The following is a 72,089-nucleotide window of genomic DNA, read 5'->3' as shown; positions in this document are numbered from 1 at the left end:
AACGGGGCGGGGCACTTTGAGAGGGGCGAGAGACGTCCTAGGGAGTTTTGGTATAAAATTACATTGCATAAGCTCAAAATCTTCTTGAAATATCGCCCGGAAATGATAGTGTTACACAAAGACAGAATGTATAAATTTACGACCTTGAACTTTGACCTTTTGACCTCAAAATCAATAGGGGTCTTCTTTAGGCCACAGGGAGTTGTTATGTAAAATTTCATTGCAATAGCTCAAATGGTTCTAGAGATATCGTGTGGAAACGAAAGTGTTTTAACAGACAGAATTTGCTTATTTATGACCTTGACCTTTGACCTTTTGACCTCAAAATCAATAGGGGTCTTCTTTAGTCCATAGGGAGTTGCTATGCTAAATTTCATTGCAAAAGCTCAAAGGGTTCTCGAGACATCGTGTGGAAACGAAAGCGTTACAGACAGACAGAAAGACGGACGGACGGACGGACGGACGGACGGACGGACGGACAAACCCAAATTAATATCCCCCACTTTTCAAGCGGGGGACAATTAATAGAAGGGCCCTAAAAAATTGATTTATTGCAAGGGTATACCTACAATGTTTCTTGTCAAGTTTTTACACATAAACTAAAGAAGCATTAAGATTTCTGAAAAGTGCTGCAAACCTCATGAAATCTTGCAAATAAATTAATTATAGCTATATATTAATGTAGCTGACCAGCAAAATATATAACCTTCCGTCCAACAAATTAGATTTTAGCAATTAAAAATGGTCATCTGTTTAGGTTCGCAGCACTTTTCACAAACTACATATAGTGTTGAAATGATTTTAAATTAAACTAAGATTTGGTTATGCCCTTGCAATATTGGAATTATAGATGACCTCTAAACTGCACGTATAATTGCTAAAATCGTGTGACTTATGTCACGTGACAAGTCTAAATAAAAAAAAAATCTAAATGTCCTCAACATGAAGTTTTAAACCACATTACATTTTTTTAGGGATAGCAATCGATTGCAGCACAGGAGTTCGAGTACCTATCAATTATACCAAAATTTTCATTAAATAATAAGAGACCCATGGGCCACATCGCTCACCTGAGAAGCATTGAACATTCTGTTCTTTACTAGATTTCCCCCTTGTAATACATAATGCATCCCCACCCTACCCCACTGATCATAATTTAGACATTTTGAAATCTACACTACCCCATGATCCTTCCATGTGCACATAAGTTTCAGCTTGTAACACAATTGGACTATACCGTACATATAAATAAACTATATAATAACTTTTTAATATTTGTTGTGTTTTGTATATTTGGTTAATAAGGACATATGTGTATAAGGCATAATAATCCTTATATGTCCTTGAGAGCCATTTGGGTTCTTATGTAATCTATTTCTATTTACTGATAATGTGTTTAATGTAGTCAAAACTGGTGTAAATATTAATGTGAAATATTATGGGTCAGCTTTGATGAAATATCATAATTGAACGAAGTGGTCAGTATCCCTTATTGGTATCTAAATAATTCAATGTATTGGAAAATTACTTGATAACATTAATTGACCACATTCAGAATTGTTATTGAATACTTGATTAAATCTGCAAGAAAATCGATCGAAGCAATTTCATAAATGACTTAGAAGCTTTCCAATAATTAATTATTAAACCAGGATTTGACGATTGGAAATATGAAGATATATATATTCGGAGACTGGACGGGCGGAGGACAGGTCTAGAGAGAGAACAAGAACTTTATACAAACGTTTCACACGTACCACTATACGAACTTTGTGCCCCCCTGTACTAGTTATGTGTTTGGCTTCCAGTGGATATACCAAGTACTAACTCTGATATAAGAACTGTAACTGTGCTGACAACATTGTTCTAACTGTATATGCATGACGTCTATATTGTGCAACAGTGACATAATAAATATATTATATAACCAAATAAAAAGCATTGTGTTGTAGACGTTCATTTGGTGTCGTGACCAGGATTTAGATTCGAACGGGTGACTATTGGTTTGAAATCTGTAATTCAATTTAATGCTTGTGACCAGGAATAACGAAATCTCCATGTTTATGCCAATGACTAAAGCCATGTCAAGTATAACTAAAATGTCGAACGCGGAGGGAAAATGTGGCAAGGTAGGACGTAGCTTTCTGACCCAGAAGTATCTGTAGCCTGACCAAGTCTTGATGTAAAAAAAAATGCTTTTCAATAATAGGTTTGGCTTATTGTTTTGAGTTCTTTTAAAGGATAATTCTGACTTATAAAGCAAATGGTTTTAAAAATAAAGAAAACTTTGAAATTTTATTCAAAGAAATACTTTCATCACATAGTGTGCATTCCTTTCTACTAAAAATAAAATTATGTATTTGACTGTTTCAAAGGATTGAGATTAAAAAAAATTCATCATTATCTTGAAAATGAAATTCTAAACACAAGGAATGCATTTAATCCTATTGTACATATGTAGTGATCATAACTGATGATAGTTCGCTTCTTATCAATGTTGTTTTTTCTTAAAAAAAGAGAAAATATTAGGCAACATCTTGTAATGAACAGGCAAGAGAAAATGGTTATGAAGTTCACGTCAGATTTATTGTCACATTTTTTTTTAATCTTGAATTTGAATATTGACTAGATTTGTTTTGAAGTTATAATAAAAATTTTGACAAAAGTGCAACACTAAATCAAACATACATTGGGGTTTATTGTGGACTAAATTTGAGGCATATGACGTTGGTCTGATACCAAGGACGATGAATAACGTCTGACCCAGTGTTCATGGGCCGTCGTAAGTGTTTGTACTAATTCTGACTTCAATTCGCTGCGAGGATGCGATTGTAAAAGAGGATAGCACCGTGTTTATGTTTTAAAAGAATATTGACTGTAAATATCACAATTCGTGAAAATGAGGAACACGACAGGTGATAGCAGTCCTTTGAAGATACTTACAGATGAAAAAAATGTTGGACACTAATGATATTTACTGATTTGTGCTGTACTTTTGAACAAATTTACCGAAACTGAATACATGTAAGTCAATTTCAAATTCTGACGTTGGAGAACAAAAAGTCTATTAATTCGGACTTAACTTATGGACTCAAATTTAAACTCAAAGGTATGGGATCCGGATACACTGGTGACTTCTAATTTGAAGGGCGATGCTACCGCCTGGAGTGGTGATAATTGCACTCCGTCATCTATTAATCCTTAATCTCAAACTGGGAGTTGGCCAAATTGGGTTTATTCTATTTTAATAATCAGCATCGCTTTAATCCAGGGGTTTCTATTTATTATCTATTATAAATGTAAAAGGCGTTGGTCAAGTAGATTTTGGCAAAAGGTTAAGAAAGCAGGAAAGAAGGAACAACTGAAATTGGTGGCGATTAAATCCCCTAGTGAAGATAACACTAGCAGACACAGTATTGCATCTGCACCATCACCGACTACTGCTCTCATCGCTGGAGTTGACTCTGTCCGAAATTTTACCCGAAACTGAGGACGGATGTTCTTATAGTTAAAACTGACGACCCCGCTGCATTGTGAATGAACTCTTGTGTAAGTCGATCCCTCTTTCGAATAAGAGCCGAGGATCGTGAATATTGGACACTTTATTAATTTCGAGATTAATGTTTAATATATCCTGTATTACTGTGTTGTTCGTATCCAGGTGGAGGAAGACTTTATTGTCTCGTAAACTGTGTGCTGTAACTATTTAACCATTTCTTATATTACTTCTCGTTTAACATTATGTAACTTTAAAGACGAGGAAGAATTACATTATGCCGATACTTACAAACCAAGAAAAAAATCACAAGTTCAAATTCCAACGACTATGAATTAAACTAATTCATCTCTTGTGAGGGAGGAATGTAACACAATTGGACTATACCGTACATATAAATAAACTATATAATAACTTTTTAATATTTGTTGTGTTTTGTATATTTGATTAATAAGGACATATGTGTATAAGGCATAATAATCCTTATATGTCCTTGAGAGCCATTTGGGTTCTTATGTAATCTATTTCTATTTACTGATAATGTGTTTAATGTAGTCAATACTGGTGTAAATATTAATGTGAAATATTATGGGTCAGCTTTGATGAAATATCATAATTGAACGAAGTGGTCAGTATCACTTATTGGTATCTAAATAATTAAATTTATTATATGACTGAATAATATCCATCTCTCTGATTGGCTGAGATCCAACTATGTTAGAAAAATACTACGTTGTATTGACCTGCACGTGACGTTCCAGGTGAATACAAGGATTTATTTCCTCTACATTGATCTAAAAATAGATCGGGAAATTCCAAACTGACACAAATTGTTTTGGAAAGCTATTTAAACGGCTATGACTTTTTTAAAAAATATTTTCTGGTGAGTGTGGTAAGAGGGGATGCAGGAAACCCCCCTCCAACACTTTACTGAACAACAATTTTTACTTTTTGGCAGTCAGTTTTCCCAGATAATACTCCTTCCTTGCAAAATCTATCCTATATAAAAAAGACTGACATTATATATATTTTTTCATGACAACTGGTTTCTCTGTAAGATGTTTATTCCTTACTTAAGGCAATATTAACTGAGGGCAATGAAGTCTGCCAGTATTTAAAATACAAAACATATTTCTAATACTTCTGACTTTTGATTAATCAAATCATTTCAAATCAGTTAAAACATTAACTGAAAAAAAAACATATCCGTATTGTTGAGTTATAAAGCATTGTACCTCTGTTACAATGCACTTTGAAAAATTACGCACTATGAAAAAAATTTCAAAGTGCATTAAAATTTGGGACCAAGCTAACGCACTTTGAAAAAAATATTTTTTTTCAAAGTGCGTTAATATCGACCATATTAACGCACTTTGAAAAAAGTGTAAAGATTGATCAATGTTCCTTCAAATAATCGATATGATAAATGATCCTGGTTTGAAAACTTTTTTATGATAAAGTCACTGTAGGACCTGAGATATTGACGTTTTTAAATATTTAAGGCTTTGATAAAATAAAAGGGAAAATTAAAGGGTCTTGAAAAAAAGAATGACGATTGTTTATTAATTCGTTTTTTTTTTTGTTGTTTTTTTTTTATTCTAGTCTTTGATAAGTAGATGTAAAGGTGTAAAGCGGGCATTAACAGAGGACAGCTTCAAGCAACTTAGCATTTATCATAATAAAAAGGGGCCAATTTGATTTTTCAAAACTATAAAAATTCTTTCTCTCTCATGCGTTTTACTGTACTTAAAAATTTCTAGTTTTCATCTGTTTTAATTAACTCATTTATTATTGAATGTTTTCAACGTCATACCAGTTAGGTAAATATACATAATTATATAAATGCTTTGAGTATAGCATAGACATCGAGACTGGGCGAAGGGCCAGCGGAGGGGATGGGGGGCTAAGCCCCCCCACTTATTTTGGAAAGATATATACATCGTATAAGCATTGAAAATGCAGCGTACCCTTTTTAGGTTTATTGCTCCCCTCCCCCGTTTGTTACCGACACCTATGTATTGGAAAGATAAAAGATTTGGACTGAGGGATCTTATACCCGTCTTCTCCTCTTTTCGACGGGAGTAAATCAATTCATTTTTGAGGATAGGTTAGGCTTAGTTTTTTTGAAAGATAAATAACAAATAAAATCTTTCCATGACTAAAATATGATTTTTTTTTTCAAAGTGTGTTAAGTGTCTTCATGGTAAAATATATTGATGTAGACTCTTAACGACGTTCGATCCTGATATTTAAAGTCTTAAACTTTTTTTGCCAAGTATATTTCTAGTTTCTACATACATGGCTTAACTAAAATTCAAATCAAAAAATGGGGGTCAATATGCTTCTTTTAGCGCTACAGTACATTTAATATGACCTTTCTGCACTGAAATTTGTGTCTTAATTAAAAATTACATCTTCGACGTTTTCCCTCCAATAATTTTATCCAATTAAAGCATGAAACAAAATGAACTCTAAGTCTGTTTAAAAAAAGACACTCAAAAATTGTGACTGAGAAAAAGTTTCAAATTGCTTCGCATAATCAATTATTTGACCTTTCTGCACTAATAAAATGTTATTTTTCCGGCATTGAAAATATAATAAGCAAGAAAATTATTTTAAAGTCTTAAACTTTTTCTGATTTTAAGCAAATAGGTCAAAGTTATCTTGAATATTTAGAAAAAAACATCAAAAGTGGGGGTATATGATGTACATTTTCAGATATTACTAAAAAGTGAGAATTTTATGTTAAAATTGGCTCATTTTTTTCCCGGATTTTCAGAATATATTTACTATATTTGTCACACTTTGTTGATAGAATTCATAAGAAATAATTTAATAGATATTTCAGAACCAGCATAACATATTTCACTGCCAAAAACAGCTTTATGTGCAACCAGCATGGAAAAATATGCATCCTGAATTAACAGTATTGTTATAGTTCAAATGGAAAAAACTGATCATTTTCGTCTAATAAACCTTCCGCCACAAAATATAGTCCCTACCTTAATTCTACTTGAATGGAATTTAATCGCGGTTTTTTCATTGAATATAATTTAATTTGCATTGTAGAATTCTTTTTTATTTTTAGAACCTAAAAATGATGCTTAATTTTATGAATAAAAGACCTGCGCGAAATACGCTAAAATATCAGGATCGAACGTCCGTAACGCACTTTGAAAATTTTTTTCAAAGTGCATTGAGTTGGTCCCAAATTTAACGCACTTTGAAAAAAAAATTTCAAAGTGCGTCGATTTTGTCCTAATTTTAACGCACTTTGAAAATTTTTTTCAAAGAGCGTAATTTTTTCAAAGTGAGTTGCCACATACCTCTAACAAATGTAGTTTACCAAAAACAAAAAAAAACATAATCTCAAAAAATTGCTGATTATAGTCTCATTTTATTGAACATATGTTCAGAAAAAATTTAAAAGATAAACAACAATTCACATAATTTACCAAAAAAAATTATGTTCATAGATTAGATTTTTTTTATTTGTATTTGTACAAACTCAATTTAAAAAAATATTCCATTAATTGTACACTTTCTATGATTTATTGTACTATTTGCTTTAGTTTGAATACATCTGGGGTCCCTCAGGGCTCTGTCCTTGGTCCCATCCTTTTCCTCGCTTACATAAACGACTTGCTGGAGCATGTGAAGTCCCAGGTTAGACTTTTTGCAGATGATACTGTCATCTATATTACTATGGATGGACAGGGATGTCAGTCAATGCTCCAAGAGGACCTTAGGCAACTAGAGAACTGGGAGACCTTGTGGGACATGGAATTTAATCCAAGTAAGTGCCAGGTTATCCATGTAACGACATCCAGATACCCCATTTGTAATAACTATATACTTCATGGTCAGGTATTAGAGACTACATCATCAGCCCGGTATCTGGGTGTCGATATATCGGATAACTTGAACTGGAGCCAGCACATAAGTCGGGTCACAAACAAAGCCAACAGCTCCCTCGGCTTCCTACGCAGAAATATACCGACCAGGAACCAGCAGCTCCGGTCAGCAGCATACAAAGCAGTGGTACGTCCACAGCTTGAGTATGCTGCCAGCGTTTGGGACCCTCACTTGGTTACACTTATTAACCAAGTTGAGGCTGTTCAGCGCAGAGCTGCAAGGTGGGTGATGTCGGATTTTAGAAGAACATCAAGTGTCACAGATATGCTACAAACCCTATGTTGGCGAAGCTTGCAACAAAGGAGGGCAGATGCAAGGCTTGTACTTATGTACAAGATCGTGCATGGACTAGTAGCCATCCCCTCAGTTCAATTCATCCCCCCAAGTAGGACTACCCGATCATCTCATTCCCTCACCTTTCGTCAAATACAAACTACAAAAAATGTGTATAAATATTCCTTTTTCCCTCTTACTATAGTTCAGTGGAACAGACTGCCGGGCAGTGTTGTCTCGCTTCCAGATGTTGAACATTTCAAACTGGAAGTGAGCAAACTGAATCACCCCAGACCTTAATCATATTATAGTGTTTTTACATCTTTTAATTGTGAATACTGTTTTTCTTAACTTTTTATCTTCACTAAAAATTTAATACTGTTCCCTTTTCACCACTTTGAAATTTACTTTTCTATACTTTTTTTTTACATCTTTTAATTAGCTGCGCACCCTACTCAGAGTACTCAAAACTTGAGGGCGAGTAGTATCGAGAGATAGATATAGCAATACTGAAACATATACATAATACTTAAACAATATTTATGAAAAGATTATTCAACGATGAACTTTTCTTGAATTTTGAATAAATTTTTTACAATCATGAGTAGATCCTTTGTTTTGGTCAAAAATGATCTGCAGCATTAAAATTTACAAAGAATTCAGTTAGATTGATCTTTAATTGAATCAAAACCATGTTGAAACCGAATAAAGTCTGGGCGGGAAAAATAGCTTATAACCTTATGACAAAACTGTGCAAATGATCTTTATATATGAACATTGAAAATACAATGAGAACAATATGGAAATAATAACAGTATGATGATTATGACTTTTGAATTTGAAAAACCTACAATATACAATGAACATTATTGATATCAAAGGTTTCCACACATGCCACATAATACAAAATAAGTTTTTATCATTTGCTTACACAAAAACACAACAAAAAAATGCATTCAACAGACAAAGATATAAAGAAATATATCCATCAACACATACATGTACATATACCATAGCCATAGTTCAGGAATTATTCAAACACCCTTTGTCTGTAGGTCCCTGATTACATCCCTTTGCACCATGTACATGTATATCCTTGCTTATATCCCTGTGCATCTTGTCAATATTTTTCCTTTTGCACCTTTCATTAAATCAATTTATCCGTAGTTACTCCCCCTTCCACATTGTCCTTATAGATAAATTAATCCCTGGTTACTTCCCCTTGCGGCCTTTCTTTGTTTTAGTGCTGGCTTGCTGTTGTGCTGGTGCAGGCTGTGATGAGGCGGCCTGGATCCTCGTTTTCAGTTTGGGAATTTTTTCACATATAACTTCCATAATTGCTTTTCCTAAAAAAGGAAAAGCCAGCTTTTTGAATGACCCAGTGAAAATCTAAATTTTTGTTATATGTAAAGGTCTTACATTTTAATGTGGACGCTCTCTAGTTTCTAAGATCTAGTTATCAACAAAATTAATAATAAATGCAGGGAATTTACATTACAACTTCGGTCCAAAACAAATTTTAAAAGGTCATTATGAAGAACACATCTGAAAGCCAGAGTTCCAAACATTACTGATTAATATGAGATTAATGAGTCTTACTTGTTTTGTACTCTGGATTTAGATATCCTCCATTTTCATCTTTGAACTGGATTCTGATACGACCTCGGACTTTTGGGTCTCGGTGATCAAGCTCTCGGGAATAAACTTTATTCTGAAAAATTAAATAAGAGCATAAATTGTAACAATGGTAAAAAGAGATTCATTTTCATGTTTTTCTTTTATGAGGGGGTATAAAATCTTATGTTATTGCATGTACATTTTTTTTACGACCTACAAATTTCAGTCTTGGACACACAGATCTTCAAAACAATTGAAATAATAAATTAAATATTTCATACCTCAATTCCTATATTGAAGCCTGTTGCTAGAAGAACGTCTTTAATTTCATTATATGTTGGATTATCAACGCACTGCAAAAGAAAAACAAACAAATAACAAATGTTGACTGAATAAACACAAAAATCATAATATCCTTTCCTTTTCATTCACAGTTCTTCAATTTTGATTTTTTAGGGGAGAATAAGTTAAGTTTATGCAGGGTCTTTATATTTATCATAATCTATGAATATTATTGTCATGAATCAACTGTGTAATTACTAGTAAAGCATGTTGTAAACAGGTTTCTATGTCATGCAATAATTTTTTTTCATAATTCAAATTCATTACAAATATGATGATGTAGAAATAGAGTGTATCTCTTAACTGTAAACAGCAAAACTCATTTAGTATGAACACGGACATTGTGAATTCATGGAAATAGAGAAGTCATCTTGGATCCCCAGCTATATGAATTTAACTAATATCTTATACAGATATAACAAATTATGGATATAGTGAAGTAATTTCATAGGTCTCAGTGATTTCATTATAACCAAGTTTTACTGTACTAGCTTTATGCAGCTGTTACTTCTGATTAAAGTTTGTCTTTAAACACAGAAGACTCAATATTTTTTTTTTCTTAATTCAAAATCTGCCATTTTTATTTTTAAAATTCAGAACAATCTGTAATGTTCATCATGTTCATAGTAGATCATCTGCCAATGTTTATTTTAACTATCTCTTATTGTCAAGAGATACTGTAAGTTGATCAATATGCACACAGGTGCGCCTTGAAATTGATCTATAAATCTGATTTTAAAAAAGTATCAAGAAATTGATGACATCTTCTGATATATAAATTCAACAAATCCAATAAAATAGAGATTTAAAGAGGCTTGGTGGTCGTGGCCATTTTTAGACTAATTCGAACTCTTTTAGAAGAAGAGCTTCTTATGAAGATATACAAAAATGATCACATTTTAAAACTAAAATGTATGAAATTTTTCTTTGTCAAATGATAGTTGACGGGTAAAGATATCATATCTTTAGATTTAAGTTATATCTGGTGGTTAAATTCTTGTTAATTTGTTGACCCCCCAGCCTCCTTAAGCAGATTTTACACACAACAAAATATAAACAAAGCTCTCAGTCCACTCTTTGGTATACAGAAGAGAGTCACTCAGGTGAGAGTCAATTGCTCTGTTTGTATACATACTTTGTCTTTTGGGAGTCTTCTACCCTCCGTCACTGTTTTACGGCTGTTGATATATGCTGGGTAGATACACAGCCATCTGAAAGAAAAATTATATTATCATACATCATTATAATTATACTACACAAGCTTTATCAGATTGGTTCTTGATTTCACGTGATCTGGCCATAAAAGTCCATATTTCTCAGTCATCATTAAGCTTTACATCATATTCCACCTCTTTGGATACCTACATGTAGTGCATTTTCCTCCAATAGTTATCTATTTGTAAAAGAAAACTCTCAAGAGTAGCTGAAGTCACAATAGCATAGTTTATGACACAAAATTTCTGATTAGTGATGTGTCAAAAGGTTTCAGTAAATTGTTTAAAATGAAAAGGAATTTGAAAGCAGTGCCGATTTTGAATGTTTATGTTTATTTAAGTTTTTTCTGCTTGTTTTGGTATAATAAATAATTCTGTGAATGTTTGGGAAACATGAAGATTTATTAAGCCAAGCCCTCTGGGAATTTGATTTTTCTTGACTTAAGAAATCATCAATGTTTCCATCAAGACCATGCAATACCGTAAATGTATATTGTAAAGGCTTAACTATGTACCTTGATATGAAATAATACAAAAATTAAAACAAATCTCTTATGACTCTATCAAATAATTAAAGAAATGTACAATTCTTTCAATTCTTTTATCTATTAAAACTTATACTCATTTCCTCTTTTAGATGTCACAACCTTAAAAATGCAGAGTAAAAGGCACAGAACTTGTAGATAGAATTATAACAGAACTGACACTTTATAAAAAGCATTTCAACCCATTCAAGTAGGGCTGTCACGGGTACCCGAAATGACCCGAAACCGCGGAACAATTAATTTGGGTCGGGTCCGTTTCCGTTTTTCCGAAATTCAGTTCGGTTCCGATATGTATAATAGAGTAGATTTTACTATAAAAATTGCGTCAAAAACGAGACATTTATTAGTACGTTGTCATTATAAGGTAATTTTAAATAATTTGGTACAATTGTTGTCTAATCAGGAGGCTACTTTAAACTAGTTATAATGTTGCTATTTCTAAGATTAAATGAAAATATTCTTTTTATTGTTGAAAATAATACAATTCATGAGCTTTTCTTCCATTACCTACCCGACCCGAGAAACCCGAAACCGAACCTTAAAAAATCAGAACCAACCCGACCCGAAAAATTTTGGAACCATGACAGCCCTACATTCAAGACAGGTAGAACATGTAGAATGCCTTCTATATTCCTGCAGTGTGGAAAATTACATCAATACATTTAAAGACTTTTATTAGGATATATCTTTTGGTTTGGGATAGGATAAATATAGGATTAGGGCTGTCACGGGTACCCAAAATGACCCAGAACCTTGGAGCAATTAATTCACAAGTTCAGTTCTGTTTTTCCAGAATCCGGTTCGGTTCCAATTTGTACAATAGAGCAGGTTTTAACATAAAAATGGCACCTAAAATGATAAGTTCATTAGTATATTACCATTGAAGAGGGTAATGGTGTGAGTTTAATCATTTGGTTCAATTATTTTTCTAGTCAGGAAACTTCGTGAAACCAGTCATTTTGTTGCTGTATCCTAGATTTAAAAAAATATATATTTTTGTTGAACAGAATTCAAATCTTGAGTTTTTTTATTATAAATCCACACCGAAAAACCAGAAACCGAACCTTAAAAATTTAGAACCGACCCCACCCGAAATATTATGGAACCGTGACAGCTCTATATAGGATCTCCCATGATTTGTAGTTGCATGATTTTTATCCCATGAGTTGTGTGATTTTTATCCCTGAGCCTTGGCAAGGGGATAAAAACACACAACAAGTTGGATAAAAGTCATGTCCAAGTACAAATCATGGGAGATTCTTTTTATCCCATGTTTAATGTTTCACAACCGAAGTTATACACTTTTATATAACACTCCACTTTATTATACTTCATTCTGCTGATGCAAAAACCATTGAGACGTCCAATGAGTCATATTCACAGGATAAAGGGGTAAACATGGGATAAAAGCAAAGGCTTAAAAGTATTCCATTCTGAAGTCTCTGGTTTTATTCTTAATTTATAACCCCAACCGGAAATTTATAGCGAGCGCAGCGAGCGTAGCGAAGCGACACTTGTCACTGCGAGCTCTTAAAGCAATGCCTGTGTGAAGAGAAAATTCGAACTACTGCACATTCATTCGATAGAATTTTTTGACGCAGTAATTTGGACCCACAATGCATCACTTATTTTAGCAACGTTCTCCCCAGAATAACAGCAAATGTTCACCAAAAAGTTTACTTGCCTTGATTTAATGGATACATACTGAAGATAAATAGTAAACGAAACGTTCTTCATTAACTTTCAGCACTGTTCAGGTTTTTCTTACAAACTTTCATACGACGTCATGTGACGTCAGAGTCTAGACGCACCAAATGTCACGTGCGGTTTGACGAGCCCGATCTGAATTAAAACAATAGAAGAGTTTGCACTCGCTCTAACGGTCGCTCCGTCAACATATTATCCCAACAAAGGTTTAATATGTATCGAGGTAATTTTCAATGAATAAATGAGTAACAGGGTTGCAAATAACATTTTAACCTTAGGGGCCATGTGGGCCCCCTACTTCACAAATTTTACTAGCCCACATTGATTTTATGGGGCACACAATTTTTTTTTCACTTCGTAAAAAATCTTTTCATATGAAAACATAAGAGAAAAATACTTTATAGCCATAGTATTTCATTATTTCTTTTCAATTTTTTTCCTGCAGACTTTATTTACACTACTATATAAATGTATGAAATTCCATGTTATCATTCAATTCAATTTTGCTTCTTTTGATTTCAGTTTTTTCATAAATTTTGAATTTTTAAAAAATATTTGATTCTTGTAACATTCCCAAATAACCAAGGGTCGGTATGTTTTTTTTAAATATATAAATAAAGGAGCCAACAATTAACCAGGTGTTATATTTACAGTGGACACCCAACATGGCTGCCTATAGCGGCAGAAAATTGCAACTGCCTGATCCGACAAGCAGAGAGTGTGTACGCAAGTGGCGTTTGTAACCGTCAAGTTTTTATCTTGTTTTCATTTTGAAGATCCTTTTTGAAAACAAATGTTAAGTGTGTTTTTTCTTCTGGGTTGTGACTTTATATTAATAAACTAATCTTTAATTTGGGACTCCAAACGAGAAATTACAATATCAATCGAAGGAATGTGTATTACGCAGGTAGGGCTACACTACTTTCGCTTTTGCTTTCGCTATTTGCAAGACATATAAAACACACTTACCTAAACTGGCGGGCATTACCGTAAATAATTCCTATCTAACATCTTTAACTTTTAGACACAAAATTTTTACATCTTTAAGTTATTTTTCTGCTAATTTATCATGCATTCATTTAAATTGTATAGGTGTGTTCTTTTCAGCCAATCAAAAACTTTACCAGAATTTCTGTAAGCCTCGTTTTGGCGTTACAAACGATAATACGTATCTTTACCAGACCCTCTGGGTGGTCGGAGATTTACGTGAAGCCGAATGAAAAAGAATGGGGGAAATAACAATCTCTTTAAATTTAAGGTAAATGTTGACCGGTATCTCAAATAAAGCTACAATTAATATTTGAAAAATGGAATCAGCTGAATGATCAAACACAGCACTAAATAATTGGTAGTTGAACCAAACAATTAAGTGTCTGTGTGCTGTACCTGGCTATTAGTTTGAATGTTCTCTTGTTAAAATGATAATAGTATTATGAATCCGGTTTAAGGGTTTGTTCTGAAGCTCATAGGTTATGTTTACATTGTTTTATTGATAAAATGCCGACTCCTGTGGATTATTCCAACTACCTTTCAGCTGCCTATCATCGGACAAAACACAATTTTCTTTCCAGAGAGTAAAATGTACAGATGATCATTAAGATAAGGAAAGATAGCAAACAATACATCGAAATTAATCCGTGTAACATATTCCTATTATTATGTTTTGATGTAGAAATGCAAACAGCTGTTTCGTGTTTTCCAAAGTTACCATCTGGTTAAATGAGAGGCCTTCACAAGGGATTTATCCCGGTTAAACAAGCGTTATCGTCTCTGGAACGGACGCTGATTTATTTCTAGAGATATAAACATACCTTTCTCTGTCGGTGTACTTAAAATTAGGGTTCCAGGGACGAGCTTGTGTAGGTTGCTGCTGTGCCATGTCGTCAGAAAAAAATCTACTGTTGATATCAGTGTCAATTTATTTCTTGAACTCTCACCTGAATTTACTTGCAATAAAGCGCCTACATGACCATGTTAAAACACTCTCAAAACAAAATTTAAATAAATATTTTAAGTAATACCACAAATTAATTCCAACCATGTTACAACCACGCGTTATTTAAATCCCCAATTTAGGAAAGTTCAGGAAAGAAAGTTGTGTGTCGGTGACTTTCAATATTTTTTCACCTTCGCAACGAAGAGGAGAGTTCACTATGACGTCACAATAGGTTTGAGTGCGGGAGATTTTGTAAACAGACATTCACTCTCAGGTAGGTTATTTTCCTCTCTTTGTATTTCCTACACAAATTCATGTAAATGCATAAAAGTTCTTTCTATGCATATGCATGTTTTGGTTTATTTAGTTTATTCATTTTATAAGAAACTGCGGATTTTCTTTCTTTATATCATAATTAAGCATTGTAGAAATTTCAAGCAATGAATGCAAGCGACGAATAGGTATCTTTTAAACTCCCCTACATCGTTAAATTATTTCTTTGAACAGAAACTGAAGATAGTTTTTTGTAAATCTCTGTTGTCCTTCCTTGTTGGACTTCTTGCATTAATATTTTCAGAAATTTAGTGAATTTTAGTTTGATAATTTTTGTATGAAAGAATTTGGCTTTTCCATTAATATAACAATTTCATTTTTTTTTCTTAAAAACTTCATCCACTTTATATATTAACACCCTGGTCATGCTAGCCGCTTACATAATGATCAAACAAGAATTACATATTATATAGGATTTTGACTCTTCCATTAGTTTTACATAAGTAACATGTACATTCTTCACCCCCCTACTTTTATATATTTCATCCATTTTATATTAATATTCATTACATTAACAAGTCTTTCGTTGTTTGATAATATACAGACATAATACATGCACATTGTAACTTTTGCAGAAAAAGGATTAACATAAATGACTTAAAAAAAAAGAATGTTTGCTTGCCCTTTATATTCCGACTCAGGATAAAATTATTGAGTCGGTAGGAAGGAGGATTGGTAATTTTTTTTTTCTCCTGAAAATTTCAACTTATTTTTACGTGATCATTATGAAGAATAAAAAGAAAATTATCGTGTCCTAGAATGTAAATAAAAAGGGTTTGAATCGTCAGGGAAACCAAATATTTTTTTAAAGATGGCCCATATTACATGTATCCCGGCCGCAATTGCATCTTACATATGATTTTTATTTCATTGTAAAGGTATGTCGTCATCAAGTAGCAGCAGTAGTAGCTCGGGTTCGGACAGCTCAGAGGAAGTAGTGGTCCACCGGTATCTACAACACGACCTTAAGTCTGGCGTAGCCCAGGGGAGAGCACTCCTCCGTCGTCATGGCGGGATAAAGGCACAGCCTTGTCACTATCAGGTCTGTCAATTACTGACTATTATAACAACCTACTGAGGAAAATTTGAACCAAAGAATTTACTATTTTTCTTTAAGATGCTTTTAATCTGGCTTTTGATAATGTTTCAGATTTTCTTATACCAAAATCCAAAACTCAATTATCAAAATATATTTTCAATACATGTAAATTAAAAAATATGCTTAATTTTATGATCACCTATACATGTATTTATACCTGCTTTGCCTATATCTTTTGATATGTAACAAATATTTTTTTTAAAAAATCACAATTAAGTTCACATTTTATCTAAATTTTCTGCCATTTCTCATTTCAAACTTACATCATGTCATAAGCTTTTAATATTTTGTTACTAGCTGTTTTAAAAACCATGCAGTTTTAATGCAATATCCGGCATTTTCAGAATTAACAAAAATCCTAATGAGATCATATTTGAAATAACATTTTCATAAATCTGAGGGGGTAAAGCAACAACGTTTGTCGTGTGAAGTTTCTTTACTTAATTCAATTTTTTCAAAACTTTGTTAAATTTCACCCACAGTTACGGGATTGTCGCCACGCTGTTCTGGACCACAAGGGTCACGGTTACCAGGGTAAACATTGGGACACCCCAGTCCTTAGCAACAACCTGGAGAAGTCCACCCGCCGACTCACCATTAACGCCGTGGACAGGTAAGGGGAATAGCTCTTCGTCTCTACAGCGTAAAAAAAAATTAGTAAATGTTTTATTTATTTTCAAGATTATTCTTTAATAATTTAAACATTAATTATGTTAATTGAACGATGAAACCATGGTATCATTGGTAGATCACATTTTTCCTCAATAAAGTACATAAGTAAGTGAATATAATAATTAAATTGAAGGGTTAAAGATGTACCAATTGTCAGCCTCGGATTAAAAGGTTGCGGGGGGGGGGGGGGGTTAGATATAAAAATAAAAGATTGAAGGGAAATGTGTGTGTTTCTTTTTTTTATTTTAAATTCATTGAAAACACAAATCAAAGTTATTCATAACATGTTATAAAATGCATGTTGGTAGTACATCAAATGATTTTTTTTTTCTTCAAAAAAATGTACCTAGTAGTTGAGAGCGGTTATTTTAATGCTTACACATTTTTTGTTTTAAATTAGAGAGATGGATGAGGAACAGAAGAATCGCGCGTATCACGAGGCTGAAACGGCGAGGCTGGCTAAGGAGATCATCGCACCGCTACTGGCCGAGTATAGCGACACCATTACTATCAGCATGGTGAGTATGATACTCGTTATATATATATTTAATATTTAGATATAGGATTAAAAAAAACAAGAACCTTATTTCATTAAACATAATATTATAGGTAAAATCAAAGTGCTTGAATTATTAAAAAAAAAAAGTACCCATATATCTTGGAACTGAGGGCCAATATTGTATGAAGAAAAAACATTATAATACACTGCTAAAATCGTTAAAAAATCAAAGGAAAGGAAAAAGAAAGTGGGCGCACTAGATGGGCAGTCGGCAGGAATCATTGACACGAAACAATTCAGATTTAAATGTCCAAGCACCATATAGTTTTAATACATATCTTATACAATGAACCTAGAAACTTCACGAGAATGGATTTCTGCCTTATGTTTATTGATTTGTAGATAATTTGTTTTTCAATTAAAAGGTGTCATGAAAGATAAATTATCTATGCTGCAGACAAATCGTAGAATGTAATAGAAGTCTAACGCAAACTAATTTTTGTGCTCAGTTTTTAAATGCACTGAAAATATTGAATGTAACAGTACGATCGAAGTTTCTAGTTTTTTTTTAATATATTCAATATTTTTTCATCAGGTGTAACTTTGTAATTGCAAGTTCATGTATGTTTATCTCTATTTGGGAACGTTAGCACTATAAATGAACAAAATGTGAACGCATTGAAAAATAAAACAATTAATGTAAAATAATTTATGAAACATAATTAGTAACTATATTCAAAGAGTATTTCTTTCAGTACCAATTCAAAAATTATTAAGCAAAAAGATTTAAAAAAAAATATATAAAAATCACTGTATTCGAACCTAAAATGCTGCTTCGATATAGCTTGAATCCAGCGACAAACCAATGTAGCTACCGCGGGACACTATACCTAGCTAGCATTTAAATCTTTGATTTAAACCCAAAGCCTTATACAATTGGACTTTGTCAATTTTCTATCAGAAAATAAATGGAAAAAGTTTAGATTTTGGTATTTCTGGGTCGTCTCTCCATTTTTTAAACAACTGGAATAAATTTTACGGTTAAAAATACACCGATAACACATTTAAAATTCATGGAGAGAAGACCCAGAAACAACGAAATTAATGAAAAACGGCTATAAAAGAGTCGATTTTTGCATCATTTGACTCCTACGGCTATATTCAGGTGCATATTCAAATAAAATCAAACATATTTAACTGAATATTTGCCCATTTTACATTCACCTACAACACATTCATTGGCTATGTTTTGAAAAAAATGTATAAATCAGTGATATTTTTTTAATTCTTTTTATGAGCCACTTTTCCTGCCGAATTGCCATCTTAAGCGCCCACTTTCTTTACGCGATTGACTTTTAAAATGAAAGAAATTTCATTACATTATAGCATAATCATTGATGCATATATATATATATGATTAGATATTCAATTTATACATGTTATTTCAAATTTTAAAAATGTGTAAAAATCCTTTTTTTAAACTTTATAATTTCTTTCTTTGAATTTTTTTCTAATCATTTTTAATTTTCCCTCCATGTTCATTTTACTGAGTAATTTTTGCATTTATAAAATGAGAATTATATTTTTTAGGGGAGTGGGTGGGGAGATAAAATAACTTGCAGGGAAAGAAAATTAAAAAAAATCTATTTTAGAGAGAAATGGCTGCAGATAAGCGCGTTCAGACGCAGCATCAGGAGATGATAAAAGACACGGTGCAGGGTGAACTCCTCCACCAGGAAAACGCCAAGCAGGTCCAAAAAATGTCTGAGGAGGAACGCGAATACCAGATCAAACTTCTAATGGCCATGAAAGATGACGCCTTGGTGAGTTTCAAAAAGTTTAGTATTATTATATTGGGCCCGACGTAATATTGGGGAGAAGGGTCTTAAGTAAAAAAAAAATGCACTTCCTCTCCTTTTCCCATGATGTTATAATGAAAGGTTTTCTATAGTTACCGTCTTTTTTGGTTGGGGTTCAAGTTCTTAAATTTATTTTATATAATCTATTGTTTCTTGCCAGCCGAACATTGAAAAAAAATGTTACTCATTATATAATTTTGCCAACTGAATTTCAAACTTATGTCCTACGAATGTTTTTCTTGTATTTTTTTAAGATTTACAGGCAATTGATACACTTTTATATTATGATTTAAGCGATCTACTCTTTATTATGAAATCAACTTAGTAATTGTTTGTTTGCATGTGTTAAAAAAAGAAAACGGCCAGCATTGACTCCTTGGTGGACAAAATGGCAGAAACCAACTACAAGCGTTCACTGATCAACACGGACCTGGAGGAGGCCTCAGAGAGGTTACAGGTTAGTTAATATATTACTTAAACTAGTAATCTAGTATCACTTCCCCTCTAACTCCATAGAGATTACAGATCAACCTTTATAGAACCTCTTCGTTTAAAGAGAAAGATACCCTTCCCCCTACACCTCTTCTGTGAGAGAGGTTACAAGTTAGCCAATATAAACCCTTAATTTGAATTTAAAAAATAGCCCCCTACCCTTCTACCATCAAAGAGGTTTCAGGTCAGCAATTATAATCTCTTACTTAAAATAGAGAAAGCCCCCCCCCCCCTTCCCCTCTACTGTCAGAGATTTACAGATCAGCCATTATAACCTCTCAGGTTGAATAGAAAAATGACTTCCTCCCCTTATGACGTCAGAGAGGTTAAAGGTCAGCGATTAAAACCTTGATCTTAAGTTTAAATTAAAAAAAATAGCCCTCCCCCTCCCCCATCTGATTCAGTAAAGTAAAACTGTAATGATAAAAATTACTCTGATGGTGTACTTTTTCTGAAGAGGAACTTAAAATAAGCAAAGAAATTTCATTGACTTATATAGTGTGTTGAACTAATTACACTTCAATAAGAAGATTCTTTCGATGATTAAATTATTTTATTGATCTTGTTACTATTAGTAAATGACGTGCTTTGATTTTTTTAAAGTAATTTTGATAAATCTAGTTATCATTTTGAAGATTTGATTCGTATTCGTCATTAAGATTCTACAGTTTTCTTTTGATAAATAACCGAAAATTTTGTAAAGAAAAGGATCAGCAAAACAAATGGGTATTGATGGTATATCATCTAAATTACTCTATTTAGCAGAGCCTGTTATAGCAAAACCTATTACAAACATTATTAACTTGTCTTTATCATGTTCAATTTTCCCCGACAAGCTTAAAGAAGCTCAGGTTACACCGATTCATAAGAAAAATAGTGCTCTTATAAAAGACAATTGCAGACCTGTCAGTGTGCTCCCTGTTGTTTCAAAAATTTTTGAAAAAGCCATTGAAATACAATTGTCTGCTTATTTTGAAAAAAATTTTAACCCATTTTTGGCCGCTTTTAGACCAGGTTTTGGATGTCAATCAACCCTCTTACGGGTTATTGAGGACTGGAAACATGCCCTTGATAACAATGAATATTTAGCTGCGATCTTAATGGCAAATATTATAAAGAAATATTTTCTGCTTTAAAATATCTGGGAATAAACTTCAATGCACCTTAATTAGAATACATGAGCAACTTGATTTGAGGTTAATACCCCCGTAAAAAGGTACAGTGCAGACAAAAAACGTAAAGAAGTTGGAATAACAATTCAAAATGTCTTTAATTTAGATCGTATTATGATTTTAATATATTTAGAAACACTGTTTTGAATTGTTACATTCGTTTGTAATCAAATAAAAGGTTGGAATAACCCATCATAAAGCATTGTTTTAGGTCGTTTCATTAATTCAATATACATAAATTTATAAACATCGTTTTAATTTTTTACATTTGTTATCAATTTCTACAAAAATCAACATTATCTGTAGCAAGAAAATTAACAATCGCTCATCATAGAGCGATTTGATGCAAAAGGAAAACTATCTATCCTTCAGTGTTCGGTAATTTTGAAGTAAATAGAATAAGATAGCACGGACCAGTGAAACATAAAGCGATAACGAACAGTATTCAATTCAAAAGTCCATAAAACATAACAAAATAGGAGTAGAGTAGACACGGACCTCCAAGACATCAGAGGTGAGATCAGGTGCCATGAAGGACTAGGCATCCTGTTCCAAGCCGTCCTACCGATGTGTTTCTGGTCATGATCGGGAAATATGGATAAAACATGTCTTAAATCTATTGTATAAATAATGGACTAACAATTGGTAAAAAAAGTCAGTCATCATTTTAGTTGTATTTCCTGACGAGATCATATCATCGACAATGGAACTTAGGAGATGATTGCTTTAAACAAAACTCCTGATATTCTTGTTAGACCACATCAATACACTGACATCCTTATTTGTCTCTTCATGACTCATTTTCCTAACGCTCATCTTAAAAAAAAGATAATAACATTTGTACAAAGCTATCTTTTATAATAAAATTCATATTAAGTACCGATATTATGAGATATTTTCATTGTGTGAACTTGTTTAAAGATGGTGCCCATTATTTCACACTGAGATTTTTGAAATTGTGTAAATTTTAAACAGAAAATAAAACATTTCATTAAAAATTAAGGAACAAGTTTTAAAAAACATTGAAATATATTTATGATAGCAATACTTCCATTTGAAAATATGAAATCTACATTTTATAAGCGTTGCTGAATAATATCAAATACAAACTGTGGGTGTAAGGAGCCTCCTTAAATTCGATGTGCAGTTGAATCATGTATAGAAAATCAAGTGAAAAACATTAGTAATTAGCAGTAAATATAAATGTACTGAACTTTAGCTTCATTTTCTTTGATCTTTTGGAGCCAAAGTTTTTCTAGGAAATGCTACTCCCTTCATAGCTAATTGCAAAATACTAAGGTTCTCTTTACGCAGAATGATGCATTTTGTGTCCTCGTACATAGTTTTTAAATGGATTGAAACGTCAAAATGTTCATGATTGATTGGATCATCACATAGAACTGTAATTTGTATCCACCAATAATTCTTCTTCAAATTATGAACATTTTCAACGTAATATTTATTTTTCCTGCGCATAAGGAAACTCATTTCACAACAAGTAATTTAAAGTTAAATTATTTATTAACGTCAGTAATTTTATGGGAAAACAATCTGTCCATTTCATTTCGTAGAATTGGTTATTGAGATGATGAAATGCAATAAAAATGAAAAAAAAAATGATAAAATAGTTGATAACTATGATGGACAGCGATCTCAAAAATCTGAATAAAAAAAGAAACTTAAAACTAAACAGTGAGCCAAAACGTAAAAGGTACATATTCTTTACATCAATACCTTTTTTTTTTTTTTTTTGGTTTAATGTTTTGAGCAATTGAGTCAAATGCTGAATGACCTTTTTCATACTAATTCCTAGTCCATTATTTATGACGACGGATTTTTCTGTTATTTAAGGAATCACTGTCTAGTTTTGAGAGTATGCCAGGTCATCAACAATAGTGGGAAACATGGGATAATTTGCATAACGGGCGAAGCCCGTTATGCTAAAATTATCCCATGTTTCCCACTATTGTTGATGTCCCTGGCATACTCTCATAACTAGACAGTGTTTCCTTATATTTCCATTTCATTGTGAAATAAGATTGTTGATTTAGACTTTAAAAATGCAGACATAGATTTAAATTACACGAGGATTCCCATCCCAATTTTAGTAGGCCTCCCCAAACACAACGGCAGCCCGCACGAAATTTTCATGCATATTTGGCCTCCTTAGCGTCAGACTCAGAGACAGATGCACACGAGATTTGCATGCATACTAGGCCTCCATAGCCCCTGACCTATCGACCTGCCTAATTTACATTCCGGCAGAATTATCAGGAGATTAACTCCGCTTACTTTCAAAGGGTTATCATAGAGGAAAATTTTAGAAATGGAAATATTTTCCGAACATGGCATGGAGCTTACGTCAGGTGTGAAAGATTAACAAGGGATGCTTCATGATCCTAACTGTGATGCTTTTTTCTGAATGTAGGAGGATGAGAAAGAGACCAACATTGAGTACAATAAGGCGGTAGGAGAGCTCCTGGACCAGTCCTTAGTCACCGTGGTACACGAGAACCATAGAGACATGCTCAGAGAACAGGTACATGTAATACAGTACATTACTTGTTACCCAAATACTGTGTGATACAGTGGAACCTGTCTTTCCCGAATACTGTGTATTTCGAAATCCTCACAGTACGATGAAAACTTAATTCTTCTCTATCAATAAATTCAGATGTTTATAGCGCATGTTGTCTTGTCTTGAATAATCTGAAATCTCTATTAAACAAAAAGGTTATTTTTAATGTCTGTAAAAAAAAAATTAGTGTGTTTTTTCATATGCTTTTGGATGACTTTAAAATGTATTTCTTTTCTGACAATTAAGTTCCTGTTGATATTTGGAGGTACATTTGTACAGAATCCACAATTACCTTTCTTGTTTTATGATTATCTTATACGGCATTATTACCATTATTAAACACTAGTTTAATAAATTTCTCTCATTTTAGGCAGAGCAAGCCAGGCAAGAAAAAATTCAGATGCAGAAGGAGTTCGAGAATGATAAAACTGCCAAACATGTCCAACACAAGTACACACGTGCCCTGAAAAAACTCACTGCAATTTATCACGATCTCGAGGTAAATAAAGATAGTCTTAGTTTTAATTTGAACTTTAAAAAGTGCTATTTTTGTGTCAATAACTGTTTCCTGTGACTTTTGAACTCAACCATTATCATATGATGTCTAATTAATTAAGTATTTTATTACTAAGAAGACGTTTATTGTATTTGCACATGTTTTATTTTGATATAATATACAGTTATTTTTGCCCGGTGTTATTTTCACTATTTGAAACTTGTTAACAATTTTGCCCCGTTTTGAATTCGATCAATCACAGTTCAATTTAATAGATTATGCTGTGTTTTTTGCCCCCCCCCCCCTTTCCTTTAAAATTTGCCCACATAAGACAAGGATAAAAAGGGCAAAATAAAAACGGTGACGAAAATACGGAATACGGAAATACATTCTGTAGTATTTGGAAAACGTTCAACATGTGTATTGTCAGTACATTTGATTCATAAATTGATTGATTGATTGTATACTGTTTAACGTCCCTCTCCAGAATATTTCACTGATATGGAGACGTCACCAATGCCGGTGAAGGGCTTCAAATTTAGGCCTATGCTCGGCACTTATGGCCTTTGAGCAGGGAGGGATCTTTATCGTGCCACACCTGCTGTGACACGAGGCCTCGGTTTATACGGTCTCATCCAAAGGACCGCCCCATTTAGTCGCCTTTTACGACAAGCAAGGGGTTACTGAGGACCTATTCTAACCTGGACATTTGATTCATATAAATTACAAGAAAGAGCTAACAAGAAACAAAGTTCCGTGATTATTTCATTCTTTGAGTATTTTGATTAAGGCAAAAAAATTAAAACATAATGAAATCATGCAGAATGTAATGAAAAAGATGGTTTTCATTTCTTAATAAAATGATTTTTTTGTTTTTTATTCTGTACTGGATAGATTAAGGACAAGAAAGAAGAGGAGGCACTGAAGCAGTACCTGGAGGACGTCAAGTTTTCAGCTCAAGAGGATATCATCAGAATGTAAGTAAGGGGAGGATCACAAGTGTTCTGCTCAGGAGGATATCATCAGAATGTAAGTTAGGGGAGGATCACAAGTTTTCACTCAGGAGGATATCGTCAGAATGTAAGTAGGGGAAGGATCACAAGTTTTCTGCTCAAGTCCCGCTCAGGAGGACATCGTCAGAATGTAAGTAAGGGGAGGATCACAAGTTTTCTGCTCATGAGAATATCGTCAGAATGTAAGTCAGGGGGAGGATCACAAGTTTTCATCTCAGGTGGATATATCGTCAGAATGTAGGTAAAGGAGACATCAGAAGTTTAAGATTAAAAATTAAGACGAACCTACAGTAAATTTCTCATGACAGATGTGACTATTCAACAGGCTATATGCTTCCTCCTCTCGGTTACTCGATCCCACCTCTGGATTTTCCATCGGAGGGGGGTCTGTGTTCCATGCCCTGTTCACTATTTTTTAAATTTTATAGATTTATTTTTTTTAGTTTGATCTTTTTTTTTCATTACTACGAGTAATTTTTTAAACTTTAGAATATACAGAGTGGTCAACTGTATTTTTGAACCGAGTTGGATTAACAGTTTTATTTCTATTGTGCAATGTTAGCCCAAAATTAGTTAAAAGGTGTATTTCTTTGAGGCAGGGATGCTTGAAAATGTTTTTTTATGAGGTTGGTAAAAAAGAAAAACTGATAAACTTACAGCTCCAGTGTTTTTATCCACGAAATACTAGAGAAGAGAGCAATAAGAGCTTATTTTATTGAATAGTGTAACCAGCAAATAAACTATAAGACGTATTAACAGCAAGCAGGCCGGGCTACAGGGAAAGGGAATTATACAAATTTTTTATGATTCTCTTTTAATCAGGCTAAAAGATTAAAAATACTCAGTAGCAGATTTCTACTTAGCAGAGTTTTCAGGAACAGAACTAACAGAAATTTTTTATGTACATGTTTACCAAAAAGCGAATTGTTATCTTTTCTAAAGTATCTAAGTATAGTTGCAGTGAATGAACTAACAATTTTTGTTTTAGTTAAGCAGAGTTTCCAGACGTGTTTGTTTTAATTGAGCGTACAACTGTATGTTTTGATTGAAAAAATTACAAGAAACTGAACTACATGTAACAAATGTTTGTATTGATTGAGCAGGGATTTCTGAAACTGAACTTTCAACTGCTTGTTTTGAAGGAGAGCGGTTTTTATTACTTTAACTGTTTGTTTGTTTGACTGAGCAGGGTTACCCGGAAGTGGACGAGTAGGTTGTACTCGGAGGAGAAGACGAGGCGGATCCATGAAGAGGAGGAGTGTATAGACCAGGAGAACCCGGCCAGGAACGCCATGCTGAACCTGATGAACCGAGTCCAGAGACAGATGATGCTGCAGAAGTTCAAAGGAAAATGGGTAAATCATAATTTAATTATAACGGTAACATGATGAAACATATGAAGATAACGAACAGTATTCAAGATCAAAAGTCTGTGAAACAAGACAAAATTAGACATTTCAAAACATCGATGGGATTAGATGCCATAGAGAAATGAGTATCCCCAAATATGATCCAAAAAGCCGTATCAAAAAAGCAAAATTTAAAGTTCACAGGTGAGGATCACGAGAATAAATTAGACGCCTTCATTTTAGTTGGAAAAAATGGATAGTTCGTAGGTTAAAAAATAAATTGTTTCAACAAATCTCCGATTTTAAAAATTCATTTGAATTTAAATGCATGAAAATTATTACATAATAAGTATTTCATTGAAGACAGAAATAGTTTTAAGTCGGGCCATTTTAAGCCAGTTGGTCGAGAGAGTGCATCCAAACATTTGTTTCTGAGATGACCTAAACATCAAGAACAGCATGTGTTAACTTAAAGAAGTAGCTACGCTTATGTTATCATGCATTCTTCTTTTTCAGCGTTTATTTTCACAACATAATTATAAGAAAGTGGTATCAGAAATTGTGAAAACGAAATATTTTATCATAAACTGCTCCCATCGAACTTGACTACTTTCAACAAGAAGATGGATTTCAAATAAATTTTGTTAACAATGTTTTAGACCTTGGTCTTCAAAAATGATAGGATGTGTGAAAATTCAAACTGCAGATATTTGGAATTGCCATTCTGTATCCATACAATCACTATTTACTTATAAACAACCATTTGCTTAACAGATCACCGTCACTAACAAGAAGAAGTTAGAAAAGGCCGAGAAGCAGGAGGAAAACCTGACTGAGCAAGACCGAAAACTTCGGAAGCTCCGAACCAGAAGCCGGAAAGAAACCAAAGTTGTCACGTGAGTAATGTGTATGCATATTTGTTCCTTAAGTTTTGCTCTCTACTCAGCTCATGTATTCTGAAGTTTATTTCTTTAATAAGAATTTCTTAAAAGGAGTGTAAAAATTGTTCAGATGTTGAGTATGCGTTTGAGTATCGAATCATATGAGAAACATTTACCCATAATGTCGTATGATTACATTTAACAAACATATTTCCTTTATTTTTCATAAACTGAATATAATTGATATATCTGTTTTATTTCAGATGGCAGGATGAATATTAAAGATACAGCCGTTAAATTCTAATAAAAGTGTTTTTGTAAATATCATGCCGGAAATAAACGCAATTTGCCTATGAACTGAACGAGTTTTACTATATATAGTACATGTATCGATCTCTTCTGTCTATCTTGTCTAACATTCAAAAGAATTTTTATCTTTTGAATTAATCAAAACGGGTGCTAAGATTAATATTTTTGAAAAATACTCTTCCGCTTAAGGATCTTGTGTATAAGTATATTCTGAAGTGTTGCACCTCTGACAAAATGAAAACCTTACTTTTTCTGGATGTTATAGTCCTTTTGGAAGTTTGTGGCCAAGATCGATGTATGAAAACGGGTATATTTACAGAAAAGAAAATTATTAACACATAAATAAACTTTTAAAGTTATCAAAAATAATCTTAACCAATCTTTATACCACTATTATCATTTTTGAAGAAAGGATAGTTTAAGGCTAGATACTTTCCAAACACAAAATAATTCAAATGTAATTCGAATGAAATTTAATTTTATTTATTAAATCTAAAGTAAGTTTTGATTATAGTAATTGCTCTTTGAATAAACTCAGCACATTTCAGATGTTTACAGTGTTTTATTCATCTATATAAGATTAATTTACTCCATTTCTCCCTTAGAAAGAAAAAGAAATCACAAGCCTATCAAATTAAAAAAAAATCAAAATTATGTCGTTCAAAATTATCATTTCAAATCACATGTCACCTATATTAAGCAAAATGTGGTTTTTTCCCACTTTTCTTCTTAAACATTTGCGTTTAAAATTTTTAATTTTTCATTAAAGAAAATAGTCAAATAAGGCCATTTGAAAAAAAAACAACTTTTGGTTGCCTTCTCTCTACCGTCTCAAAACCTTTTTTTTACTTTCTAAGTAACGATATTAGTTATCCAGGTTCAATCAAGGGTGTACGAGGATTTACCCTGGGTTTTATTCCATACACCCTGAACCCGAAGGATAGATGGTTTTCAAATTGCCTCTCATTCTTTTAATACGTGACTTTCACATGGATCTGATACATTTAATCCATTCTGAAAAGGTGTCAACGTCTTCTTTTCATATCTGGCCCATCATCTGACGTAATTTTCAACAGAATCCATAATATTTATGAAATTCCGACGCCAGTTGAAGGATCGGGGTTCCCTATATTTAGGACCTTTTAAAATAAATGTCTAAGGTCCTCATTACGAACTATATTTACGTCACCTGTAATACCGTGTCCAGCAGGACTATAGTTAAAGGGCGAAGAAGAACATGAACACGAAGGATGATTATGTTTCAGATAGTCGGTATCCAGGCCATGTAAAGTGTTTTATAATAGATACGTTTGGAAGCAATTATGGCCGATGTATATTTGTAGGAAAAACAAGGTGTAGTCTTTAACTTGAAATATGGTGGAATACAAGACTGGACTCTTTTGTGATTAAGAATATTACTGATATTAACCGCGTCAATTCCTTTATTGGCATATTGAAAGTTAGGGAAAAGACGGATTGTTTTAGCTGCATTTTCTTCTGTGAAACGTGGGAGATTAAAAAGCCTATGATATGCAATATCGATAATCACAGATAAACAAACATTCGAGCCTATATTCAGGTAACGAGAAATCTTAAATTGGATATTCCTTGGCCTTAATTTTCAAGAAGACTGTTTAAAAATTTCAAAGGGACAGAGTACAGTTTTGTTCGAATATGATGTAGACCTAACTGTTGATTTACATAAGGTAGTAATGAATCAAAAGAGACGTCGTGTATTGCAAAGGTTAAATAATTAAAGAATATATGGTTTGGACTACCAAATTTCTTCGATATATCCATGATATTCAAGATATCAGAATTCGAGATATCAATGTTTTACTGTATATATTGCATTCTAGAAACTTTATACGAATCCTTACAATCAAAGATTCATAGTGGGTTCCAGTAAACGTTCAACCAAGCCTCTTTCTTTACTTCTCATTAAGATATTAACAGTATTAGCGAAGGAAGATTTCAAGAGTACCGTCCTCAATATATTCAAGACGTGGTGTAAATCAGATGTGGATACCTAAAAATTCCAAGGAACTTTTGGACAATTTAAAATCATGAGAATCAACAGCTTAAAAACTTACTGTTGCAAATCACGCGATCCTTACTTGTATTTCAACATATTGAACACGTTTTTCTGTTCACATAAAAGAGACTATATAGGGCCAGATGATAATTCCAAAAAGAGATAAATAATTTAACTATAACTGATATTGGCAGGTCCGATTTTTCTCTACATTTCTTAAATTTGTAGGAAATATTAGTTATTTTTATATGTTTCCTATATCTATTTTTTCTTATTCTCACATATAGTTAAGTTGTCACATAAAGATAGAAAATGATACAATGTTTACTTGATTGTATTATTATATAGATTTATTTTTGTTAACATTAACCTTGCCTACGAATATTTGATTTGAATTAAAAAAAAATATATGGATTTATGAAATGTAAAAGCGGTATTACTGATGATGCCACATCTGTGGATTCAGTTTTCAACACATTTCTTTCAGAAACTAAGGATCCTAATACCGATTGCAAAGGCATCTATGTATATGTATTACATGTAAGTCATTTCCTTCCACATGGTATGTTTATAGAGTTTACGAATAGTATCTTCATTTTTAATCCGTTTTTTCCTGAACACTGCATCAGCGACAGGAAAATGTCCAAGGTATCGATTTCTACATTCAGAGTACAAATTCAAACTAGCATCACTTGTTATTTTATACATTCACTCATTTTTGAGCGTTTTGATTGTCGGTATGCATGTGTTTTATTTTTCAAAAAACCTATATTTGCCAAAGATTAATCCAAATTTGATATTTGCAAATGTATTGAACAATATTAAATAAGTTTCGGACAGGCATTTCGTCTTTTAATTTGATGAAAAAATTCGGGATTTCAACAAAAGGTTATTTTTAACGGTTTTTAAAATTAAGTTTACTAGTATCACATGAAATACAAATGACAAGATTAAAGAAATAAAACATCTAAAATACATGTATTTTGAATATTTTAAGTGCATTTTGTAGTGTAGGTGATAGAAGAACTTCGAATATGTCTATTTAGCTCTCAGTTTCCATCAGAACTATGTACAAATACCAGTCTATTTTGTTTTTTGTCACAGAATACCCGTGATAACATGTGCTTTTGACCTTGGATTGAATCTGACAATTGTCTTCACCGATGGTACAGCAAAAGAATACCTACACAATACGTCTTGTAGCTGGTTTCTCGAAACCTAGAATTAAACGTTCACCTAACAAATGAATTGATTGTAATTATATAAGCATAATTACAATAGAGTAAAGATAGATAGCTTTTAATATACGGAATTCATGAAAAAACCTTTTGTATCCGAAATAACCTTTCATTTTACTCAGCTATCTGAAATTTATTCAAAATAGTTTTCAATTGATAATAGCTTTAAGGGGAGACCTATGTCCGAAAAGTCTTTGTGTGAAATTTCAAAACTCTGACATTTCTTTCCTGACCATTTGCACTTAATTTTTAGGTATTAAAAACAATACCTTTATGTGCTTATTTTTACACAGGAGCACGTGCAAAAACAGTGTGAAATGCAAAAAATAGATTATTTTCAGAGATTATTGTTCTACCCCAATACTGCTCTAAAAAAAACCAAAATTGTCAAATTACATTCAAAATCAATAGGTATTTAATTTATATGAATTGTATCTTTAAAATAAAGGCAAATTCATTGTTATTCAACTCGCATGAAAAATTATAATGGAGCACAATATTAGCAGCACCCCGTTTTTCTTGTCGTATTTTTACAATTCCGAGATGCATAACGTAATATTTTAAAAAGTCTTTGTGTGAAAATGTTGAAATTCATATTTTTTGAAAGAAATGATTCATCTCTTTATTTTAACAAAGAAAAAAGTATATCTTTATGATAAAATAAACGAGAAATATGACGTTTTCTTTTATTTTCGTACTCTTGTGTCATAAATATTGACCTTTCTGCACTAAAAAAAAAAGATAAGTAAGCACTGACAAACATTCGAATATGAAACATTTTTGCGAAAAACGAGTATTTTGTTTTTATTAGAAACACTTTAAACAGATTAATTCTTTTCTTCTTCATTCCAATCATTTTGTTTCTCTCCCCCCTCCCCATTTCCCCGTCAACAACTAACACCTATTAGAACCTAGGAATGACTTAACACAATAAAATCAACATGTTCTATAAATCAATAAGGAAGATTTCCAAGATGGTGCACTTGAGATAGACGCTAGATCTCTGTGAGCGCAAGTTTGGGGAAATATAGCTATAAATAGTGATTGTTATGACACTTGATTTTTAAGCAGTGTGCTTTAATTCGTTACGAAGGACATTTACGGCGTAAAGAATTTGAGACTTTTCCTTCCTATTTGATACTAAAGGAAAAGGAGTATATTGGCTTTCATTTGTCGTGAGCACTGTTTACCACTGTTATAACCGCTTACTATATAGCGATCTCAAAACACCGAGATTCTCGATTCAACGTAGCCTGTATGACTGTGTGTCTTTTGTGTATCATAGACAGAGTAACGGTAACGGTATTTGTAATCCAGACCATGTCAACTACCAGGAAAGGTTCGGAAAGAAACAAAGCTGGGACTGATAAGCTGGAAACAGCTGACCCAACAATAGCTTCGATAAAAAACGATCTTAACGAAATCAAAGAATGTTTACAAAATACAGTAAAAACGTGTGATCTTGAAAGTATGGTAACAAATGTTGTAAAAGGATTGTTAAAGAACCATGAAGAAAAAGCAGAAAAGAGAGAAATCAAGTTAAACGAAAAAATAAGCGCACTATCACAGGATGTTGACAAACTTAGAATGGAGAATGAAACTTTGTGAAAAAAAGTGTGTGAAGCAAATAAAAACACAAGAAATCTGAAAAAGGAACTGAATGAAGTGAGAGATTTAGCGCAATTTGCCACAGTAAAGTCAAATTATAACGAATAGTATAGTAGAAAAAATGGACCGACTTTACTTTACCGGTCCCCAGAAAAACGCGCTAAATTGTAGTGTCGACGAAGGCGACTTCAGTATATATGAGGTCGCGTGAGCGATCCAAAAATGATTTTAAATACGAGGTTTTTTGGCCTTTTGACCCTAAAATCGAATTCTACGGTTATAAGTTAAGTTTAAAACTTCGTTTTTAAACGTAGTTTTTAACAGTCTAGTCGAACCCTCAAACGGGGGTAAAAAGAAGTAGGAAAACTGTATCCTCAAACGGGGGTACGCGCATGCGCAGACACTCAAAAAAGTGCCGTTTTCACGGAAAATCGTGTGGTCCACAAAATATGCTCATGCAAAGTGATGGATTATTTCGTAGCTCTGTATGTACTCAAATTTGATAGATTAAAGATGTTTAAAGAGATTGCATTGCGAAAAAGTATATGTTTATTGCAAAAATCGAGACTTTTTCTCTCCCAAAGTTAGCGTATTCTGTGCCTTGACCTCCATGCTTGATCGACTAGATTGTTTTATTCATAATTTAATAAAACGGATGAATAAACAAACAATGGTTTGTTTAAAGTTGAACTACATGTAATTCCCTTCCCCGGTAATACAAATTTGTGTAATTAACATGTTATTCATTATTTTTCGACACTTTCTTGTGTGCCCGTCCGAATTTCCTCTGTCCTGTAAACGAACTTTTGTGCTTCAGAAAAGAGGTAAATAAAAACGAAAAAAATATTATTATTATTTTTTAATTGAAAACAAAGGTGTAGGCAATTCATTTTTATATGTTTGTGAATTTTAAAAAAAATATATATTTATTTTTCAAATAAGAAGAGTAATCGTTCTTGAATTCCACTTCCGCTTTCGCGCGTTGCATTAAGGGAAGGAAAACCCTCGTTTGAGGGTATACCCCCGTTTGAGGGTTCGACTAGACTGTTTAACCTCGATCTCTGAAAGAAATTAATAAATATTGTTTATTCATGGAAAAAATCGTCAAAGAATAATTCTGAACGAAGCGCGTGCGGCGCATGCTTAGTGTCATTTCTTTCGGACTTAGCCATTCTTCCATGTTAACAAACGAACGAAATGTCATTAAAGTTAAATTATTTGATCTTGGAAAAATTACAGAAACAACTGAATTTCTTAATTTATGTAAAAGAACGCGTTACTAACCCTATTCATCGATGATCCATGAACAGCAAGGACTAAGACGTTCAGACGAAATCTCCCGGGCAGATGCTAAACTAACCCTAATCAGTCGAATAATGTGCGAGGACTAACCCTAATCTCTCGGATGGATGCGAGACTAACCCTAATCAGTCGAATACTAGTGCAAGGACTAACCCTAATCTCTCAGGTGGGTGCAAGACTAACCCTAATCAGTCGAATAGTGTGCAAAGAACTATATGCGGTATATTGCATATGTTTGCCCCCACAAAAGTCAAATTTTGAAAACTTCCTGAAATGTGCTGAATTCAATAAATTGTACGAGAAATATAAGTTAACAGAAAATATTCCAGTTCCAGAGCAGTGTATTCACAATTTCTGTTTTTATGACGTCACAAACTAGTCCGATTTTATATCCTTTTTCAGAAAGAGGACAAAATGGACAAAATTTCAACAAATTAAGCTTTAAAATCTATAGAGCGCATGTGTGTTCAGGAACAATATTGACATATTTCATTGATATTATCAGTCTACACATTATATCAAAATATTTATCCTGAACACACATGCGCTCGGTGACTTTTATTTAAAATATCGACGAAATATGTACATTTTTCTGCAAAATTCATAAAAAACTGAAATTTACGTCATATTTGTGACGTCATTACGTAAAAATGACGTCATAACTTATGAAATTATTCAGTGCTTTGAAGTCAGCATATTCTCCCCTGTTTAAGGACTTAATTAAATATTACTCCATCAAAGTTTGATTTTGGGGGGCAAATGTTGGTTAATACCGCATATAGTTCTTTAACCCATTTCAGTTGAGTGACGTAAATGCTACGTCATAGTCCAATGAGCGCGAGGATCTTGCGGATCTGGGGACCGGTAAAGTAAAGTCTACCCGAAAAAATAACATCAAAATCTACGGTGTTAAAGGGACCAAAGATGAGGACATCATTGAGGTTGCCAAATCCACATTAAAAGAGAAGGCGGGAGTTGAACTTGATGAAAGGATATAGTGGCGGTACATCGGATCCCAGGATCCAAAACCAATGTTCCAAAACCTATTCTGATGAAACTGAAGAACAACGACAAGAAGGCGCACATCATGCGGCATCGATCGGAGGTCAAAGAAGCTCCTGGAAATGTTCGACTGGGGGACGATGTCACGAAGGAAAATACTGATCGCAAGATTGTTAGATAATGAAAACGTTACATCTGCTTGGTATTTTAATGGATCTGTATATGCAAAAGTGAAGGACAAACGTGTGAAATTCGACATCCTTAACGATATTGACCATAAGGTGAAAAAAATCCGGGATTAAAAACTCTTACCATGTCCTCTCCGCCATTAGCTATCAGAATGAGATTCCGGTCATAACTTGCGTTACAAATACTATTCGAAATTCAAAACAGTGACTCACAACACAGCTATCACGGTAGTCAGCTTGGTTAACATTTGAACTTCTTTTTGGCTGCAATAATCCAATTTATCTGTTATTGTTATATTGTAGCTCTTACTTTCCTCTTTCTTCATTTCTTTCTTTCATCATGAGTTCCGACTGTTCGTGTCCATTGGTCCGGTGGGTATCGACTTGTAAACGTTTTTCAAATGGTTAAAATTATTTCAGTAAACTGTCAAGGTTTAGGTGATATTGCAAAGTGCAAGGATGTTTTTAATTACTTAAGGGCCTTAAATTATAACATTTACTGTTTACAAGATACACATTTTTCATGTGATATTGAAAACGAAGTAAGAAATTTATGGGGTTACCAATGCTTTTTCAGCTCATACTCTACAAACTCTAAGAGAGTGGCAATTACAGTTAACAACAACTTTGATTTTAAACCTCTAACAGGAAAGGGCGACCTTGATGGGAACTTTATTTTACTTAAAGCATGTGTAGAGGGCCATGAAGTATTAATATGCAACATTTATGGTCCAAATAATGATACACCACTTTTCTTTGAAAATGTACAAAAATGCATTGATGATATGCAGTGTAGAAATATTATTTTGTGTGGTGATTTCAATTTAGTTTTGAATCCAGACTTGGACTATTATAATTGTAAATCTGTCAATAATCCAAAGGCAAGAGAAAAAGTTTTGGAAATAATAGGAAATAATTGTTATATTGACCCTTTCAGACAGCTGCACGAAAAAGAGCGTCGATATTCATGGAGAAGAAAAACTCCATTGAAGCAAAGCCGTTTAGATTTCTTTTTAATATCTGAAACCCTTTTGTCAGGATTGGAAAAATGCTCTATAGATACTAGTTATAGATCAGACCACTCCATAATATCCTTGTCTATAGCTTTTAATGAATTTAAGAAAGGTAGGGGGTTATGGAAGTTTAATAACTCTCTACTTCATGATGAAAATTAATTAGATTGTATTAAAATGTAATTTTAGAGGTTAAGAAACAGTATGCAATCCCAGTATATAACTTTGACAACATAGATAATATTCCAGATGCCAATTTTTATTTCACTGATAATGATCAGCTATTTTTAGAAACTCTGCTTTTAGAGATAAGAGGTAAAACTATTTCATATGCATCATATACCAAACAGAAAAGAGAAAACAAAGAGAAATATTTAATAGAAAGTATCAAATTGTTAGAAGAAAATGTTTGTGAAAGTAATATTGATGAATTATATAGTAAAAAGCAAGAATTGGAGAACATTAGAAAGCATAAATCGCAAGGTACTTATATCAGGAGTAGAGCGGAATGGGTTGAAGAAGGCGAAAAACCATCACACTATTTTTGTGCATTTGAATCTAGAAATTTTAGTAGTAAGATTATACCTAGATTGGAGGATAATAATGGTAATACTATTTATGACCAATCAGAAATCTTAAATGAAACAAAATTATTTTATTAACAACTATATAAAACTAGTACAGTAAACCCAAATACTCATTTATTCAATGAGTTAAATAATGAAGAAATACAAAAGCTTTCCAGTAAGGAGACAGAATCTATAGAATGTGAAATTACTCTGGAAGAAACCTCAGAAACACTCTACAAAATGAAACCTAATAAATCTCCAGGGTCAGATGGTTTTCTGCTGATTTTTTAAAGATGTTTTGGAAATATATTGGTCCCTTTGTAGTTAGATCTATAAATTACAGTTATAGGAGTGGAAGTCTCTCTATTACACAAAGACATAGCATTATTACACTTTTACCAAAAGGTGATAAGCCTAGACAATACTTATAGAATTGGAGACCAATAACTTTGTTAAATACTATCTATAAAAATGAATCAAGCACTATAGCAAATAGAGTAAAAAGATATCTTGACAAAATTATTAACAAAGATCAAACAGGTTTCATCTCTAATAGATATATAGGTGAAAATGCAAGGTTAATTTATGATATAATACATTTTACGGAAGAAGACAATATACCTGGGTTATTATTACTTATTGATTTTGAAAAAGCATTTGATACTTTGTCCTGAAATTTTATTCAAGGAGCACTTAATTTTTTTAACTTTGGCCCCTCAATTAGGAATTGGGTGTCACTTTTTAATACGGACATTACATCTGCAATAAATCAAGGTGGTAATCTCTCTGATAGAATTAACATTCAGCGGGGTTGCAGACAAGGGGACCCATTGTCCCCTTATATATTCATTATATGTGCAGAAATACTACCAATCCAAATAAGATTAAACAAAAATATTAAAGGAATAACTGTGAACAATATTTAAAAAAAGATTTCTCAATTAGCTGGTGACACTTCTCTTATTCTTGATGGTAGTAAAGAAACAATTACGGAAACATTAAGAACACTAAAGAGTTTTTCAGAAATGTCTGGGTTACACATTAATTATGCCAAAACTCATATAGTATTGATAGGCTCCAAAAAGTATAGCAATGAAATATTACTGCCAGATTACAATCTAAACTGGGGAACTACTAGATTTACTCTTCTAGGAATACATTTTGATGTGGAATTGGATAAGTTACTACATTAAAATTACGATCCCAAGCCAGTACAGATTAAATCAATGCTTAAACAATGGGAGAAAAGGTACCTAACTCCAATAGGGAAAATTACAGTCATTAAGACATTAGTTTTACCTGTATAAAATCACATTTTAATGTCAATACCAAAATCCCACTTAATCATACTGCAGAGAATTACCGGTAGACAAAATCTTCTTCTCATTTCTATGGAATAATTCAATTCATAGGGTTAAAAAAGAAGTTATTATTAAAAATTATGAAGATAGGGGATTGAAAATGTTAAACCTAAAGTCTTTTATATCTTCTATGAAATTATTTTGGATAAGACAGCTCATTTTTACAAATAGGAGTATGGAACATCTCATTCCAAATTTCAACTTAGACAAATTTATAAACTATGAAACTGATTATGTCACAACCTATCTGAAGACTTTGAAATATAAATTTTGGATAGACGTTTTCAAATCCTGGATAATACTACAAAATCATGAGATAGTATCTGAGGTTGCTGGTGACTCACCTTTGTTTTACAACCCAATGATTCGTATTGGGGGGAAACCCTTTTATAATAAACAAATGTTTAACAACAACATTAGAAGAGTTAATGATATCATTAATGAAGATGGTTCTTTTCTAAGTTTTGAATCTTTTTGTAATACCTATCCCATGATTAAGATAATTTTTTTAGAATATAGTAGTATTATTCATGCTATTAAGTCTTGCATAAAAATTCTGGCCTTGACATACCTATTAAAAAGCTAGAAACCCATTAGTTATGAGAAATATCTACAAGGTGATGAAATGTCACGAATCCAAATGTTTTTTATGAAATTCTTAACTATAACTCCTCTGTGTCAACAGGTAAAACAAAGTGGAGTGAGATTTTACAGATTGACAATAATGAATGGAAAAATTCCACAAAATACCCTTCAGAGTGACAAAAGACTGTAAACTCCAATGGTTTCAATATAGCAACAAATTCATTTTATTCAAAATTAACAAAAATGACTCTAAATACTGCAATTTTTGCCACTCAGAAGAAGAAACAATAGAACACCTTTTATGGGAATGTGATTATACACAATTATTTCTAGAAGAATTTTGTACTTTTTCTTATAATAAGACCGGTCTAGTCATCAATATTACGAAAAGATCTTTTATTTTAGGTTACATTGAGAATTATACTGATATTCAAAATACTAATATCCTTTGGCTGAAATATTATGTTTACACATCAAGATGTACTAAGAAATCTTTGAATTTATGTGCTGCAATATCACAAATGAATCTATATTATGAAACACACAAATTTATTTCTTATAGAAATAATGGAAAAGAAAAATTTGATGCCCAGTGGAACAGATGGAACCAACTTTTCTATTAAACTCTCTCTCTCACTCTTCTCTCTCTTTCTCCTCTCTTTCTTTCGCTTCCCTCTTTTCCTGTTCCTATCTCTTTCTATCAAAAACAATATACATCATGTATTAATTCAAACTGTGATATTGTAAAAAGAGATGTGAATAAAAAAAGATAATAAAGCAATAAGCAAATATATGTACAAGTACATTTATTAATTTTTTTTTCTTAGTTTTATCCAGCAAAAAGAAGTTTTGGCAAACATAAAATTAAACATATTACCCTGATTTAAGCCGCTTTCTTTGCATAATTTTGTCTTATCTTTTTGCACTTATATATCAGCATATCATCGAAGTATTGAAATTGCTATCAATTATCAAGCAAAGGAAGAAAATTCCAATATTAACAAACTCCATAAATCCAATAAAACTGTTATTAATGATGAATAATTTTTCTTTTTTGTAAATTGTGTACGATATTGATTATTAACAATGTTATGCCTATATCACAGTTGCGAAAGTCAACAGGTTAAAACAAACGTCGCTATTGTGACGTCACATAACGCTGCTTTGACGTTGAACGACATAGGTCCCCCCTTTACTAATTATAATCAATGAGATTGTGTTTTCTAATCCTGTATCTTTAATCATTCTCCATCAATATACGTACTAGTATATGCACATGTTTGTTTCGGTTCTATGCACAGGGAAGTATTTATCATTGGTATTTAAATTTTTATCAGTAGTTGTAAACTAGGTGCGCATTTATGAACTTATTAATGACATTAAATGTTAATGACAGGAGCGGTATTTCATGCTTGTTTGTGACCTTGTTTCCGTCGAAAGGAGAAACAAAGCTCTAACTATTCCCGCACAATGGCAACTTCCTGTGGAGAAATTCCTGATGAAGATTTAACTATGTGCTCAATTTGTGTCGAGAAATTTAAAACACCGCGATGTTTGCCGTGTATGCATTCCTTTTGTCACAAATGTTTGACTTCCTACATTGAGAGCAGTTGTTTATCTATGGCGCCTCGTTTGGGATTTAATTGTCCTTTGTGTCGTGAGTATGTTCCAAATAATGGCGCATTTGATAACCCAGAGGAGTGGGCAAAGAATTTTCCCTTGAATGACGTTTTAGAAAGCCTTTTAGTGAAATCAAAGGAGCAGCTCTGTGCTGCTTGTTTACGAGATAACGAAACTGAATCTGCCACTGGATTTTGTCTATCTTGTCTGGAATATTTATGCACAATGTGCACAAAATATCACAGAAAACATTTGCTCTCTAGAGATCATACTGTATGTCAGAAGGACGATATACAATTGACAAAAATGCATATATTTGGAAAATATTTCAGATGTACTGAGCACAGTAAAAAAATAAGTTTATTTTGTAACGACCATGAACAACCATGTTGTTTAATATGTACTGGAACGTGCGGAACAAAGCATAGGGAATGCAAAAGTATTGATTCTATTGAGGAAGCTGCTTTGAAAGTTAAAAATAGCGGAAAATTGGAATCTTTGATAAAAGAAGTTAAAATCATAGAAAGGAAATTGAAAGATGCCATGCAAGAACAGTCGAAGAAAATAACAGAGCTAGAAGATGCCGTTGATGAAATGACAAACCAAACTGAAAAGGAATTTAAGGAACTTGTTGACCACATTGAAACCTTGAAAAACCAACATCTTGATGAACTAGCAGTCGCTCAAAAGAAAGGAAGACAAGAAATGGAACAATGTACCAGAGCACTGAGTGAAGGAATGGATTGTGTGAATTACTGTGTTCAAAATGTAGAAAGAGCCAGGGATACAGAAAATGAAATCGAAATACTAGTTAATTATTGCATGGCAAAGGAGACGGCCTTACAGCTGAGTCAATTTAGTTTTTCAACGAAACACATAAAAATATTAATGAAAAAAGGCCGTATTTTAAAAGATATTAAAGGTTCAAAATCATTATTAGATATAAAATGTTCAGAGTCAAAGAAGAATGTGTTGCTTAATTTAAGTGGGGTGGTATTGCCTCATACCCCTGAACTGAGCATTCAGGAAAAGCAAGTTTTCATATTTACGGGCACTTTTCTCGCTAACAACACTTTTGCAACTCCTGACCACAGCGTCAATGGTAAGTGTTTTATATACGATAGCAAATGGGCTAAAACTAATGTTATTGAAGGTTTAAGCAAGCCGTTTGAAGTGGCACAGAATGCAGACGAACTTTTTGTTACGTGCGAAGGTACAAAATCTATCGAGGTATTTTCTGCAAATAACTTCCAAAAATTGCGAACAATTCCAATGCATGAATCAGTTTACGGCATAAAACTCTGGAATAGAGAGTTTTATGTAGCATGCGCGAAGAAAATCATAAAAACAGATCTTTTTGGGAATAAAATGAAAGAATTTAATACTGAAGGCGTGAATAATATATGCCTTCTTATAACAAACAATGGTCGAATAGTATTCAGTAATTGGGTACTTCATACAGTTACTGCAATATCAGGAGAGGGAGACATTGCTTGGAAGTATGAACATCACAACATGAAAGGGCCATGTGACCTTGATAAAGATAATGTTGGTAATATTGTTGTTGCAGCTAGGGAGAGCAATAATATTCATATATTATCTAGTGCAGGTGATTTCATTAAGGTTTTTAAAAACATTGCACAGCCCATCTTTTTCCGAATTGATGAAGTCCGAAACATTTGCTGTTTGTGTAACAAACATTTGGTTTTAAATGTTTATAAATTGTAAAATAAAAATGTTTGTATTCAAAGGTCTTTGTGCAGAAACTTTCCTGCTTTTGTTGAAAAGATGAAAGGAATACCATATTGAGATTGAAACTGTTTATTTGTACAAACAACGAGAAAAAAAGTTCTTCTTTCCTTTGCGAAACACCGACCGTTGGATGAAGAAAAGTGTCTATTAACTTGATGATAAAAGGATAATGCTTTTATCCTTTTTTTATTATGGGGGACTGACCAAAACATTTAATTATCTTAATACAACAGGCAAATTTGTGACAAGAGTACCCTAGAAGTTCCGATGTCTCAATATAAAACAATGTGTAAAGTCAATCATTAAAGTTCTAGCATTTAAAGATGTACAACTTACACCCCAAAAGACATGTTTTCCTGTCGTTTATTTTCCGTTATTTTGTATATTCTTTTGATGACTATCTATTACATTAATGCACATTTTGGGCAAAATCGTTTGCAAGAGAAACCGGCCATTGTATTGTAAGTGAGAGAGTTAATAGGTTGCAGGTGCCCGATGCAGGCGTTAGAGCCCTGTTTCCCAAAAGTGTCACTTTAGCTTGTTAGAGGAAAGAGAGTAAGAGACTAAGCATGCACGGATTTGATTTATCGTTTGTGATTTCTGCTATCGTTTGTATATTACGTGTGGTAGAGTTTTAAGAGATGAAAGTGAGTATTGGGTTGATTTTTGTGAGGAACTTAGGATTAAGAGATTCGGCATTGGCAAGCCCTGAGAACACGTGGGAGAAAAGAGGAGAATAAGTTTGGAAGTATATAGATAAGAGTGGAAGTTTCATTTAATTGTGAACTTTTTGCATTATTATAAATATTTTACGTGTGTTGTAAATATGTAAATGAACTATGTAAATAAAACAATCGTATTTATAAATCATTGCCAGTGACAGAGAGGACCCCCGCCATAGGTTTATAAAATAGTGATATTTTTATTCATAATGATTACATTTTCAACAGTGAAATACTGTAAAATATCCATTTAATAAAAGAGATATCCTGTCACAGTATGAAAGGATATCAATATGATATTTGAGTTCGTGTGACAAAAATCAGAAGTGCGGGAAAACTCTCGATTTATCTTCCTATAAAGAAGAGTGTTGTAAAATTATTCCTTGGACTGGTATAATATATAGAGAAACAAAATAACCATTCTGATAGAAAATAAAACTGCCAAAGTTCCTCAAATATTTGCTTAAATTCATGTAAATGTACAATGTTTCAATCTCGTATCACTTAGCTATGACGTTTCAACCGCTCAACTAGGCAAATTGAAAAAGGAATAAACAGAAAATTCAATGTTTTGTAGTTGAGTATGGAATTCATTTCACTCGTGAGACAGGATTTTTTTTAATATTTTCACTCGTGCTTCGCACTGGTGAAAATAACAAAAAATCCTGTCCCACTCGTGAAATAAATACCATATTCAACTACAAAACATTGAATATCTTCTATTTATACACTGAACCAAACTTCTAAGTGTTCACCTAACATTTTTTTAAGTTTAGAGAACAAATGCAATCAATAAATAATTCCTTTATTTCTTGGTTAATGATGCATATTTAAGTTCGATGTTGCGTAAATTTCATGTAAGTATCTCTTCAGAATTTTAAGCAAAGTGTCAAGGAAATGATGTACCCTCGAATTGAAAATTCAAACAAAAAATGCCGATGAAATAAGACCCACCACTCGCTCTAATTACTATAAGACAATCTTTATTGTTGGATACCATGTACCCCTAAATAGGAGATTGACCCATCTGCTGCCACACCTACATGTACAGCATAGTTCTTTCCAAACCGTTAAAATTCTGTGCAAAGGGGGGGGTGTACATTTCTTATAAAATCCCAAATGAGTTCAACTGGATTCAGATCTTGGAGTTTCACAGTGCCTCATCACACAGATGCCTTTGGTCAATTTCCCTGGGTGTTTAGCACGTAAGAGTGAGGATAATTCAGACTGTTTGAGCACCGATTTCTTATCATTTTTGTACAATTGAAATGGTTTGTTTTCATGTTTCTAAGATTGTTTCAGGATAAATATATTATTCTCAGTAGTCAGCGAGTGTTAAATATGCGTGGTTCAAAGAAATATCAAGGAATATATACTCAGCAAAAAAAGAAACGCATATTCAGAATAATATGAAAATCTCTAAGTTTTAAGTTTAAACCTTATTTTTTTTAAGTGATTTTAGAGTGTGTTGTGATAAAAATCAAACATGTCCTATGTTGAAAATAGAAAAGTCAAGTTGATGCCATTTTCATCGCCCCCAAATTCAAGGGGCATAGCAATATGTGCTGTGCGACGTCTCAATGCTAGTGAGTTTCCAATGTACGGATATCGTGGAGGAGTACCATCTCTTTTCAGTCTCTTGCGAACAATTTATGCACTTTTATGCTGATTTTTTCATCTAGCAATTGTACCAGCAGTTTTACAGCAAGTTATGAATCGCTTCAGGTGCTGAAGGGGAGGGGGTGTCTGACGGTCCTGCCTGGTTGTGGTTACCTGCGGATGGCCGGATAATGGTATTCAGACGTTAGTTTAACGGTTGCAAAGCCCATTGATTTATTCCAAATACAGTTGCAACTCCCTGTTGCGTAGCCCCATTTAGTATCATCGTTAGCCTGGTTGTGTTCATCTTTGCTTCGGCGTGGCATTGCAGCATCAACACTTCAATCAAATCTTAAATATGGGTTTAATAGGAGTGTTAATAGTTTCTCTAAATCCAAAATATCAATGAAAATAGACATCCGATTAAAAAGAATTCATGAAAATTACTCCTTTCAGAAACATGTTTAATCAAGGGAGATAATTCAACATTTGGGTTTTAAAACCCCATGTTGTCCTTTAAATAGGTCACAGGTATCCAATGATATGAAAAATAATTGTTCCATGTACATTTTAAAAATTTCTTTGACGAGTAAAACAATATGCGTTTCTTTGTTGAGTATATATGGTATTTTATGAATGAGGAAGAGAAAAATACAAAAGAAAATATAGAGAAAAAATATATGAATTTAAAAAGGCGAAACATGGGGGGGGAAATACTCATGTACATGAAATTGTAAAGTATAAGACTTGAATTTTAGAAATTTCGGGAAATCTCCAAGGTCAATGTCAAATTTAATTGCGTCAAATGACGAAGTTACAAACCTCAAAACTACAAAGGCTTCTGTGTGGATTGTAAGGGTTTACCCCTAAGTTGGCGGCCAAGGGACATAACTTTTGAAAGTGTGGATTGGTCTATTCTTTATATCGTTTTCATGCTTTGATTGTAGACTCTTTTTTAAAAAAAACATATACCTCTCAATCCTGACTGATTTCACCAATCACACCAAATTTTAAACTTAAGGTTACGCATAGATTTCTTAACAGTTAATCAAATTGGTCTCCCAAATACGTATTATAAAACCAAGATTGTGGGAATTAAAACTTTCGTTTCAGTAGCGTTTCTGGTTGGTTGTTTATCAATTTTTCTATTTCAATATTCTTATTTCGAAAATGAAATAGATACAATAAGAAGCAAAGATATACGTAATATAAGGAGTGAATTAGAGTCAACGAGAAGCAATTTTGGTAAGGAATTACTTGAGAGTGAATTACAGACAATAAAAGACAATTTTGGAAAGGAAATACGCGATATAAAGAGTGAATTACAGACAACAAAAGACAATTTTGGTAATTTGCGATATTATGAGTATATCAAATATAATAAGAGACGATTCTGGCAAGGAAATACGTTAGACAAAGTGTGAAATAGTAGTAGCAAGGAATAATCTTCAGGATATTATAAACGAAATAAAGAATGACTTTGAAACAACGAGGAACACTTTTGATGAGGTCATGCATGAATTTAGGAACCATTTTGAGGAAGAAACAAATGATAAAATAGGAACTTGAGAAAATCGGAAATAATGCTGTTGAAAAAATCAATAGCATAAAGATTAAAATGGAGACTATCAAAAAAGAAATGGAATCCACTCTTCAAACCACTGCGTATTTTGGATCTTTACTCTCGGTTCAGACAACAAAGGGTCTATTTGTCGACGAGTTGCTGGATGCAGAAGTCCATAAAGGTATGATTGATTATTTTAAGCTTTCATATTTTTAGTGGTTTTAACATGAGCACTGTATATCTATACTCGTGTGGTATAATCCAAACAATGATCAATGATTTTAAAATGTAAACACAACTGCAATGTTGGCATAAGGAATACTAGTCTAAGAAAATATAGTTACATGTAATTCCTTAAAAATTATTTTTAATGAAATTTTAATGATGATTTTTATTAACTTAAGTGTGCAGAGACACATTTCATAATATTACACAAAATACCTAAATCTTTTCGTTTTATAATCATGTCAATTGAATAACAATTATCGTGCTTTTGATACTTTCTTACCCATATTTAAAGAGACAGTGATGACGCACAAAGGGGAAAATTGACAAACGTAGTATCTTTGTATGACTCGAGTGAATGTTCATTTCCTAAAAGTATTTGTTTTCAGAAAATCTCAGGTTTCAGAGCCTAACATATCTATTTTTATGGAAAAAAAAATAAAGTTGAAATAATTTCCATATGCCCCATAACGAAAATTTTGCTTTACTTCTACCCACCCATTGTACGCATGCGAAAAAAAATAATTAATAACTAACCATATTTATAGAATTACCATAACATCTGAGACACTAGACACCTGATCGCTCCGTCAGAATTTCCAAGGGCACGTGTTTATATTCTTTTCACATATTTTATTTGAAGTTTGATAAAACCGATTACTGGTTTCTTTCATTTTTTATCAAAAAGAATTATTAAGCACCCAGGAATCTTTTCTAAAAAATCCTTTTCATCCGCTTATATTTAGATTTTACAGAGTTCAATTTATCATCGCTACATAGAACAACCTACATGTCAAAAAACAAGAAAATTCTCAGCAATATCAACTTTCCATTAGCTGTATCAGGATCAGGGGAAGGAACCCTACAGAGGTACGAAGGAGCTAAAGTTGATAAAATAAATATCGGAGTTAGACGAATTCAGAATGAAATTTATCGTGCGGTACGATATCAAAAAGACTTGCAGAGGATCTGAATTTATATTTGATGTGACATTCTGTGATGAAGAATTTGATATGTTTTATTACGGAGGCTATTTACCGCATTGTTTAAGTATGTTTGCCACATGTGATACAAAATTAGTGTACCTGAAGTTTGAAAATCAACAGTTGTTAAAAGAAAATATATTAATTATCTCCATGGTCTGAGGAAAGTACGTTCACTTTTGGATTTGAAGTCATCGTTAGTGGAGTATACGGTTATGTAACCTTTAATGATCTACTGAGTGGAAGGGAACTTTATACTTTCAACTCAGTTAATTTCTCGGTGCCATTGAGTTCAATGTTTGGTGTCTTTAACCCTGAGATTTCTGAATGTATGATGTTGTTGATTTAGTATTAGGCATAAATGGCGAGGAAGGTATGATATGAAAATATCTTAATTTTCTTGTCTTTAAATGATTGCTTTATCCATGGTTTTAAATCGGATACATTTCCTTCATATTTACATATTTTAGATCAAAAGACTTTACGAGTAATTGTAATATACCATTTAAGTTTTATGAAAAACAAGATTACTTCAATTTTTCATTCGTAAACTTCTCTTACCTATGCAGTTATATACTTTCATCACCTGCAGACGGGGTTTATATCTCTCAGTTGATTCGATTCACAATAGCATGCTCTGCGTATGAACAATTTAATAAATTAGATTACTAATTAATAAATAACTCGATGAAACAAGAAAATCAGCAGTCTCGTTTAAAGTCTTCATAAGTTTTATGGTTGATACAATGTTCTTGTAGGCAAATATAATTCATCATTAAGTCAACCTCCGTATATTTCATCAGAAATTAGAAATTCAAAGAGCAAGAGCCACTTTGGACCTCAGAATTTCTAAAAAGTCAAAACCGCTCAGTTTAGATTGCAAATTCAGTACTCATCACTTGGAGTGCTGGTGCCTATCATTTAAAAGATGAGCTGAAGGCAACAATAAAGTCTTAACCTGAAGAAATAAGCGATTTGAAGAAAGAAACAACTCAGATAACAAGCAATTCAGATGAAAAAATGCATAATACGAGGAATGATTTACAGGCAAAAAGTAAAGATTTGCGTTCTTTTCTTGAAAAAATTGCATATTGTTTTTCGTTACTTTCGGTTCGGACTACAAAATGCTTATTTATTCATGACTTGTGGCAAAGAGAGCTTTATGCATGTATATCGAATTTCAAAAGGCGTCTTAATAATTTTCTTTGAGATTTATTGTCAAACTAGAGGGAATGTACTGTAATAAAACTATTCTAAAACCATTCACAAATTAAGAGGATTGTCCTTAAAAGTCTCTCGAAAAACATAAATGCTACCGATTTCATAGGTTTTTTTTAATACAATGGCGATTTTTTTTTTTGCCATAAATTTCTTGGAGAATTGACGAAGGGGAATCATAAAAAGTACCAGACGTTATGTACTTAAAATACATAGATTAAATAAGAATATAAAAAAGATTTGGTTTTAAAGATAAACGCTTCCTTAAGATAGTTTTTAAATGTTTAAAAATCATCAAAAAATCTTCAGATCCCGCTTAAGCACTTGTAAAAAAATATTGCAATCATGATATACAATAAAGCGTCTCTTCATCAGGCGATCAAGGGTAGTCTAAAGGTGGCTTTGATATGTGCTAAAGGGTGGATTTTAAACCCTTTTAAAGTTATCATTACCGAGTTATCTTTAAAGCCCTCCCCTGCTTTCACGCATTTTAACGCATATATACCATTTCCTACGTAAAACAGACATATGCCGTTTCCCTACAATCACGCATTTTCATGCACTTTTAAAAGTTTATTTAATTTCCACTTTATTGCCATATTCCTTCTATTTTATACTAGTTTGAATCTCATAAAATTAGAAAAGTTATTTTCTTATTAAAATATTACATCATAATATTATTTACGCTTAACGTGAAACAAACTTGTACTGCAGCCCTGTAAAGTGCTTGCATTGTAAAGCTATTGTTAAAGATGAGAACTCTTTTTACGTGATTTTCCAATGTATAAAGAAGTCAGAAAAAATACTCAAGGTTACAAATTGTTAATACCTTATCTTGTTTGCTTAATCCAAATAACTTGGTATCTACAAAACAAATCTTTCTATATATCAGAGACTGTTTTAATATACGAAAAAAGCTTGCTACTATTAAATATTTTGTATTATATGGATGACAACACATTTCATGTATATATGTACTTGAGTGCCAATAAAAAATTGAAAATATATTGTTTTCATGCTTAAAATGAAGATAGGTCCTTTTAAAAAAATTAATATTGTCTCATCCCTTCCGGGTATACATTACACCAAACTTAAAATTCAAGGTTACGCATATACAGGTATGTTTCTGAGCTAAGTGTTTTAAATGCCGAAACTATGGCAAATAGAATTTCAGTTGGCGCATTGCTTATTCTGACAGTTTCAATTTTCTTAGGTCATGTAGGTGTTATAATCAATTATATAGATTCAATGAGAGAAAATTTCAGTAAGGAAATACGTGATACAAGAAGTGAATAAGTGGTAACAAGGACTTATCTTCAGGATGTAACAAACGAAATGAAGAATGAGATGAAATATGAACTTAAGATAATCATGAACGATGCGATGAGAATATACATAACGTGAAAACTAAAATGGAGACTATCAAAAAAGAACTAGAATCCACTATTCAAACCACTGCGTATTTTGGATCTTTACTTTCGATTCAGACAGCAAAGGGTCTAGTTGTAGACGAGTTGCTGGAAAAAGAAATAAATAAAGGTATAATCGATTACTGTAAATCGTTTTAATTCCACGATGTTAAAATTTCACGATATCTCAAAAAGTACCATTTGCGATGGTTTTAATTTCACGCTGCAAGAAATTAATTAAAAATTTCGTATAAGCAATTTAACATTTTTAAAAACTAGTAATAACATTCACGATGGGTTTAATTTCGCGAAAAATTAACAAATCGCGAACATAGCGAAATTAAAACCATCGTGAATATTTGCCAATCTACAGTATTTTCAATTCAGATATTCGAAATGGTTTTAATCCACCAAGAACACTGCACACATTATTTCTGGAATATCCTTATTAGACAGAAATGATCAGTCACTAGGTCGTAGTTTGACTGATATGCATATGTTTCGAACCAATCCTTTATTTTTGTACTTGATTTGAGCAAGGCATTCATTACAGCTATTATGAACTCTCAGCTAGGGCTGCTTACTCCTAGACATCTGACCCCTCCGCCAGAATATCCAAAGGCCCGTGTTAATATTCTTTTAACATACATGTATCAGTTTTGTTTGGCTTTTTTTTCGAAACCGATCACTGGTTTTTTTTTAATTATAAAAATTCTTATTAAGCACCCAAAGGATCTTAATTAAAACTCGTTTTTATCGCCTTGAATTTAGATTCTACAAATTTTAATTTATCATCCCTACGTAGAACAGTCTACATGTCAATAAACAAGAAAATCCTCAGCAATACCAACTTTCCATTAGCGGTGTTAGGATCTGGAAAAAAAATTTTTACAGCCGTACGAGGGAGCTAGAACTGATAAAAGAATAACGGATTTAGAAGGCTTCAGAATGAAATTTATCGTGCGGTACGATATCAGAAAGACATGCAGAGAATCTGAATTTATATGTGATGTGACATTCTGTGATGAAGAATTCGATATGTTTTATTACTGAGGTTATTTACTGCACTGTCTGAGTATGTATGCCACATGTGATGCAAAATATGTGTACTTGAAGTTTGAGAATCAACGATTGTTAAAGGAAACTTTATTATCTCCTTGGTCTGAGGAAAGGACGTTCACGTTTGGATTTGAAGTCATTATAACCTTTAATGATCTACTAAGTGGAAGGGAACTTTTTACGTTCAACTCTGTTAATTTCTCGGTGCCAATGACTCCAATGTTTGGTGTCTTTAACCCTGAGATTGCTGAATGTATGATCATGTTGATTAAGTATTAGCTACATTGGTAAGGATATATAACTATGGAACTATTCTTTTTCTTTTCTTTTAAATTATAGCTGTATTCATGGTTTTAAACAGAAATTAAATTCATTTACAGTACAAAAATGCAATTTAAGGTAACTAATGCCTGTTTTTGTTAATTCTGAATCTGTCTTATTCTTCAACAAACATCATTTTATATTTTATTTCAGTTGCATGACTTTGAAAGATATATTTGGTATATCAGATTTAGTAAACCATGACTTCAAAGAAAGACCAAAACGTGTTAAATGTCAAAGTTACCCGTATTTTGTTTAGACTTCAGTAGAACTTGAAGTTGAAAAACCTTTAGGTGTCTAACATTTTAAAATATATTACTGTATACTTTTTTGGGGACAAAAATGAAGACCTTTTAAACAAAGATAGTTCCGCTCAGGAAAATAAAAAAAAAATTAAGTACCAGAAAACTGCAATACATACATTAATTTAATAAATTTTGTTACTTGCATAGCGAGGACAATAATTCAAATTTTACCATTCTCAGATAAAAAAGTTGTTGTTATAAGCTGTTAAATCAATTGTTTAATTACAAGAGTTTTATTAATTATTGGTGAATAACTCTTCATCATTCATAATAAAAAGATAATAACTTCTAATTGAGTAGATTTTTATTTTTGTCAAGAAGGAGATATAAACCAAAAAATGAAAATGTACTCTCGTGCAACCAAACCTTTAGAATGTTTAGCAGAAGGATCTCTAGTTGAGCCTGTAAAAGATTCAGATAAGGCATTGTCTCGAAACCGCTGCCAGACACCAGTATAAAAAAAGATCACATTTATAAAATTGTTTGGTTACACTATCTTGACAAACTGACTAGAAATGGTCCGATTTAATGGTTTTTTTTATTATCGTTCAAGATAACTATCTTTTTTTCTTTTCATCACATCAACACGTAATTTGAATTTTCTGGAAAGAAGATTCTATTCTCCTACAAAGCGACCAAATAATGTTAACCTGTGTCGAGGGAGGGAAAGCAAACATTATATTATTAAGATTACCTGACTTAAATGATAAAACATGTTAAATAGATAAAGTATCTGATAAGCTTTTAGTATGATTGAAATGAAATATTGACAAATTAATAACAAAATAAATGGGTTAAACAAAATGATGTAGTGAACACCATGTTCCTTGGTGAAAGTGGCCTACTTCAACTGTAAATTAATAAATAAATAATTGAAAAAAGCATTTCACGACATATATCTCAACAACTGTTTTTTTTGACATTATCCTAATTAACTGGTTAAATCTCGTTTAAAAATCAACATGCATTTTCACTTCAAATAATTATTATGATTTTATATTAGTCGACATTTATTATTTAATTTTTCAATGATCAGACTGGTAAAAATTAGATTGATTATGAAAAAAAAAAAACTTAAAGTATTAGTTGCATCTGAATAAACATCTGCTGCCCATTCTCACGTCAAACGCCAAGATAATTTAAGTTTATAGGTAAACCTTTAAATACGAATAACTGGTTCATGTATACAAGTAACCACTCTAAGGCTACATTGCGGGGTTGCAAGTTGATTAAGAGAGATCAGAGATAATGGGTTCAAGAGATCAATATTTAATTTGTTTAGTGATATGGGGAGATAAGGATGAAGTTTTAAATTTAGTGATCAACGTTTATGCCATCATGGATAAAAAAAATATTTAATTTAAAAAAAAAACGTGAACTGGGATATTCGAAAATATTGGATTTATCATAAAATATTTTTGTACCTCTTCTGTTACTCTCTATAAAATGAATAGAATAGAATAGAATTCTATTTTTCTGAAGATGAATTCCTTCCCTCATCTAAAAATATATTCCATGTAAAATTAGAGCTACTAAGTTGGAAAATCATGTTTGCTTTTAATAAATCAAAATGCTCAGTGGACAGAGCGTTTGAGAAATCCCGAATCCGTTACGTTCAGTATTAAGCATTGTAACTATGATATATGATATATCCCGATCATTATTAAATTATTTCCCAAAATTTCGTTCCGAAAAAAGACATTTCAATTCTTAAATCAAGGGAAAGTTGCCATTACTGTATGATTTTACTTGTTTTTTGAACCTTCCGTATTAATAACATACATATTCATGTGCCTATAGGGTACTAAATAGTAATACATCTGTACTTAATTAGAAATTAATTTTTCAAGGCAATCAGAATATATACTTAGAGGATGTATATTTTCTCAAACAATATATATGAAATGGTTAATAAACAGCAACAAACTGAATGTTACCGGCGACGTGTCAACAGAGCTGGAAAAATGATTGATTGCAACCGATAATTAACAGAACTGCTCGCAAATAACAATTGAGAAAAAAGTATTTCCTATCTTTATACAATTTATGCATTTTCTTTTATGTAAATGTCTTATTTTGTAGCAATTTGGGACAAAAAAGGCATACCGTGTTTTCTATTATGACGTCACAATCTAAGTCCTTTTCTCTTGTTTATTAATTTCAGTTTCCAACTGCTCATTTTTTTTCAATCCATTAGAAAATAATTTTTTTTACAAAATAACTCCATAAAATAAATGTGTACCAAAAGTAAATGTGAGAAAATATGAATAGTAATTGAGATGTAATAAACTGTTTTCCATACATATAGATAGTTCACAAAAAAATGGCTGTTTATCAACATATAGTCCCTGTTGTGCTTTTTGGAATGATTTTACTTCTTTATGAAGAAATATGTTATATGGAAAAGGAATTTTATGCATCATCAGTATTAACTTTTCGTGAGGAATTACGTGAAATAAAGATTGATTTGAAGGCTCTTAAGGAAGATTATCTCGAAAAATCTCGTGAAGTACAGAATCAAGAAGAGACACAAACGAAGTATTTTTACGAAGAAATTAATATTATAAGAAATGAATTGAAAGCAATTAACGACTATCTTAAAAGTGAAATAAGTGAAATAAGTGAAATATGGAATAATGTAAAGTCAACACAAAACATTGTTCATGGTGTACAATACTATATAAAAGAATTACCTTTCCAAATTAGTTATTTTAAGAAGGAAATAACTGCGATTACAGACATTGTCAAAGAAAAATTTTCTAAAAAGGGAGAATTAGAAGCAACATGTAAAAAATTGCGTACCTTTCTTGAATGTCATGCCTATTTCTTGTCGTTACTTTCGGCTCAGACAACAAAGGGCTTATTCATTCATGACTTGTGGCGAAGAGAGCTCCATGCAAGTACTGAATTTTTTTTTTTTAAAAAGAGTTTCCTAATCAAATTTTGAATGAATGTGATGTCAAACAAAAAGTGACAATATGGTAATATTTTTTTTACTGAAATCAAGCACAAACAGAATTATCTTTTGAATTCTTTGACACTTGGCGTCTCCATATCAATAAAAAATTCTCGAGAGGGATGTTAAACAACGTTAAATAACATACAATCAATCAATCTTTGAATGTTATCTTTAATAATTAATGCTTTACTACCCACTTTCTAGGATTTATGATAAAGAAGGATCAAGGACATTTTTTTCTTTAAAAGTATCTAACAGGAAGGAATATGAAAGAGTGTTAATATTATCCTTTAACTACTTTGTGAAGTACACGGGCAAATAATAATACCAAAAAGAGAAGGTTTGGTAATTAGTTATTGAATAAGAAAAGTAATTAAGTAATTTTCTTTTCTGTTCAGAAACCTTAACGAAATTAAGCTGTGTTTTTACCACCTTTTAGTCACCATTGATCAACTCATATTATTATTGGCCAAAGAAGATGGGCGTACTTGGCGCGTGATCTGCAGGAATTATTTATGTTTTTGGGTCATTTTATTATGGTTTTAATGTCCATGATTTGGTTGACTGACCGTAGTTGGTCAGATTTTATAAACACAATTTTTTCATATAGTTTGAAATGCCTGTCAGATTATAACGTTAATGACCGTTTTTCCTATGATGTACAACGACAAAGTAATGTTTCATAAAAAATAGCCATCTATAAGATTAACATCATGTACATCAAAGTTTAAGTATAATAGAAAGTTGGAATTGATTTCGCTCTCGAACCAAACTGAATTAAAATTTACCTAATTCAACAGAAAATAGAACTGGCAAAATAATGGATTATTTGCGTTAAAAAAATAAAAAATGCCCCATGCGAGGCTCGAACCAAAAACTTTTCACATCTAGTACACTGAACAGATAGCCAAACATACTGAACTATCACCGCTACACATACAGTAGATTTTTAAAAGGCCAAAGAAGCACAACTTTTACTCAATGGAGTATTTTTGGAAAAGTTCATTTTTCATGATCTCTGGGTAATCTCTCCAATTTTTACAAATGTATACAGGTGTATTCGTTTCTTTAAATCAGATTGCACAAGATAACGTTTCATACCCATGGAAAGAAGACCCAGAGATAGAAAAAAAAAATAGAAAAACGTATTTGAAAATGTACCCTTTTGTACCAAATGTCTGATCTAGCCAATTTTCAAGCTATGTTTAAGCAATTCAAAATTTTCTTTCGGGAATTTTTTTCCCTTTCCTATTTCACAGAAACCCGATGATTAAAACAAGATAAAATTTCATTTGAAATGTTAATTAAAATTTCACTTTTCAAGTACGCCCAGATTCCTGCCGAATGCATTCAAAATGTTATTCTTTTTCAATGTCTGCTTCTTCTATCTTATACATTTATTTCGATGAGATTCCCTGGAGCAGAGTAAGGACTTCAATCCGTCTTGTTTATATGACTTTTCAATGTCATATGAACAGCGGCTTACAATATATAATATTGCAAATGGATTTATACATTGGGAGAGATCATCGCTTAATTGTACCAGTATATTTTGCTTTTTGGAGTTCAATATATAAACCATGACTACAAATCGACATTAACTGTGCGTTCTATGCTATGTAAAACTGTGCTATCTGAATCTATTTTGGCATTAAAAAACAAGAACTCTGAATGCATATTATTTCTCCGTAGCCAGTTTAAACATTTCCTAGGTCTATACCATTTTTTTTTCAGGGGCAAAACTTTATAGAACGCTTTCAAAGGAAAACCCTCCCCCTTTTTGACGTCATTTCAAACAGTTTTTTTATACTTCATGTAAAATTTACAATAAAATTTCATGGAACTTCCAGAATGAAGTAAAAATTCCAAATTCAATGGAACAAATAGCTAGTGTCCCAACACATATCTGAATTAACGGGATTTTTGAATGTCAAATATTCAGATAAAAATAGTTTTTTCTCAGTTACACTTAGGTCGAAAAATTGCACCGCCTAAACATACCATTGCTAACAAAAACATTACTCATTTATTAAAAAAATAAAATTGATTATTTGTGGTTTATACTATAGATAGAAAAGATGATGCTTACTAGACATTTCAAAATCCATTTATGTACCTTAAGCGGTTTTAATTTGATGGTGCTTGTCCACAGACTTTTTATCATGAAAGACATTAGATAAAGTTCAATAAATATCTTATATGTCTCTTTAATAATAAGAATACGGCCGAACTTGGTGATAGGTGCTACTCGCTTTCCTGTGATACCTTTTTGTTTTTAGAACTTCTAAATGTTTGGTGATACATGTATCTGCTGCTACTACTTTGTATAACTATTCACTGCCAGGCACAATCAGGGACTCTGATACTGAATCAGAACTATATCTTAAATCCGTTCTATTTCTTAATAACCAATTGTCAACATTCCCCATCTTATGCTAGCATATTCAACCATTACCAAACTTTGTACCTTGTTTCAGAATCCCACACAAAATAGTCAATATCTTTATCTTACAACTAATAAAAAATCCTCAATTATTTTCTAAAGAATTTACATTTTGTTATTTTTGAATTGACTTAAGAGATTTTAAACTAATTTTCTAACTAACCTAAAACATAATTTTACCTTAAGGACAGATGATACAAACAATTTTTTTTTCTTTGGAATAGATTTAATATCATGTCACCTGTTTAGAAAAGTGGATAATTCATAGCATTTTTTCTTCTAAGAACTGCAACATGAAATAGACTTGGAAAATATTACAAATATTTCAATAAACAAGAGGCCCACGGGCCTTATAGGTCACCTGAGTATCATGTAACAACTTTCCAACAATTGAATTTGGTTCGTGTTTTAAACCAGAGGCTATGAAATTCACAATTTTGAAAGAGGCACCATTGCTTATCATAATTGTAAACTTGGCATGCTTATGCTATTTACTTAATACCCAGAGGTAGATCAGAATAACAAAGAGAAAATGCACTTCCACTTTATAACCAGTTTGTGCACCCCACCCAAAGGAACCACTGAACCTGGAGCCACATATTTCAAAATTTTGTCATAAATTTTATTTCATCATAAATGGTTGATTAATACCAAATAGCAGATTTCAAAGCATTAATTTATTTCGGACTATGTACCCCACCCCACCCTCTCTGATACCTCTGACCCAGGGGGCATGAAATTAACCACCTTTCTTCATCATAAATATATATACTTGGATCATTAGCATAATACCCAGGAGCAAAGGAAAAGATTTTCAAAAATTAAATGTATTTTTTACTTTATAATCAAAAGAGCCCCCAACCCTACACCAAATGGCAAAACCTCTGACACAGGGGCCATGAAATTCACAATCTTGAAAGAGGTACTCTTGTTCATCATAACTATGTACTTACTTAGTTTATTTAATGCCCAGGGGAGAAGATTTTTGAAGAATTAATGCATTTTCACTATATTATCAAAAGAGCCCCGCCCTAACACCAGAACCCCTGACCCTGGGGCCATAAAATTCACAATTTTGGAAGTGGCACTCTTGCTTAATATTACTATGCACTTACTTAGTTTATTAAATACTTAGGAGCAGAGAAGAAGATTTTCGAACAATGCATGTATTTTCACTATATAATCAGTAGAGCCCCGCCCTAACACCAGAACCCCTGACTTTGGGGCCATAAAATTCACAAATTTGGTAGAGGTACTCTTGCTCATCATAACTATGTACTTACTTAGTCTATTTAATACCAAGGAGCAGAGAAAAGATTTTCAAAAAATTTAAGTATTTTTACTATATAATCAATAGAGCCCCGCCCTAATACCAGAACCCCTGACCCTGAGGCCATAAAATTCACAAATTTGGAAGAGGCACTCTTGCTCATCATAAAAGTGTACTTAGTTGGTTTATTTAATACCCAGGAGCAGAGTAGTAGATTTTCAAAGAAATCATGCATTTTCACTATATACTTATTTAGACCCGCCCTAGCACTAGAATCCCTGACCCCAGGGCTATGAATTTCACAGTTTTGGTAGAGAACTCAATGCTGATTACAATCATGCAAACAGTTTGACTGCTTGATGTCCAGGAGTAAAGAGGAAGATTTTTAAAGATTACATTAACTTTAGTGGTTTTGGCCCCACCCATCAGGCCCCAGGGGGGCAGGGATCATAAAATTCACAATTTTTGTTCCCTTCACCCATAGATGCTTTGTGCCAAATTTGGTTGAAATTGATTCAGTGATTGCAGAGAAGAAGCTGAAAATGTTCAAATGTTAACACACGACGCACGACGACGGACGAAAACGGATAGGAATAGGTCACCTGAGTTTACTCAGGTGACCTAAAAATACATATAGACAAATAACACTCAGTAAAGGTTTACAGGTGAAAACAAATTTCAGAATATGTTACCTTGGTGCTAAAAGTGTAATATAAATTTTAGAAAAATATAACAAGCCAGGTGAATTTTATGAGGAAATATAAAATGACAAAAAATCAGCAATAAAACATAGGCTGATTTTTACCATTTTGCTTTTCTTAATAAAATATCACTTCTTAATTGAGAGAGGCTAGATTTTCATATTTGACATGTAATATTTCAATTGTACAGTAAAACAAACATGCTGAAAGCATTTCATTACCAAAACTTGTCCCTTAACAGCAAATGTCTTCTAGCTAGAAATTGAAAATGCCATTATTCCATAAATATTCAATGAAGTGGATCGAAATGCAAACTTTAAATTCACATTCCAAAAGTAAGCTTAGTATCTTCATTCGTTTTAATTAAGCATTGCGGAAAACCCTTAAAAATTAAAAAGCCAAAATGTAAGTCTGTATAAAGAATTGAAGCGAAATAAAATGCAAAACTATGCTCTTATTTTGTTTTGTTTTATGGACTTTGAGATTAATTACTTTTTGTTATTTCCATATCCTTCTCAATAAGATTCACTTAGCTAAATATCTTCGAACGTTTAGTAAAGCAATCATATTTCATTTCGGAATTTTTGGCTAGGGGAGAAAATGCACCGTAGAACTAGTACATATAGTTGGATTTTCCTCCGGAAAATTGACTCTGTTGTGGGATTTCTATAGGGGAAATCCTGCTCTAGAGGCATCCCCCGGGGGGGTGGGGGGTATTTTAGGGGAAAACCTACTCTACAAGACCGATAATAAATAAATCTTTCAATGCTAAGTTCTACAAGACTTTTTTGTGAATATAATAATTCTTAGGACCCTAATAGAAAAATGTGAAAATATATTTACATATGTACTGTAGGTAAATGTAATCTACGTAATCATAACTAAGCATTGATGTTTTCTGCATTAAGTGTAAACATACACGTATCTCTAGTTCCACAATGAAAATATAACTAGGAAATAATTATTCTGAATGACACTAGAAGTTGATTATGCAGGCGCAAACTGTGCATGAAATATATTTACTTACCTTTTTCAATTTAAGATGGTTTTATATGTGTGTTATTATCAGAAAATTATTGCCCAAGGTCTTAATCTTTATTAACTTTTTTTATTTCTGTAAAAATAATAACTCAACAGAATCTATCAGTTTAGGCTGTGTAATTTCTAATTTAATAATATAGTAAAGGTAAAGAAAAATAAACCATGAGAAATGCCTTGCCATATCTACTTTAATGTCCCACTGTACGAGATCGACAAAATTGACTTGCTTAAAATGTATATGGAAAAGATGAAAGAATCTACATTTAAATATTACATTCTGTGGTGTCAATTTTGCTTATTAGAAACCAGTTGTTTTTGTCAAACAAAGCTGCCCATCCATAGCTAGAACAAACACATTTTTTCTCTTGTTTTCTTTCAGATTCTATGGAATTTCGTTTATCAACATTGCATAAGGCAGTCTTTATGTCAGAGAACAAGAAAATACTCAGCAATACAAATTTCCCATCAGCCGTGGCAGGATCAGCAGATATATCTCAACAAGGTTATTACGGTGCTAAAACGGACAGGAAAATAGCTAAAGAGCAAGAATTGAGGCTAGTGTTTTTTACAAGAATAGAATTAAAAAAGATATGTGATTTTGAATTCATTTTTCATGTGACATTTTGTAATGATGAGATTAAAACTAATTCTGGGGAGCAAGATACACCGCACTATTTCAGTATGCATGCCTATTGTGATGCAGAAAAAATTGAGATATTTTTCATGGAACCCGAAGATGATGATTTAGCAACCTTGACTTCTTATACTGAAGGAAATATATTAATCTTCGGATTCGAAGTAAATGTTAGTGGAATACATGGTACTGTCTCATTTAAAGAGCTTCATAGCGGGAGAGAATTGCACACATTTAAATCCGTAGATTTTTCCATACCTTTGATTCCAATGTTCAGTGTTTCCGAACCTAATGTGGCTGAAAGTTTGATCATATTAGTATAGCTTGTGATTGTTTTTTAAAGTGATGAGTAATATTGAATTACATAATTTTTTTTATCTCTCTTCTAAATAAATATGTCACCTTTTCAACTTTTTAAAAAATATTTTGACGAGGCCGAATATAACTATTTCTACGAAAATTTTTCTTTAATTCATTTTTACATTAAAATTTATTGTTTCAAGAATAAAACATTGAATGTTTACTGTTCTGTTTATGTTGGGGTTTTTTTTGTTTTTTTTTTGGTATTTTTGCGGGTTTTAGTGTAACCCTTTTCTTTTTATTTTTTGTGTAATTAGTCTAACCGGAAATGAGCTAAGAAAAAGCACATGCTTACAATTTAACAAACGACAGCCTACTAGATCAATTTTTCAAGCTGACAACGCCCATAGGGTAATTAGATAATATTATTTTTTATCTTTGTGACAGACTCATGTTTTTATATATATTATGCACATGTGCATAGCAACGCATATTGCATATACATCTATTCATTGATTTAATTTAATATACTGTATGTTTTTATTTGCAGCACACTTCTACAGCTGATTATATAATTATTCATTTAACCTGTAGTTACGTGTATTGATTTTTAAATTATTCTTTTCCAGAGAGGTCCAGAGTTAGCCTCAGGGCTCTAATTATATTCTGGCCATGGTCATTTTGTATCTTTTAGTTTCATTGGTTTTTTAGTATTGTCTTATGCTTTTCGATTGGTTTTTGTGTTCCCCTCCAAGTTTTCTTTGTGTTTTTGGTTAATTCTTGTTTGGTTGCCATATGTGTTGGAAGTGTTTTTGTCATTGAGTTTACCATAGTTGTTTTACATATCAGACAATGACATAGCTAGAGACCAACATTTCCTGTTGCATGGTAAGTAAATCTCTTTAATACTAATAAGTAATAAGAATCTAATTCAGTCTATTAAATGTGAAATCTGTAATTTTTGCACTTAATTCCTAATCACTTTTTCTGGAGTAAATGTATAGTGAGAGTGAGACTTTAGATATAGAGTTATGTGAATAGTAAATACATTGCTGTCTCACTTTTTCATATTTTTAAAGTAAACTTTATTTAATGATTGGTATAGATATCTACAAAGTTGTTTATTGTTGATTTGTAGATATTGAGTAATTATCCTTTTGCTGTCTTGTGTATGCAGCTTATATGCTGTTGTACAGTGTATGACCCATTCCCATTGAATGGTATGCATGTTGATATTGTTTTTTATGCTGAACAATAATTGATAATATATATATATATATATATATACACTGAAATGATAATTATTGTAAAGTTTTTATTATAAATATTCATTGATTAAAGCAATGGGAGATTTTATTATGTAATTTTCATGTAATTGGATTATCTCCTTTGATTCGGATAAAGCTATATGATATATTGATTTGTACATGTATATTGATTAATAGCTTTATAATTTTTATGCTTAGAATTTATAATTTGTTATTTCATTATAGGGTTTTGATGATTATCTCAATGATCCATCGAATAAAGAGTTATCGTCTTGTCAAACTCGAACCAACAGCCTTGTTGTTCATTCTTTACATCTGACTACACAATTACGTCCACACAAGTCTGTTACATCTTTATAAAGTTTACAGATTAATTGTCATTTTTAAAGTTAATAAGATATCTTTGTATTGAATTTATAATGTAAACAATAATTTTCTATGAAGTCAATTAGTGTGATAAACCGGGATTACATGTTGCTTTATTCTACGAAAATTTTTCGTTAATTCATTTTTACATTAAAATTTATTGTTTCAAGAGTAAAACATTGAATGCTTACCCTTCAGATCTCTTAAGGAGCCATCTCAAAAGTTGTCAATTTTTTTCATTGGATTCTATGGAAATCTGTAGGAAAAGCACCAAATAATCTCATTTGGCATATTTTTGGTATTTCTGCCCTATGAATTTCTTTTTCAGTCAATTAAGGTAGTACAAAACACCCCTGGATTCTATTTTTACTTATTTCTTAAAAAAATACTGGAGAAAAAAGAATAATATTACTACATTGACTACAATGAATGACCCCTGTAAGAAAAATAAAAAGTTTTGGCATGATTGCGTCATATTTTATGAAGAAAATCAGAGAAACCCCTATGTTGGTCACTTGGGAGCTTACATTTTGGAATGTGTTTACGCTATCTAAGTGCAATAAACAAGCATGTAACAGTCTGATATAAAATGCAATGTAACTTTTGTTCAATAAAAAGTAGAGGGCTGATATTTGGACACACAAAGGAGCAGCCTCCGCTCTTTGTGTGCTATAAAGGCCGAGGTCATATCTAGAGGTCAAAGGTCAAATATTGTGATCATCTTCCGAATCTTTTATATTTTTTGCCATTTAAATTTTCTTAATCGCCAAAATATCAGAAACTACCGGTTCAATTTCCTTTTTGCTTATACATTTTATTCTGGGACCCATTTTAATCATTCTGTTAATTTTTTGCAAAAATTGAATTATACATTCTTTCCCTAGAAAACTTTAAATGTAGGATATTTACATGTGAATTTTAAATTCCGACGCTATGTTTCTTCTATTTTAACTTAATATTTTTCTCAAATGGTCCAGTATCAATATGACTTACTAAGTTAAAGTAAAAAATAAAGGTTATCTTTATCAAAATTATAACACAAACTTCCAATAGATCAATTGATATTTCTAAAATAAGGCTCATTTTTAAGTCAAATGTCTGATTTCCCAATCTTCTTGCAGGTGTCTGATAGGCCATATTTCAGACAATGTTGGCAAAATATGTGCGGTTGAATTTTATTCATATTACATATTAAGAGAGATTTTGCATCTTAGAACAAAATATAAAAGTTTAAGAAAAATTAAATTTGAGGAAAAATTTGGCCTATCTATTGTGTCCTACCTTAAACGAAATTTATTGTAAACATTTCACAAAATTGTGAAAATTCAAAAAGGATGACCTTCTAGGCTGGTCTAGAAATTAATTATAAAGTTTATTTTTTTAGTAATAAATGCTAAAAATACTATATTGCAGTAGAAATGCATAAGCAAATGAATTATCGGATCGGTACAGATGAATTTTTTTCTTTATTTTTGTCGTAAAAGCTCATTTTCAGACCAGTAGGCGATAGAGATAATATCAAGTTCGTATTAAAATCACAATATTTGGGAAAGGTGATCTGTCGCACATATGACTGCATGAAATGAAAAAGCTGTGCAAAGTCATGCTCATTCAAATTCGACAAATACTTGTATGCAATCAGCTTATACATGTATATATAATGAAGTAATCAATTTTTTTTCAATTGACGGTGCCTTCAATAGACACAGATGATGTAAACAAACATTTAAGAAATGATTTAAGGTGTATTTTGTGTGAATAAAGTTTTTTATAGACTTTTACTGACAACCAAAGTATAATAATGATATTTTGACATCTTATACCGAAGGGAGTACATTAACCTATGGGTTCGAAATTAATGTTAGTGGAATACATGGCATTGCTCACATTTAAATCTGTAAATTTCTCGGAACGCTTCATTCCAGTGTTTATACTTTTTAAACCTAGGGTAGCTGAATGTATCATTATTTTAGTCTACTTGTGATTTTTTATTATTTCTTTTCATGAATAAATATGCGAAATCCCTTTAAAATAAGAAAAAAAAACTTACTTTCGTAACTGAAAGTCAATACATCTTTAGATCTTTAAACATAATAAGAATAAAGCCATCTCCGAGTTATTCATTTATCATGATCAGGTCAGAACGGGTGCATTTTTTGCTGGAAAATTTCTTTTTTTTTCTTTTTTCAGTTAATGATTTGATCTTTTCTGAAAGCTATTATTTACATTTAATTTTCTATTGTGTGCTAGGATTTATTCCTGAATGTATCTAATATTTTGTAAAGTTTCCTTCCTGTATTGTTATGCATAAAATGTATTTGCCTTTATTACATATAGCAATAATTTTTGTGTTTTTTTATTTGCAAAGAGCTTCTACAATGAGTTTATCAAATCGACACAGATAAGATACAACAGATACATTTACATTTTTTGTGACATGCAACTTTCTCAACCCAAGACAAAGTGTTTCAAAGAAATTCTTGGAGACAATTCCTTTAGATGGACATGCGTATACTAAATGGAGAATATATGTGTGTGTGGGGGGGGGGGAGGGGGAGGGGGAGGGACTGAAGGTAAATATATGTCTAAGATATTCTGTATGAAATAAAAAAAATGACAACAAATGTCAATTTTTGAAATAATTTTAAAGGAAATACATTATTCAAATAATACATATACAAATGAGTTTGTACTGATATGAAGTCAAAGTAAACCAGTACTTTTATGTATGAAATCGTTTTTATTCAAATATAACAAACTTTGATAATAAAAATAGACATATCTATACACCTCGCATATTTTAGAGGTCCGTGTTTGCTCTGGAGCACTTACTGTACGTTCTCTCATTTTTTTAGTATTTAATATAAAACATATTGTTTTCTGTCGCTTCGCTTAGGTATTTAAAAATATATTGTTTTAAACGTGTTATAATATATAATGTGTTTTTATGTTTGACTTTTTACATGCTATTTGATTATGTTGTTATTACAAGCATAACTTAACATATAAATACTTTACATATAAATTTAATACTGTAGGACGTGTAATGGAACGCAAAAGAATTGGGCCGAGGTGACAAGTGATAGCTACCTGATATTTTTTCCACTATAACTACCTACTTGCGTTTCTTTTTCACCGAAAATGATTCATAAATTATTGAACATGAGATGAATAAGTATGTCAAGGTGTGATTCACGATTTAAAATCCCAGTTAATAAAAAAGTTAAAATCCTGTGTAGAGTATGCTCATAATACTATTTATAATGCATTAGTCCTATATACATGTGAATTTCGTTACTGTCGTGCTTTAGATACGTATTGACATGCACAAATCGGGCCGTTGTGACAAATGATAGCTGTTTGATGATGTTTTTTCCACAACATCTACCTACTTGCATTTCTTTTTCACCGAAAATGATTCATAAATTGTTGAACATGAGATGAAAAAGTATGTCAAGGTTTGATCCACAATTTAAAATCTAAGTTAATAAATGTGAAATCCTGTATAAAGTATGCATCATAATACTATTTATATTACATGTGTCGTATATTCATAAGAATTAAGTAAATTACCATACGTAGATGAATGTGTTGAAGATTCGTCTACGTTTGTAAGGAATCATGTACAGGGGTATAAGAGTCCATAAAACATCAGATAAAGCTGTAGGGCCTAAATACTTGTACACTTAATACATAAAATGTCGGTTTTTATAAATCTATATAAATATATGAAGTGCTGTCCTCGTTTATCTGATGATAATGATCCGCTCCATTCCTGTTATAAATAATTGACAATGTGGAGTTTCCGTAGTCTGCTGATGGTGTCAGATACTGTGATGATAATGTTTTGCGTTTAAGATTCTTCTTGCACATTTTACCTGTAAAACAAGTGTATTATTATGTTATAATTATTCAAGTAAGTTTAAGCATTAATTAATATTCAATTGTAAATGTGTCTACCAGAATGTATTAGATAAAGGTTAGTGAATGTAAGATGATTCCTAAAAGAATTACATGTATTATGCCAAATGTAAGTCCTAAGAATAAGAAAAAAAGATAAACTAGGGAAATCCCCCAACATTTCAGAACATACGTATATAAAACAAGCATCCTGAGAGTATTCCATTGGCAATAATATTCCCCTACTTGTAGGTGTAATCTGGTTTTCATTTGAAAGTAAAAAGGTCGAATTTTTCGAGAAAAATCGTTGCATCAAATGAATCCAATTTTAATCTGAAGCTCATTAAGATACATCCACATACGAAAAATCAGCCCAATATCTCCAAGCGTTCAGGAAAAGAAGTGTGGAAAATCAAGTGGGACAGACTAATTGACAAATAGAGAGAGAAGAAAATTATAGTTCCCTCCGGTTTCATTGGTAGTTGACAAATTAAAGCGATATATTTTTTTAAATACAGCAAAGCAAAAGGGTTGTGTCGGATTTATAGATTTTTCAAACAACCTTTGCCTTTGTTAGATAATATAACAAACATATTGTTGCTAGAAGTCAGAAAATATTTCAGTGCTTTATAAAAACACATCAACAACAAAAAATTGATAAAACAAGAAGCGAAATAATTTACCTCTTTTTAGCTTAATAAATAGAATCCATGTTATCAAAATTATAATCACGCTTGTTAGGAATACGATTATGATCACCATAATATTCATTTCATCACCAGAATCCACCCGAAGGTAGTTTTCATCTAGAATAAATATATATCAAAGTTTTAGAAAAGAAAACTTAAATATACAAGAGTTAAGAGCAAGGTATTCAAATCTTAAGCAAAAAGTTATTCTATGTACATAGAAGGGGACGTGAATGAATAAGACGTTCAGCCGTACTTTTTATTTACTGCTTTTTTTCGTTTTTTTTACTTGTTTGGAGTGATTGTCATCTTTTAACTGTCCTAGGTAATCCATAATCTAATAAAAACTTACCAGTTAGAAATCGTTCGGTTGTTGATATTGAATTTCTAGTTGTTGTTATTGTTGTTAATGGTTTTGCAAAATATTCGTCATTTCCTTAAAACAGTTCCAAACATATATTGTTAAAAGTATATTTTTTAAAAAGGTAAAGATAATTTATTTTTATCAGCATGTTCTAATTTATTATTGGTTTGAAAATATTAAGTTTAAACCACATTACCAACAACGTCAATAAAAAATATATCGCTCATCTGAGAGGATTCGAATTCTGTCGACTGGCAAGTAATTGGAATAAAACGATGATTTTTCTTGGCAGTGAAGACAAAGACACCTCCTCTAAATGAGGGGACTTCTGTACCATTTATGAACCAGGTGTACCTCAATTGTGGGAATTGTTTGTAATAGATTGGAGTTGACGTAGATCTACTGTAACATGTTAGGTTTACAAGCTCTCCAACTTTAATCTTTGATTGTCCATTAATGATAGGTCGTGTAGGCTCACCTGCAATAATTAGGCAGTGAAATATTATAGAAGAGTTCTTTTCGTTTAAAATTTTTAATAACGTTTTTGCTACTGAATAATACGTGTTGCTCTAAAACACTTCAAAAACATGAAATTTTGTGGGGAAGTCTTCCTTTAAATTCTTGAAAATTAATTTCTCCGAAATAAAATAGAATTTTGTGTTTAGAAACGTAGTTGATAATCAAAGGATGTAAACAACAATTTTGTCGTCTTTTCTCATTTTAAGCCAAAGCCATAGTATTCTTACATATAGTATTATCTAATATGATACCTTCATCAGTAGGAGGAAAAGTAAGTTTAAAGAAAATTTTGACGTCTTAGAATGGACAAAAACTGAAAAAAGACTTGAGTCAACAATCAAAATTGAGTAAATTATCTAAAATAAATACAATAATAAAGAACTCTTAATTATGTTTTGATATTCATGTTAAACAACTTTGCAAATTCTTCGAACAAGTTTCATAAAAATCAAATTAAAACATTTAAAATCTAAATTTTGGATTCCGTCTACTCTTATCTTATGGTCCTGGGAGTTTTTGTCGATGTTACAACCTAAAACCTATTCACACAAAACTTTTGTAAGCACTAATTACTGCAAAATATTAGAACATTGTGTTATAATTTGAAAAAAAAAAAATATTTAAAGTAGCAAAGAAGATTAAATGTCTGGAAATACAATGATCACATACCATATACGACTAAAAACGCACCGGTATCAGCAACATCCGACAAATGTATCTTGTCGTAATAGAATCCAGCATCATTTAGTGTTGTATTAATAATTGTAAAATTAACAAATACAGAATTCACAGGAAAAGACATGTATTTGTATTTATGGGGGTTCCTGCAAAAGACGTTTGGATCCTCAATTTTCAAAATAGGTTCCTTTGGCCTTTGTTCATGAAAGATTCTGATGTCTCCACTCTTTGGAAAATATGGCATTTCCCAGTGAATGACTTTATCATACCCGGATGAACTAGAAAGCACAGCGACTGAAAAAAAAATTCAGAATTTCTAAATTAGATTTAAAAATCCATTTAAAAAAAATAATCCTTTTTATACTGTTTATTTAACTTTTACTTGACATTGATCTGTATTTGAATGAATTTATTACCTAAAAGTCTTAACAGAAAGAATAACACCTTTCTTCTTGACTTGTTAAAATATGTATAAATTCCATTTGTTAAAGATAAAACAAAGTAAAAATACCTTCAAAGGTTTTGTTGTAGTATGTTATTGCCCAATCCTTCTGTTGTTTGACGCTGATTGAAACGGAGGAAAAATTTAGTAAATCATGGACGACAAATGACTTATTGTTAATAGTAAACATTTCGCTTGATTGTGAATCACGGGTAATTATGACATGGAAAGGACCATCCGAAGATATTGTTTGTTTCCAATCAAAAATTAGGCTTCCATCCTCAAATTCTATTTGGATGCCTGAAAATGTTCAAAACTCCACTAGTAGAATTGCTTAAGTTAACTAAAGCTAATAATAGTTAAATGTTTCATAGACGAGCAAAAAAAAAATAAAGTGAAATTTCATTTCATGTGAAACTTTTTAAAGATTTGAAGACTTAAATTAAATACCTCTTTAATTAGACATCAGTTGAGTAAATTTTAGAAAATATACGCTGAACTAAAAAGTGCATATATTATTATAAAACAGTTCAAATTTTATAGCAAAACGTACTTTGAACTGCTATAGTTAAAAAATCTCATTAAATACATGCATAGAGACAATTTTTTAAGTTAATAATTATAATAGGTATTTTATAAGGGTTATGATAAAACAAATTCTAAGAAGAAGACAGAAGTTATAGTATACACATTAAAATGAACTGTTCAAATAACGTGTATGACATCACAGTAATAATTAAATGAAATTTCAACCTTACTGTACTAACTGTTTTGTTTTGTTGTTTAAATTTTAGTATTAAAACTTCTTACCTGAAACAAGGTGAAGAAATACCAATAAGATGTTTATAGCATTTTGTTCACTCATTGTATCTGACAAATAAATTACAATAATAAACAAAATCTTATTTTAAGAGACATATCATACTTCTTAAGCAGAAAAAAGAAAAGGACCGATATGGAAAATGTGACCTTTGCATCGTTTTAATATGTATTACTTCTTTTAAAAAATTGTAACAAAGCAACTGAATACTCGTAGAAAATGTAATATTACTATCAATAATGGATAGGACTGGGCCGTAGATATTACCATTTATATCGCACGTATCAGCTGTTTGTCACGTGAGTTGTATAAAAATATAATTGTTAAGCTGAATGTAGGAAATGGAGATAGAGCAAGGGCATACGCTTGTTTTTCAAGAAAAAAGAATTGCTACACATTAAAAGGGGTTTATTTCCTCTACCCAAAATGTGCTGGGAGCTAGTCAGTGCTCTTTGCGAAGTACTTACAATGTTGCCGAAAATGCTTATAATAGCTAAAAATTTCCACTTCGCTTAAATTCTGTTATAAATAAAATTAATGTTATGCACACAAGGATTAGCTCCCAGCACTTTTGAAAATATACACTATATAAGCAATAAATATTTCAAATTTCAGCTCAAACAAAATAGTGTATGTCCTTGCACTTTTGATGTAAATCACGAATACGCCAACCCGTGGGGATCCGAGTTAGAATAGGTCCTCAGTTCCCCCTTGCTTGTCGTAAACGTCGACTAATTGGGGCGGTCCTTCGGATGAGACCGTATAAACCGAGGCCCCGTGTCACAGCAGGTGTGGCACGATAAAGATCCTTCCCTGTTCAAAGGCCGTAAGTGCCGAGCATAGGCCTAAAATTTGCAGCCCTTCATTGGCAATGGTGACGTCTCCATATCAGTGAAATATTCTGGAGAGGGGCGTTAAACAGTATACAATTAGTCAATCACGAATACGCTCATCGTTTTAGCGATATTCCCTACATTCTTTATCCCTATTTATAGATTTTATATATATATATTCGATAACATAAATAAATTCAAGTTTTTATTTACTCATGATCATGTCGTTAATTAATTTTTGTAACTTGTTAAATTTCAATGACGTCACTTTTAAACTTTGAATACGATGTACAAGGAATGTGAACTCTGATCTTCCTTAACAGAGCTGAGAAGTCAAGGTCACTAGGTCATAGTTCTTAGTACCCAAAAAAAGGTTTTGTGCAAAGAATATACTGGTGAAATATGAAGCTTTTCGCATGTGATTTATAATCTTTAGTTCAGTTTTTGCCTTTAAGGGAAACGAAAATTGTGACCCTTCAAGAATTCACCTGTTTATATTGATTAAATGATTGGGATTAGACGTCGAAAAATGTTCCTGGACTTTATTTTAATTTACTATAGAAATATTGTACTTTACTAAATAACCTCTGTAGATTCGAAGTGCGAAAGAATATTTATGTAGACGTACATAACGAAACTATCGCAAAACCATGAAAAATTTGTATCAAACTATCAGAACTGGGTTTTTTTGTTCTCATTTCTTATATGTTATAATAATTTACTTTTATAGCAAAGAGACAAAAGAATGTTAATTCCAACCTTACCTTGTGTTTGCAGATATTTTAAACCAATCTTCTACATTAATTTCATTATCTTTCTCAGTCCTTAACCTTGCGTACAAGCACGACACTGATTTCATTATGTAATTTCATTACGTTGTTTATTATAGTTATAGAAAAAAAACCTGGGTATTTCGCAATATCTGACTGCGAGCACACCTCAGTGAGGCCTTGGTGAGAATTTAAATGGAAATTAGTCATAAGTGTGGCATATATATGTCTATTTCATTCAAAGAATAAGATATTACGAAGGTGACGAAAATCTGTAAACAAAATATGATATACAGGCCTTAAAAACTCTTGTCAAGATGTTTTTAGATGCGAGAATCGATAAAGCAGCCTTTGTCAATCGTTAATAACCTTTAGTATTGTTCAGGTTTACAGAGAATTCTTGTGAAATAGAGAACGTTTACTCAAATGTCGAATGTTATATGATAAATGATGAAAACCCTTAGGCCCTATCGCTCATCTGAGCCCCCTACCTTTAGAAAAATAAATTAGCTCATAGTGTAAAAGAAAGAAATAAAATTTACTCCGGGGGAGGTTTATCTGAACAGACACAATTTTACACTACTTGAAGATAATTCTGAATTAATATATAAAATAAT

At 32.0% G+C, this 72,089-nt stretch overlaps 6 protein-coding genes across 7 annotated transcripts; 4 read left to right on the top strand and 2 right to left on the bottom strand.

Moving 5' to 3' along the window:
• Nucleotides 1-8,271: 8,271 nt before the first annotated feature.
• LOC134280967 (signal recognition particle 19 kDa protein-like) lies at nt 8,272-15,060 on the bottom strand. Its single transcript, XM_062763414.1, has 5 exons — nt 14,921-15,060; nt 10,779-10,854; nt 9,583-9,654; nt 9,284-9,395; nt 8,272-9,030 (listed from the first exon to the last, which is right to left on the bottom strand). The coding sequence occupies exons 1-5, from the start codon at nt 14,986-14,988 to the stop codon at nt 8,897-8,899; spliced, it is 462 nt and encodes a 153-aa protein (XP_062619398.1). The 5' UTR covers nt 14,989-15,060; the 3' UTR covers nt 8,272-8,896.
• Nucleotides 15,061-15,220: 160 nt separating this feature from the next.
• Nucleotides 15,221-27,845, top strand: LOC134280966 (uncharacterized). Its single transcript, XM_062763413.1, has 12 exons — nt 15,221-15,319; nt 16,257-16,420; nt 16,960-17,090; nt 17,550-17,667; nt 19,301-19,471; nt 19,863-19,964; nt 23,600-23,710; nt 24,120-24,248; nt 25,140-25,222; nt 26,448-26,613; nt 27,382-27,503; nt 27,752-27,845. Exons 2-12 carry the CDS (start codon nt 16,259-16,261, stop codon nt 27,768-27,770), a joined length of 1,314 nt encoding a protein of 437 aa, XP_062619397.1. The 5' UTR covers nt 15,221-15,319; nt 16,257-16,258; the 3' UTR covers nt 27,771-27,845.
• Nucleotides 27,846-40,168: 12,323 nt separating this feature from the next.
• Nucleotides 40,169-44,600, top strand: LOC134280984 (transcription intermediary factor 1-alpha-like). The gene is made up of 4 exons (XM_062763440.1): nt 40,169-41,168; nt 41,274-41,420; nt 41,781-41,927; nt 44,518-44,600. The coding sequence occupies exons 1-4, from the start codon at nt 40,169-40,171 to the stop codon at nt 44,598-44,600; spliced, it is 1,377 nt and encodes a 458-aa protein (XP_062619424.1).
• Nucleotides 44,601-45,937: 1,337 nt separating this feature from the next.
• On the top strand, nt 45,938-47,528 carry LOC134280965 (uncharacterized). The gene is made up of 2 exons (XM_062763412.1): nt 45,938-46,136; nt 46,927-47,528. Exons 1-2 carry the CDS (start codon nt 46,010-46,012, stop codon nt 47,151-47,153), a joined length of 354 nt encoding a protein of 117 aa, XP_062619396.1. The 5' UTR covers nt 45,938-46,009; the 3' UTR covers nt 47,154-47,528.
• A 560-nt stretch (nt 47,529-48,088) lies between these two features.
• Nucleotides 48,089-60,973, top strand: LOC134280964 (uncharacterized). The gene is made up of 2 exons (XM_062763411.1): nt 48,089-48,331; nt 60,269-60,973. The coding sequence occupies exons 1-2, from the start codon at nt 48,184-48,186 to the stop codon at nt 60,844-60,846; spliced, it is 726 nt and encodes a 241-aa protein (XP_062619395.1). The 5' UTR covers nt 48,089-48,183; the 3' UTR covers nt 60,847-60,973.
• A 2,875-nt stretch (nt 60,974-63,848) lies between these two features.
• Nucleotides 63,849-71,645, bottom strand: LOC134280979 (uncharacterized). Of its 2 annotated transcripts, none has more exons than XM_062763425.1 (8): nt 71,467-71,645; nt 69,860-69,919; nt 69,119-69,349; nt 68,599-68,901; nt 67,607-67,888; nt 67,399-67,482; nt 67,041-67,163; nt 63,849-66,335 (listed from the first exon to the last, which is right to left on the bottom strand). In XM_062763425.1, exons 2-8 carry the CDS (start codon nt 69,912-69,914, stop codon nt 66,166-66,168), a joined length of 1,248 nt encoding a protein of 415 aa, XP_062619409.1. In that variant the 5' UTR covers nt 69,915-69,919; nt 71,467-71,645; the 3' UTR covers nt 63,849-66,165. The 2 variants fall into 2 exon arrangements, with proteins under 2 accessions (XP_062619409.1, XP_062619410.1); XM_062763426.1 differs by having other exon boundaries at nt 68,620-68,901.
• Nucleotides 71,646-72,089: the final 444 nt, after the last annotated feature.

The sequence above is a fragment of the Saccostrea cucullata genome, unplaced genomic scaffold (genome assembly GCF_032062105.1).
Source record: "Saccostrea cucullata isolate Sc308-1 unplaced genomic scaffold, CSIRO_AGI_Scuc_v1 ctg519, whole genome shotgun sequence".
NCBI lineage: Eukaryota > Metazoa > Mollusca > Bivalvia > Ostreida > Ostreidae > Saccostrea > Saccostrea cuccullata.
This window is presented reverse-complemented; position numbering and strand designations above follow the sequence as displayed.

What these genes read in the sequence shown, in the direction of transcription:
- LOC134280984 (XM_062763440.1), top strand. Translation starts at nt 40,169, where the DNA reads ATGGCAACTTCCTGTGGAGAAATTCCTGATGAAGATTTAACTATGTGC. An exon ending in TCCTGACCACAGCGTCAATG is followed by an intron (nt 41,421 to 41,780) that starts GTAAGTGTTTTA and finishes TACTTCATACAG; the next exon opens with TTACTGCAATATCAGGAGAG. An exon ending in TCATATATTATCTAGTGCAG is followed by an intron (nt 41,928 to 44,517) that starts GTGATTTCATTA and finishes GAATCGCTTCAG; the next exon opens with GTGCTGAAGGGGAGGGGGTG.
- LOC134280979 (XM_062763425.1), bottom strand. Translation starts at nt 69,914, where the DNA reads ATGAGTGAACAAAATGCTATAAACATCTTATTGGTATTTCTTCACCTT. An exon ending in CTACAACAAAACCTTTGAAG is followed by an intron (nt 68,902 to 69,118) that starts GTATTTTTACTT and finishes TTTTTTTTTCAG; the next exon opens with TCGCTGTGCTTTCTAGTTCA. An exon ending in TGCGTTTTTAGTCGTATATG is followed by an intron (nt 67,889 to 68,598) that starts GTATGTGATCAT and finishes TAATTATTGCAG; the next exon opens with GTGAGCCTACACGACCTATC.
- LOC134280964 (XM_062763411.1), top strand. Translation starts at nt 48,184, where the DNA reads ATGCATAATACGAGGAATGATTTACAGGCAAAAAGTAAAGATTTGCGT. An exon ending in GCAAAGAGAGCTTTATGCAT is followed by an intron (nt 48,332 to 60,268) that starts GTATATCGAATT and finishes GTTTTCTTTCAG; the next exon opens with ATTCTATGGAATTTCGTTTA.
- LOC134280965 (XM_062763412.1), top strand. Translation starts at nt 46,010, where the DNA reads ATGGAGACTATCAAAAAAGAAATGGAATCCACTCTTCAAACCACTGCG. An exon ending in GGATGCAGAAGTCCATAAAG is followed by an intron (nt 46,137 to 46,926) that starts GTATGATTGATT and finishes GCTTATATTTAG; the next exon opens with ATTTTACAGAGTTCAATTTA.
- LOC134280966 (XM_062763413.1), top strand. Translation starts at nt 16,259, where the DNA reads ATGTCGTCATCAAGTAGCAGCAGTAGTAGCTCGGGTTCGGACAGCTCA. An exon ending in ACACCATTACTATCAGCATG is followed by an intron (nt 17,668 to 19,300) that starts GTGAGTATGATA and finishes AATCTATTTTAG; the next exon opens with AGAGAAATGGCTGCAGATAA. An exon ending in GAGACATGCTCAGAGAACAG is followed by an intron (nt 23,711 to 24,119) that starts GTACATGTAATA and finishes CTCTCATTTTAG; the next exon opens with GCAGAGCAAGCCAGGCAAGA.
- LOC134280967 (XM_062763414.1), bottom strand. Translation starts at nt 14,988, where the DNA reads ATGGCACAGCAGCAACCTACACAAGCTCGTCCCTGGAACCCTAATTTT. An exon ending in AAGTACACCGACAGAGAAAG is followed by an intron (nt 10,855 to 14,920) that starts GTATGTTTATAT and finishes TTTTTCTTTCAG; the next exon opens with ATGGCTGTGTATCTACCCAG. An exon ending in AAATCCAGAGTACAAAACAA is followed by an intron (nt 9,031 to 9,283) that starts GTAAGACTCATT and finishes TTCCTTTTTTAG; the next exon opens with GAAAAGCAATTATGGAAGTT.